At 45.3% G+C, this 72089-nt stretch overlaps 1 protein-coding gene across 2 annotated transcripts; it reads right to left on the minus strand.

Annotated features, from left to right (window-relative positions):
* Nucleotides 1-6238: 6238 nt before the first annotated feature.
* On the minus strand, nt 6239-44192 carry NUDT7 (nudix hydrolase 7). 2 transcript variants are annotated; one of them, XM_029608171.1, is made up of 5 exons: nt 43900-44192; nt 28651-28797; nt 26723-26793; nt 16678-16836; nt 6239-9285 (listed from the first exon to the last, which is right to left on the minus strand). In XM_029608171.1, exons 2-5 carry the CDS (start codon nt 28703-28705, stop codon nt 8914-8916), a joined length of 657 nt encoding a protein of 218 aa, XP_029464031.1. In that variant the 5' UTR covers nt 28706-28797; nt 43900-44192; the 3' UTR covers nt 6239-8913. The 2 variants fall into 2 exon arrangements, with proteins under 2 accessions (XP_029464031.1, XP_029464030.1); XM_029608170.1 differs by lacking the exon at nt 43900-44192 and having other exon boundaries at nt 6246-9285; nt 26723-26870; nt 28651-28782.
* Nucleotides 44193-72089: the final 27897 nt, after the last annotated feature.

Here is a 72089-nt window from a genome sequence, read left to right on the forward strand (position 1 = left end):
GACTGATGTCACATCTGCTATTCAAAGATGGTAGCTGGCATACTGAGGTATCCCTTGGTGCCACATCTCTCAAAATAACCTGAACCCAACTCCCAAGCTCATTCACTGGCAGACCATAGCTATGGCCTAGCATCTGGCCTTAGTGAGCATGTTCTAGCAGCAGCTAAAAAATAACATTATGAATGTTATGGGGAAAGGATCGATTTAAAGGGGCAGTAGGGAAAAGGTAAATAGGGATTTAAAGGGCCAGAACATGCAAAAACAAAAAAACCATGTACCATATTCACATAAAAATATCCTACAGAAGAAGCACCCACTACCCCATTGAAGGCCTGATTCATCAAAGTTTTTCTATTCCCCTTGACAAAGAATGAAAAAAAAGGTTTAGTGTATTTGAGGAGTGTGCAATTGAACAATTTTTGTTGGCGTCATTTCATTTCATTATTTGTTCTGTTTTGTGTCGTTTCATTTTATCACATGCTTATTGGTTTTAGCACAAATCAAAACCCATTTCATATGCATTTAACATGATTTAAAACTCACTACATTGCTTTAATGTACATTAATTTAGCATGTGCTACAATATTTAACATACACTAATATGCACAAAACAAAGAACAGCACATCCCAATGGATCTGGGTATCCTGGTCCGTGGGAGAATGATTTGCATACCCAATTACATTTCACTCAACAGAGGAAATAACCAATGAATCTTTGATGCTGGGCCAATGATTGCGATCTGCATGGATTGTTATTGTTTAGTATTCTTTGGTAAGCTGTCAATTACTTGTGACAGGGCACTCTGGTCCTGTTCTCAGAGTGCATCTAACCTTGAAAAAACACCAATAGTGGCGCTAATAAATTGGAATCCAAATCAATTACCTAATATAATTCTCTTATCTACACCTGGCTATAGGCATTTGTTTTCAATATTTCAGTGAAAGCAGATGACCAAGATAAAGGATTGCCTTGGGTTCTTTTCCATTGTATTGATCCTCCACGACTCTGTAAATTCCAGCTTTAAAGTAATCAGCAAATCAATGAAGAATGTTTTCTTCCAATAAATGGCACCATGTCACCTAAATTAATACTTGTGTCACACAGGCTGACCTGCAAGACCACAAGACATATGGGTACTAGAATATGCTAATTTCTTGAGCAAAGTCTCCTTCCTGGTGTAATTCATTGATGGTGTAGTGAGGACAGAAATATGATAGGACTTGAAACGAAGTATGCTACATCTCAAGCCATATGCATCCCATTTCCCTAGTGGTTTGAGGCATATACCGTAATTATCTTTAAGGTATGCTGCTGCTGTGGACAAGCAAGAAGTGGAGAGCATTGCCATGAAAGACATGAGCGAAGTGGTGCTGGGAAGTGGAAATCATATCCAGGGACAAAGGATGACATTCAGAACGGTTTAGGGGGGGAAAGTAAACTGAAAAAATGTTTGGTGGCAGATCATAGTGCCATTGTGTATCTGCATTTCAGTGGCAAAAGTTCCATCTACAGACCAGAACAAACAAATTCAGTCATTTTGCTCTGAGTTGCCAGGTCATTTTAACCCACAACCTTAACCCATTGTTGAAAATAATGCATTGTATTCATACAGCCTCATATATGTGACTCTCTAAATAAAGAAACAGGATTCTGAACTGCAATATTACTCTACAGATATAATTGTAACACCACTGACTTTTATTACTTGGAGAAACTACACTCTCATCTTTGTACTGTGGGGGCACTAGTATAAATTACCAAAAACATTTTTACCGACTAGATAAAGAAAACGTAGACAGTGAATTCAAACTCTTGGCCGTTACTTCTAATTTATAACTTGCTAAGTCTATATTTTAACTCAGATTGAATACCATACCTACCAACATGAAAAATTCATACCAGCCTATACGGAAAAGAGTATTCTAGTGTGATAAGAAAAAAAAAAGTTTCAAGAGTATATCTGCAAAACATTCTAGCAGAACAGAAGGAAAAGCCAATAGCCTGAGGGTGAAAGGCAAAGTTAAGGGCCCATAACCCGCCAGGGTATTAGCAGTTTGGAAGACGTAATGTTCTAACCGATGTGTTATGACATCCAGGGGCATTATCTGACAGAGAAGCTTACTGGAACGTTAGCATAGCTATTCCTCACTAGTTCAGACACTGTTTCCTTACTAAACACTCCTTCAAGTGTAGTCAATACACTTATGCCTCTCCTCTTCATATTATTGTATTATCTAATTTTATTCAGTTATGCCTTACTATCGCTCCGGCTATCCTAGCCCTCCAGGTTAATACCCCTTGTTATATGTAACTTTCATCTCTTGTTATATGGTTTTGACTTTGTTATTCCCCCATGTTATTTGTAAACCGATCTGATATGAATTTCTTTCATGAAGGTCGGTATATAAAAATGTTAAATAAATAAATAATAAATAAAATAAATAGCATCAAGATTTTAAAATTGGTTTTCCTTACATTCTCTGGGGCTTAATGCTTTGCTTTTGAATCTCTGTCTTCTTCCCTCCTCCTCCCCCCAGTAGTACTATAAATCTTATGACAAAGCAGTTCTAAATGAACAAGTCAGACATTCTTTACTCCTGACTTGATAATTTCTGCCAAAAGTACAATCAATTATTTTTTTGGTTCTTCAATAATCCAGGAGAAGAGCTTTGTTTTGCTACTGCTTGGTTTATCATGTAGGAACAGTGCCAGCGGGGAATTCTCACTGTTCCTGGACCCTCAAAGAACAAAATAATTAACTGCAACCACCAACAGCAGAGGTAATGAAAATACTAGTACCTTGTTCTGCAGCATTATGTGAGAGCTGGTTCAAATTCAGAGGTACAACATTCAGCAAAAGAGGGAGGGTTGCAATATAGTGTTTCTAAAGGAAGCATGTTAGTAAGGCATTTACTTTTATTAGTATAGTCTCTTTAACGAAAAGCAGTAGGGTTGTATGGAATGTCATTGAAGTGGGAGCCTGTTTAGTTTGTCTTTTGTCCCCAAAATGAAAAAAAAAATCTGAATTTTGGCAGATTTGTGTTTTGCTTGCAAATGATGGGAAACAAGGGTGTTTCATTTTGCTTGCAAACAAATGCACATTTATTTATTTATAACTTTTATATACCGAGGTTCAATTAACAGAATTAATTATCACTTCGGTTTACATTACAACCACATCCCTAAATTGAAGCATTACCCATTTAATGCTCCCTACTCCTCCCCTGATTTGAGCCTTGGTGCATGAGGGCATATTAATGAAGTTCCATGATGTGCCGAGTGGTAACGTTCTCTGCGTTAACCAGACGTGGCAGTTTGATGTTTGCTGAGCTCTGCTATCGAAGCAGTCATCTAAAATGCTGGAAATGCCCTATCACCCTATATTACGTAGGGAAAGCATGCAGAGGCATGGCTTCAGGAATGCTTTCCAACAGATTTGTAAAAGTGTTGTGTGCACCTTAACCCAGCATTTAGGTACAGGCAATGGAGGCAACTACCTTTGGTGCCAAATTTTCATAGGCGACAGAGCACAGCCATTGCTGCCGTATCACTGATACACGTCTGCTGGTGCCGACACAACAACAGCTGGGAAAGGAAATTCCTCGCACTACAAAACCCACACTCATTAACCCTTTAAATGTTAATATAGCATAGATATTTTCCTTTTTACTCTTTTCAAAACATGATGCTTGAAACAACTCTTTTCACACTTAAACATAATCACCATAAGGTTGTTAAAAAATTTTTTTTAAAGGGTGTAAGTGATGCTTTATAAAACTTTTAGAACACCACCCAGGTGTACCTTGTTTAGCTTTTTAATCATCAGCACCACCGTCCTCCCTGTAGTCCTTTTTATTTTTTCAAAAATTTTTTTTTGTTATTTTATCTTATTATTTCAAATTCTTTGGGGCGGATTTTAAGAGCCCTGCTCGCGTAAATCGGGCAGGGCCCTGCGCGCCGGTGCGCCTATGTTCAATAGGCCTACCGGCGCGCGCAGAGCCCCGGGACTCGCGTAAGTCCCGGGGTTTTCCGAGGGGGGCGTGTCGGGGGCGGGGCCGAGCGGTGCACCGTTTTCGGGGCGGGACGCGGCGTTTCGGGGGCGGGCCGGGAGCGTGGTTTCGGCCCGGGGCGGTCCGGGGGCGTGGCCGCGCCCTCCGGAACCGCCCCCGGGTTGCGTCTAGGCGCGCCAGCGGCCCGCGGGGATTTACTTCTCCCTCTGGGAGGTGTAAATCCCCCAACAAAGGTAGGGGGGGGGGTTTAGACAGGGCCGGGGGGGGGGGGGTGGGTTAGGTAGAGGAAGGGAGGGGAAGGTGAGGGGAGGGCGTTAGCGAATTCCCTCCGAGGCCGCTCCGATTTCGGAGCGGCCTCGGAGGGAACGGAGGTAGGCTGCGCGGCTCGGCGCGCGCCGGCTACACGAAATCGGTAGCCTTGCGCGCGCCGATCCAGGATTTTAGCGGATACGCGCGTATCTACTAAAATCCCGCGTACTTTTGTTTGCGCCTGATGCGCCTACAAAAGTACGCGAGGGCGCCCTTTTTGTAAATCTACCCCTTTATGAGGAAATGTGAAAAGCAACACAGAGGATCATAATTCGCCAAAAACATTCAAAAAACCCAAGAGGTAAATGGGAAAGTGTCCCAGATGAAACTTAACTTAAACTTGAATCCCAAGGCTTCGGTGTGACCATTGGCAAAGTTTGCCCCAACAAGGCCCAGTTTCGAATTGCTTCTTCGTCAGGGGAAGCCACTGATTGCACCACAAATAACGTGGTGTATGCGATCATATTTGATTGCTCTAAGGTATATGTGGGAAGGACCAGCAGGGCGATTAAGATTCGTTTGATGGAACACAAATCGCGAATTAACAACAGAGGTTTTTCAGCTCCCCTTGTGAGTCACTGCGTTGAGTATGGTCACAGTTTTGAGGATTTGAAATGGACAATAATTGAGAAAGTAATAAGTAATTCACCATTGGATGACATGGGGTCATTACTAAACTAGGGAGCAATATTGGATTCATAAGTTAAAAGCTGAAGCACCGTTTGGGTTGAACGATCAAATTGATTGGTTTTCTCTCATTTAAAGGAAAGTTTGAATTTTATTACCGCCATGGTTAGAGTCACATGATGGAGTCCCTTTAAAAATGGGACGCTGAACAGAGGCAGGCAGGTTCGCCATGTTTTGAGAGGACATCGGGCAGCGCTTTCGCGAGCTGATACAATGGATTTAAGTGAAGAGCGAGTTGAGATGTGCAGCGGCAAAGTGGCTTCCCCTGACGAAGAAGCAATTCGAAACCGAGCCTTGTTGGGGCAAACTTTGCCAATGGTCACACCGAAGCCTTGGGATTCAAGTTTAAGTTAAGTTTCATCTGGGACACTTTCCCATTTACCTCTTGGGTTTTTTAAATGTTTTTGGCGAATTATGATCCTCTGTGTTGCTTTTCACATTTCCTCATAAAGAATTTGAAATAATAATATAAAATAACAAAAAAATTTTTTTGAAAAAATAAAAAGGACTACAGGGAGGACGGTCAGAGGCTCCCGGCACAGCAGGTTCAAATGTTAAGACAAAGTTCGGGGGGGGGGGGTCCTAGGTTTGGGCTAGGGGCCGGGTAGGTTAGGGGAAGGGGAAGGGAGACTAGCGAAGGGGGTTGGGAGCGGGAGAAGGCTGCGGGCGTTGGCGTGTGCAAGTTGCACTATTGTGCACTCCCTTGCGCACGCTGACCCCCGATTTTATAACATGCGCGCACCAGTGCGCGCATGTTATAAAATCGGGTGTCCGTGTGCGCGCCCCGGGGAGCGCGCGCACATTTTAAAATCTACCCCAGACTGAGAAAGATATGAGTGGAACTGCTTTGATTTTATACGATAAGGCACCATATCAAAATAAACATTAGCATTGCCTAGCATGCTCAATCCCTTTGAAGGCAAATTTTGTTCAAATTGCATGGACTGCTGCAGAGCAAGAATGCTTTTTAAAATATAATCTCAAGCCCCTATTATAAACTTGTTTGAACTCACAGATCATTGAGCCACAAGATTAAATAGACAAGGGATATTTGACAGGGAAGGAGAACAACCCCAGCTGCTAGCTTGCTCATATATTAAAGAGGGAAAGATATAAATACATTTCTTTTAATATTCACTGTGCACTCAGGGTGAAAAAAAGAAGTGGTCCAAGGATATTGTGACAAAAGGAAAAACGCACTTTTTGTCATATTCAGTTTGGTTTTGTAGCTTCTGACATATATTTTATTTTCACCGATTGTAGAACGAGAAGGTGTACAACTCATTTGTTCATATTTATGGTCTGCCATTTCATGACATGGAACATGGGTCTGTTTTCTTATTTTTATAAGCCCCTGCGAAGAACAATCTCTTTGTTTGCCATAGAGCCTTGGGCTTTTAAAAAGCTGCGGGTGCAAACATTTTCCAGCGAGATATACTCCTTGCAAACTGGCAATGTTGATGAAATAGGTGCCAGCAAGATTTACTCGCATTCCTCGGATGATGACCGGCAACCCCTGCCACAGGTTTGGTGAAATAGTCGGCATGACAACCAAGTAAGCAAACACAGCAGGATGCAATGGCACAGACGTAGGCCTGTGGGTCTTCCGCTCAGACTGAAGGGCTTTTTTTTTTTTTTATGTACAAGCAGGAACATTTACTCCCCTACTGATGGTTTGAATGCACCACATTAGCATGGTTGGTAAGGCTGTACACTAGAGTTTGATTTCTACTGTTTTACTGACAAAGGTATTTATTTATTTAAAGTTCTTTTAATATACCGATGCTCAAGACAAGGTCTTATCGTACCAGTTTACAATAAACAAGGTGGGGAAACCAGTTAACACAGGAAGCGAAAGTTACATTAAAACAGGGAAGTCGAACATGGCTGCTTGAAGAAAAAGGGATAGATTAACAATTTCTATTCTAAAAAGGTATGCAATGGCCACACAGGAGGAAAAGAAGGCAATAGTGTCAACGTTCAGGTGACAACATGGAAAAAAATATATAGGAGGGAAGATGAAAATTACAATGGCTGTAGATGATAAAAAGTGTGTGTGTGGGGGTTAATATATGAAGATATGATTCAGTGATGTAGAGAAAGGCTCCCAGGAGCTCTTCATTAAATGCTGGGAAAGCAGAGAGTCGCAGCAAATAGAAAAGAGCCCCCTTCAAATAAATGAACAGCCCGAGTGAAAGTATAGGTGTAAAAGGCAGACAAGTTACATAAGGAGGAAGCCAAAAAATAAAGGCTGGGAACTATAAAAAGCATCCCCAAAATTGGAACCACTCGCCCCCAATCCCTCCACCAAAGGACCTAAAGAGGTTAAAGAAAAGGAATAACTTACAACAACTCAGGGAGAAGGCTGAAAAGACAACAAAAGACACCAGTTTAAGAGAGAAGCAGACAATGAAAACAAATGGATCTTGTTAGGAAGGCCAAAAAAAGTTACTATTGAAATGACGGAAGCTGTACCCTGCAGCCAGGGTTACTACAGTTTGAAATCTGGAATAACTGCATTTATGTGCAAGGTCAGATCAATATTTGGGTTAATCAAGTTGAAGTAGTGACGTGGGGATGGCAGAGACGAAGGCATACATGGAGTACTTTCAGAAACTTCACCTTGTTCTCATAAAAGGTGCGCGGCGGGGAAATATTTTAAGGAAATATTTGACACCAGTTATTCTTCAGCAAAATCTGAATAATGTGAGCTCTCTGTCTCCTGTAAGTAGAAAATTAAGCTCTCTTCTCTCCCTTCCAGTGCCTTTTCCTGACTGTAATCTACCTATCTTTTTGGCTTTCAGATCCCACAACTATTGTCCTTTTAGCAGGATTCTTGGTGGGTTCCGATAACATTTTCTGAACCAATGTAAGATTGACAGACCTTCTCCTTTTGAGACCACATTGCTTTCTCCTTCAGATTTTTATTTTGGTCCAGTGAAAGGTGTCTCAACCTATAAAGGATCCAGTATCTCCAGGACAAAAAAAAAAAGATAGCCGTTAAGAACACTGCATTGCTTCTTACGGAAGATGAAGAGATTGCAACCAAAATGACTGGAAATTCTGAATGGTTAGGTTGCCGAGTCAAAAGCAACATGCAGCCAAGCACCCGCAGGATGAAAATGCTAGTGAAAGGAGCCATGGGCCATGGACAAATTAGAATCAACTTATAGGTGAAAGAGATCTCACCACAGGAAACAAAAGGAAGATTCAGATAGGTAAGAGCAGAACCAAGAGTGGATGGAGCAAAAGGTCCAGAGTACAGAGGTTTAACTCAGTACTGCTACATGCTAATTAGAAGCATGCCACCTTGAAGCGTTGCAAATCTTTTAATTTTACATTACAATTATAATTGACATGCCTAAATCCATCCTACCTATAACCATCCTGTGACTCGAGCTTTTACTGATATTATTTTGTCTTGGTAGCATAGTTCATGAGAGTGCATTAAGCCAAGAAAATAAATGTCACCTGCTGCACACGCACACACACACACACACACACAATATACAATGACTTGGATAGATAAAAAAAAAAATCACCTTTGGAAAGACAAGGAAAGAAGATGACATTTTATGGCGGTTGATAGCGCAGAACACATTAGCATTTGAAATTCAAAGCGCTGTGGGCATGATGCATCCAGAGCTTTGCTAACAGGCACAGATCACTCTTAATAAACTGGATTCAGAGATAGGGAAGTCTCTTTTAACTTTTTCTAAATCCAGGCTATGTCACCATGTTTTACCTCAGGGTACAAAGAGGTTACTTTCCAATACTTAACCGTATAAGAAACATTTCTAATACTTGCCAAAAGAGAAGAGCATTTGATTTTCTTAATATACAATATACAATTAAGTAAGTTCTATGCAAACATCAATTACATTTTTTACCTAGATCACCATACAGTTATAAATTACTTTTTCGGTAATTGTACAACTTAATGAGAAAACGTTCATATGATGGAATCATATCTTCAATATTAAAGTCAACATCAAACAAAGGTTTTTTCCCCAGAACTAAAATAGCAAGTACCAAAGCAAAGTTGGCAGTAATTCCCCAGATCCGAAATGATTTGTTAGTTTGGGGATCTTCATACTCAAAGTAATGAGTCAATCCTGAAACTTCCTCAGAAAATTTATAAAGCATTGAGCTGTGCTTTTCGGGTTCCACAAAATAATCCAAGGGAACCGTGAACACGTCTGCCACTTCCACAGGATTGGAGCGGGGCTGGAACGTCTTATCGATTAATGCCACTACGGGGGTCACCAAATAACCAGCCTGAAAGAAAAACATGAAATAACTCAGCCTATGAAGAGCTAATTAAAACATCTGTTTGTAGGCAAAACAGGAAGCAAGCATGGTCAGGGTTGCCACCTTATCCAGTTCAACCAAACAGGCTGATCCAGTCCTGGCTTTGTCCCGTTGCATGCATGGAGTTGTAGTTTATTTATTTATGTATTTAAAGTTATTTCTATTTTGCCTATTGCCAGAGCAACTGTTCTAAACAAATTACAATAAAGCATATACATTAAAATTAACATACAACCACACAAGCTTATAAAACAAATATAAAATAACTAAAGGGTCATAAAATAAATACTAAATCAAAAATGCCTCCAGAAACAGGTACACTTATTGGTTTCTTAAAGCACTTATAATCCTGCATCTGCTATAGGCTAAAAGAAGACTATTCCATAATGCAAAGCCTATTAAAGAGAAGGCATGATGATGGCGTACTGCATTTACCTTAGGGATTGTCAATAAATGTTGATTATTCAAACACAATTACCGAGCTGGGTAATATTGAGTTATCTGATCTTGCAGTTAGATAGGTAGTACCCTCATCAAACAATGCTCGAAAGACTAAAACAAGGACCTTATATTTTATCCTTTGTTCAATCGGCAGCCAATGAAGGGTTTGCAGCACCAGAGCAATGTGTCCTCAATCTAGGTGGATAACTACAAGGCCCTAAGATGACAACTTGGTAAACCAACATATAAAGATTTGCAATAATCTAAGGTGATCAAACAAAGGCCTGAATCACTGATCTAAAATCAGCTTTAAAAAAAACAACCCCCCAAAGCCTCCATACCTTTTTCAGGAATTCTGATTTCCCTAACAAAAACAGGACTGTATCTTCAAACATGCAACAGGGCAAAGCCAGGAGTGGATCAGCCTGTTCAGACTGAGCTAAGTGAAGTGGCGACCCCAAGCATGGAGCACCATGACGGACACACTGACTTATTGTTCCACTCTTAGGTCATGGATTAATTCTGGATTAAGCATCAGTATGAAGCTAGCAATCCAAACAAACTCACTGATAAGGGAGAATAAAATCTTAAAAGAACACAGAGCCTGATATTCAAATTTACTTAGCAGGCTAGGGGGCGGCTATTGAATATTCAGCTATGTTCAGAGGCCACCAGTTCCCGAATACGCGACTGATCCAGATAAGCAGATAACTGCTTAAGTTGCGGGCAGGCAGCGGGAAGATCAGGGCAGTGCTGCTATTTGGACTTATGAGGTTACATTAACTGGATAAGATAGATCTGCCATAGAGCAGGTTTAACTCAGTCACATACAACTTATCCGACTAAGTAGTGCCAAATATGGGGATATTCAGCAGCATAGCCATGCTGCTGAATATCCCATGTAAGTTAGCTAGATAAGCTTTATTTAGATAACTTACATAGCTGTTTTCTTTTCAATACTAATCTCATAAAAATGTTAATTAAAAAATAATTATTTTCCTTTCTTTGCTAAGGAGAAGGGGATGGGGGAGGGGGGGGGGGTGTCGTATTCCAAAAGCTAATATAATGGCCACAGATCTATTGTGCTGTGCCCAAATGTCACAGCTATCATCCAGTAGGCAGGCATGTTTCTCAAAGCACCAGAAATGCAGGAATCAACTGAGCCAGGTTTGGACTGGGTATGGCAATAGTTCTGAAAAGTACTCCTCAAAAATCGTCAAGCAGGTCTGGTTTTCAGAGTAGCCTTAATTAGCAAGCACACAAGAGATCTACATTCTGTGCTATAAGAACAAGGCTAATGGAGAAATTACTATTTATCTGATAATTTCCTTTCCTGAAACGAAGGCAAGCCAATCCCCACAAGTGGGTTATACACTTCTACCAGCAGATGGAATAAAAGCTGATGTCATGGATATATAGCCCTGCCCAGACATCAGCCTGCAAGTATTCTCTTGAAAAGCCAAACTGTTTACAAACTGATAATACTTGAAAATGACTATTAACAATCAATCACTCATTCTTTTAACCAATAGAGAATACTTAGTGCAGACAAAAGAATTAACGTTCACTAAACTGAGGGACCAGTCCTCCAACGAATAGCAGGAACACGCTGCAACATCTAGACCTAAAGAGTGAACCAAGGGAAAAAATTGGCAGCTGAGAGCGGGTCGAGGATTGGCCTGCCTTCATTAGAGGAAAGGAAATTTATCAGGTAAGTCGTAATTTCTCCTTGCTCTGCACTCAGGCAGGCCAATCCCCAAAGTGGGATGTACCAAAGCTACTTCTAAACAAGACAGGAGGTTGCCCATGATCCATTTAGCACTGCATATGTGTGAAGGCTGCACACTGCGGACCCCAAACGTCCAAGCGGAAAAGCTTGGGAAGGTATGCAAGAAAGACCACAAAGCCCAGGAAAACTTGGCTGGAGATGATAATCAAAGCTCTTCCCACAAAAGTGCCTGAGCTCTTTTGGAATGTGCTCTAAGTTGTTTACAGAAAGGAATCTCGACATCCACACAGGCGGCTGAGATGACATCCTTTTTCCAACGGGCTATATTTAGTTGCTCGTGTTACCAGTTCCCCTTACCACACCATGGAGCAGAAACAATCGATTAGACTTCCTGACATGTTTAATAGCCTCCAAGCATCATCTCAGAAGCCATTCGAAATCCAAAGCACGCATGAGACAATCATCTCATCTCTATTCCTCTTCAGCAAAGGCAGGAAAAATAGACTGATTCAAATGAAACGTCAAAAACATTTTCGGCAATAGAAGGTACAGTCTGCATCTGCACTGCCCCTGGAGTCACACATAGAAAAAACTGTTTGAGGAAAGTAGCTTCAAGAAGAGGCTAAGTAGTGGTCAAAAGGCAGGACCCGCCAAGAATCCAGAACCAGATCAAGGTTCCACAAGGGCACTGGAAGCCACCAGGGAGGACAAAGATTTTTAACTCCCTTCAAGATCTGAGATACATATGGAGGGGAAGAACAATACCCTCCACTGACTTGCCCCCTTTAAGAGGAGAGAGCTGCCACTTGGAACTTCCAAAAATTAATGGAATTTTCACTTTGAGAGGCTGAGAACCTCACTCCTCACACCAGGCCTCAAAAACACTCCAAATGCTAACATAAGCCAGAGACATAGAAAACGTTCCAGCCCGGAGCAAGGTGGAATCACTGCTGCAGAATAACCATGCTTCAATAACTGAAGGACAGAATCGACCTGGATCATCATTTAGAATGGATTCCTGCCCAACAGATTCATCCAGGGCGGCCTTTTGAGAGGACTGCCCTACAGAAGACTCTTCAGATCAGCCTCTGGGCCAATCTGGAGCCATCAGAAGCATGGTTTCAGTCTGACTTGTGATCTTTCGCATGGCCCTACCTAATAGTGGCCATGGCAGGAAGGGATATAGCTCCCCACCCCGTGGCCCTGCTTGAACGAGAGCATCAATTTGCAGAGTTTTCGGATCCCATCTGTGACTGAAGAATCTAGAAGTTTCGCATTGGCTGGTCACCAGCAAATCCAGAAGAGTGACCCCAGCGTGCCACCATGATTGGAAAAGCCTCGGCTGACAACTCCCACTCTCCAGGGGCCAAGTTCTGACCACTGAGAAAGACGGCCCTTACATAGTCCTTTCTGGAAATGTGGAAGACGGATATGTCCAGAAGACGTTGCTCTGCTCATATCATGAGCACATTCATTTGCTCTGAAAACCTGAGGGCTCTTGGTTCCAGCCTGATGAAGGATGTAAACCACCGTGGACCCATTGTCAACATTATCCTGACCATCTGAGCCTCTAGAAGCTTGTCGAATCTCAAGCACACCAACAGAACTGCATATGCTTCCAATCAATTGATGCTCCTTGGCGCTACAGTGATCTATATTACCATTTCGGTGTCTCCAAGGAAACTCCCTTCCTGAGACAATCCACTTGCAACCATCAGTGCAAGTGGATGCTCACCTCTAATAGCAAGTGAAGCCTCACCATGTAGTCCTGAGACTGTAGACCTCATCGGGAAGCTGCACTGAAGAGGCTGCATGTGCACCCTTGCCCAGGAAAACCTCCAACCTGGCTGCCATCAAACCCAGGACTGTAGATAAGGTCACACTATTAGGCGAATAGATCTTCTCAGGGTTTGAACTGGAGCAATCAACTTTTGAATGTGACTCCCTGGCCGAAACACAGACTCCAAGATACGCCAGCATCTGAGGCGGCTATAAGCTGCTCTTGGCCACGTTCACCACTTAGTCTAGCTCTTGCAGTACTGAGACCACCAATGAGAAGCCAAGTGATTCTCTTCCATGCTTTTGTTCCAAAACAACCAGTCATCCAAATACGGGGAACCAAGATGCCACGCCTGAGGAAAGACCACCATGACCTTAGAAATGGTCTTGGGCTCAGTGGCCTGTCGGAAAGGCAGGGTCTGAAACTAATAAACACTTCCCAGAACTGCAAACCATTGATGTTCCTGGCGAATGGGAATATATAGAAATGCTTTCGTCAGATCTAGAGATGGGAGAATTCCCCTGATTGCACTCCCATTTACCCAATAATTTCCTTTTCTCTATATGGAAACGAGTCGCCTGCAAATGATAAATGAGTCCTTTGAGATCTAGGATGGGCCAAAAGGAACCCTCCTTTTTTGTACAACAAAAGAAATGAAACAGTGGCCCATATTTTCTTGCAAATCAGAAACAGGAATTACGGCCTTCAATCCAACAGCCTCCTTAAGGAAGTCTCCACTACCACCCTCTTCTATAGAAGTTGCAAGGAAAGACCACAAAGGCATCTAGAGAAATGTGAAGAAAACTCCAGAGCACAGCCTTTTCTTCACACTTCCAGAACCCATTGGATTGACGTGATTCGGACCCAGCTCTAATAAAAGTGAGACAAGCTCCCGGAGCCCACAACTTTTCGAGGCTTCCTGGATCAAAAGGTCTGAAGCTTACCAAAAGGTTGAGAACTCTAAGTAGTCACTCCCTTATAATGTTGACAATGCCTGCAGCCTCTAGCATGGCCTCTTGCCCAAGAGGACATGATGCTGGCTTCTTATCCTCTGGCATACGAGGGACCTGGGATTTCCCCTCATCTACATACCATGTTCTCCAACTAAAAAAGAACCCTTAAAGAGTAACCTTGTGAGACTGGACTTAGAAACTGAATCTTCCAACCTATTTCGCAACCACAGCTGATGCCTAGCCGCTCTCATGGAAGCCAGCCCTCTGGTGGCAGAGCAAACAAAGTCATAGCCCACATCAATTAAGAAGGCAGCCCCAGTTCCAACAGTGCTCTATTCAACCCCACTCCCTCAGGCTCCTGAGAGAGGTGTGGACTCGCCCTAGCCACCAAGGAGCAACAAGAGGCAATTTGCAAATTCATTGCCATGGTCTCAAGGCCTGCTTAAGGATAGCTTCAATTCTCCTATCCTAATCATCTTTTAGAGTTATCCCTGCTTCTGCCGGAATGGTGGTCAGCTTAGACACAGAACACACCAGCGCTTCCACCTTCAGAAAACTTAACTGTTCTCTTACCACTGATTCAAAGGGGTACGGCCTGCAAAGCGTGCCTCCCTTTAAGGTTTGCTTCTGGAGTATTCCATACAAGGGCAATGAACTTGAATTGCATCCAGGAGGGGAAAGAAACAAGATGCTTGCATAGGGTGACCAAAATGGGATCCATCTTTTGTGTAGCCGTAGAGTCACCACCAGTCACACCAAGCGGCTTCAGAGTCTGAGATAACAAACTTGGCGACTTATCACTATGAAAGAAACATAGCAAAGGTCTATGCTGCTGCAAATGTGGAGGAATTTTCCACTCAGCCAGAGGGAAGAAACCCAAATCTTCATCAGAATCATCTGTATCCACATCCTCTTGCATATCATCAGGGATTCCTGTACCACGGCATTTGCATGCGGTAACAACAACTGGGAACCCTTAGTATGCCACTCCACTTTGAAGGTATCGCCGTCTCTGCTGGGCGCCCCTGCAGAAATGTCTGTAGTCCCTGGAAAATTCCACTCAGGAAAAGGAGGATGGGCATATACCAAGCCCTATAGACCTCAATCTGATGTCCTCAGATCCGAACATCCCCTAAAGATGTTTTCTTCCTAGGGTCAACTGAAGAAGGGGATACCCTCAACAAGTCATTTTCAGCTCTAGTCCCCACTGACTGAGGGCAGTGCTGGCACAGACTCGCAGAAATCCTAGGCTGTATTGGCCATATATGGCAAGCAGTACAGATCACTAGGTGCTTAGAAATATTTGTCACTGGTACCATACCGCCTCGCTTTCCTTGTGCACCCAAATAAAAGACAAGTTTAATTACACTCACAGTATGCTCACACTCAAGTAGACGCTCAGTACGGGCTCAAGTAGGCGCACAGAGTACTCAGGTAGATGTTTAGCGCATGCAAAAGTCAGCACTAAGTCTCAAATAGGCGCACTGCAAATATAGGTCACGACCTTGTGTGCACAAGTAGGCGCTCATGTGAACGTCTACGTCACCACACAGTCACGTGGAAATCATGCGCACAAACAGGCATGCGAAAATGCTGCCATGGCATAACAATTGGCTCAAAAAACCAAGCTTGGGAGCAGGGCCTAGCCAAAGGCTGCTCAATCCACCATGCCTGCGCAGCCATAGCACCTCACTAAACTCTCCAGGGAAGTGAAAGGGAAGAAGGAAAAGACACTGACCCACTCATGCTGATGGAGGAAGACCTGGTAAGGAAGGAATAGGGGAAATAAAGTTTCCCTACTGTTTTCTGCTCCTTTTATTTATTTAATTTTACCTGAGCTTAGATGTTTCCTGACTGAGAGTATGACTGGGTCTCCAGCTATGGGAAGAGAACACGAAAGCCTTCACCACCGAGCCTCCCTTGTCCTTCAGCTGTTTTGTTTTGGGTTTTTTTTTAAAGTCCACACTTGTAAAGGCTGCCGGACTAAAGGCACTCGACTGAGGGAGGGACCCATTGGTGTCACCTAAGATGTACAAGCAGTGCTCCTTTTCTTCTTAATCGTCCTCTTTTTTTTTTTTTTTACAAGCACTCCCCAGTATGGAAATGCATACCTGCCTTCTACTGGAGATGGAAAATACTGGCAGGATGATGTCGGGGCAGGGCTATATATCCATGATGTCAGCTTTTATTCCGTCTCCATCTGCTGGTAGAGGACTGGCCTACCTGTGTGCATAAGAATTGCATGTTTCCATTACATCTGAAAACCAGACCTGGTTGAATGTCTTGATGACAATTCAGTAACTTCTGGGTCATGACTGTGATTCTAATGTCAGTCTGTAGGATTTGGATCAGCCCAGAACATTTCAATTGAAAAGCAGTTAGTTCAGAGCAGATCCCTGTTTCCATGGCAGAGCCTCCTGCACTTCTTGATGTTTCTGCAGGTTCTGACACTATACCATGGTGATAGTTGGGGGAAGTCTACCAATGACCTCCGCTTGCTCCTTGGGGAGGCCCACTTCCTCTTCAGCCTCTCGAAGTGCTGTCTCTATGTCATCTCTGTCTGCTGGTTCCTTTCTCCCTCCTGGAAAGCAGACATCTCCTGGTGAGGTCTTCAACTACAAGCGAAAGAAGGATGTGAAAAGGAAATGAGTGAGATCAGTAGTGAGCCCACTGGAAGAGTGCTCCCCATATTCTCAAATAAAAACCCCACTTCTCTGGTACAACAGTATATTTAAATCATTGCCCTTTAAATTTCAAGGGAGGGTTTGCACAGGGTCAACCCGTGAACATAGAACAGGCTCCATTGACAATTACTGAATAGGGTGTTTTGCTTTTATTGCTAACTCGACTGAGAACAAAAGATTTAAGAGTCTAAAAGTTATGACATCAGTATGTCAATAGAGAATAATGACAAAATTTGCATCTTCAGGCATAATTAGTCCTTCAGGATTTCATTTTTTTTGCTAAAGATGCTTTTTGTGATGGGATGGGAATGGGTGCAAGTACAATTTTCTTTATTTAGAAAGAGAAAGGAAAATTGGTTCTTATCTGCTAATTTTCATTCCTGTAGTACCACGGATCAGTCCAGACAGTGGGTTGAGCCTCCTGTCCAGCAGAGGGAGACAGAGAAAAACTGAAAAGGTATCCTATATCAGGACAGTGCTCACCCTGCATCCCTTCAGTATAATCGATATCAAAGCAGCCAAAATAGCATAGAGAACCAGGATAAGATCAAGCAAGTAAACTGTAACTATCAAAATGAAACAAGAAATTCAAACATGTATGAAAAATGCTCTTACACAGCTATCAATATATATATAGCAGATACCTCCGGTGCTTTACAATTCGGATGAACTTCCAGTGTCTTAAAGCTCAAACAGGAAGTAGAGAATCCCAAAAAGAACCTGTGAAAGAAAAACTCCGATGGACGTAGCAATGTAGATATATTCAGGGCGGGAGTCTGGACTGATCCGGGTACGTACAGGGAAAAAAAAATTGATTCTTACCTGCTAATTTTCGTAAGAATCAATTTTCCTTTCCCTGTACGTACCCGGATCAGTCCAGACAGTGGGATGTACCAAAGCTTCCCTAAACAGGGTGGGATCAAGACAGTACCGCTCGAAGTACCTGTCTGCCGAAAGAGCCAAAGGCTGGCGCCTGACCATCGAGGCGATAATGACGCGCAAGGTATGTAGAGATTTCCAAGTAGCTGCTCTGCAGATTTCTTGTGGCGAGACTGACCGACTCTCCGCCCAAGAGGTAGCCTGAGAACGTAAAGAGTGAGCCTTTAAGCCCTCCGGAACTGACCGGCCCCGACAAATATACACCAATGCAATCGCCTCTTTTAGCCAGCGAGTGATAGTAGCTTTAGAAGCCTTATTCCCCTTACTTGGCCCGCTCCATAAGACAAAGAGATGATCAGAGACTCGAAAATCATTCGTCACCTGCAAATATTGCAGTAGCACCCTTTTCACATCAAGGCGCCGTAGATCCGCGCCAGGCATGTTCGCAATGTCCTCTTGAGAAAAAGCAGAGAGCTCCACTGACTGATTTACATGAAAGGAGGACACAACCTTTGGCAGGGAAGATGGAACTGTTTGGAGGGAAACACCTGAATCAGAAAAGCGAAGGATAGGCTCCCTACAAGACAGGGCTTGGAGCTCGGACACTCTCATGGCTGAGGAAATAGAGACCAGAAAGATAGTCTTAAGGGTCTGATCCTTAAGTATGGCTCACCGAAGGGGTTCAAAAGGTGCCTCGCAAAGAAAGTGGAGAACCAAGTTAAGGCTCCACGATGGACAAGTAGCCCGGGCAGGCGGGTTCAAGTGCTTAGCCCCCCTGAGGATCTGAATGACATCCGGATGGGTCGCCAACGTGTAACCATCGACCCGCCCAAGGAGGGAACCGAGCGCCAAAACCTGTACCCGCAAGGAATTGAAAGACAAACCTTTGGAGAGACCATTCTGCAGGAAGGAGAGAACCTGGGACACAGAAGCCTTACGCGCCGGAACTCCGGACTCAGCGCACATAGTCTCAAACACTCTCCATACCCGAATATAAGCCAGAGAGGTAGAAGTCTTACGGGCCCGCAACAGAGTAGAGATAACCTCCAACTTATAACCCTTCTTCCTTAGTCGCCGCTGCTCAAAAGCCAGGCCGCTAGACAAAAGCGATCTGCCTGATCGAAAAATACTGGACCCTGTCGGAGCAGGTTTGGCAGATGGCCGAGGCGGAGAGGACCATCCGTAGCGAAGTTCACCATATCTGCAAACCACGGTCTCAGAGGCCACTCCGGTGCCACGAGGACAACTGGCTACCTGTGGAGTTCTATTCTTCTGAGTACCTTTCCCACCAGAGGCCAAGGTGGGAACACGTGAAGGAGGACATCGTGAGGCCAGGGTAGGACCAGTGCATCCAGTCCTTCTGAGCAGTGCTCCCTTCTGTGGCTGAAGAATCTGGGGGCCTTTGCATTGCTCAAAGTAGTCATCAGGTCTAAGTGAGAGACTCCCCACTTGTGCACGATCAAATCCATCGCCTCTCCAGACCACTCCCACTCTCCGGGGTCTAGATGCTGACAACTCAGGAAGTCGGCTTGAGTGTTCTCCTCCCCGCAATGTGGGAGGTCGCTAGCCGTTCCAGATGGTGCTCCACCCAGGCTAGCAGCTTGCTGGCTTCCGGGGCAACTGGACGACTCCTGGTGCCCCCCTGGTGATTGATGTAAGCTACCATGGTGGAATTGTCAGAGAGGACTCGCACAGCTTTGCGATGGATCAAGGGCAGAAATGTCTTGAGAGCCAGACGGACCGCTCGGGTCTCCAGATGATTGATGTGCCACTGAGACTGGATTGGGGTCCATAGTCCCTGGGTAGAATGATTCTGACACACCGCTCCCCAGCCGGAGAGGCTGGCATCCGTTGTCACAACAATCTACTGAGGTGTCTGCAAGGGCATCCCCTTCAACAGGTGGGCGAGAGAAAGCCACCACTGCATGCTGTCGATGGTAACATCAGAAAGCGGTAAGGGTATCAAACTCCTCCGAGACCGGCTTCCAGTGGGATAGCAAAGCTTTCTGCAAAGGACACATATGCGCAAAGGCCCAGGGAACCAAATCTATAGTTGAAGCCATAGTGCCCAGAACCTGGAGATAATCCCAGGCCGTGGGGACCATGAGAGATAATAGATGTTGGACTTAACCCATGAGCTTGAGTGGACGGGCCTCGGGTAACAGAACTTTGCCCACACGAGTGTTGAAGCGTGCTCCTAAGAATTCGAGGACCTGAGAGGGCTTGAGGTTGCTCTTTGAGAAATTGACTATCCACCCGAGGGAGGTGAGAACCGACAAGACCCGGTTGACCGCTTTCACGCACAGGTCCTCAGACTTTGCCCGAATGAGCCAGTCGTGCAGGTACGGGTAGACTAGGACTCCCTACCACAGGAGGAAGGCCGCCAATACCACCATGATCTTGGTAAATGTACATGGCGCGGTGGCGGGACCGAATGGAAGTGCTCGAAACTGAAAATGTCATCCCAGGATGTTGAGACGAAGAAATCTCTGGTGTTCCTGGTGGACCGGGATGTGAAGCTAGACCTCCGTCAGGTCGAGAGAAGCAAGGAACTCCCCTGTATGAACCGTCGCTATGACCGCCCTCAGGGTCTCCATCTGAAAATGAGGAACCTTGAGGGCCTTGTTGATTTTCTTAAGGTCCAGGATTGGTCGAAAGGAACCGTCCTTTTTGGGACGGCGAAGTAGATGGAATACTGGCCAGATCCCTGTTCCTGGAGGGGGACCGGGACTATGGCACCGAGCACTTGAAGCCTGTCAAGAGTCTGGCACACCGCTGAGCGCTTCCGTGTTCCGCAGAGAGAGATCAAGTAGAGGTCCGGGAGATCCCGAGCAAACTCTAACGCATAGCCTCTTTCGATGACTTCGAGGACCCACTGATCCGAAGTAATTTTGGCTCATTCCTCAAGAAATAGGGGCAGCCGACCACCTAAGTCTGGAACGGAGGAATGGGCCGGCCGTATCTCATTGTGAGGACTTTGCAGCGATGCCTTGATGGGTACCATCTCGGAAGGGCCGTCTGCCCTGAAAGGAGTGAGACCATGCTAGAGACCTAGTGGAGGTGTTTCGTTGAAAAGCTCCATGTGGCTTGTTGTACCTGCGCTGCCCCCGGAAACGAGAGCACAATCTAAAAAAAGGAGCTGGACTGCTTGGGGTGGTCCTCCGGTAGCTTATGAACCTTGTTGCCACCCAAGGATTTGATAAGCTGGTCCAGGTCTTCACCAAAAAGTAGCTTACTCTTGAAGGGTAGAGTGCTCAACTGCGATGTAGAAGAGGAGTCTACAGCCCAATCGCCTGGCTGACACCACTGAGACCATAGCTCCGGCTTGCACCCTGAGGAGATCATAGAGAGCATCAGCCCCATATGCAATCGCGCCTTCCAGCCTTTCTGCCTGTTCCGCCTCTGCAGACGCAAGGTCCTGGGTGCTGAGTAATTGTTGAACCCACCTGAGGCTTGCCTGCTGCACGAGACTGCTATAAGACTGTGGAGATTGATCCCCGAGCTCCGCCAGGACTGCAGGAATGAGGGGTTCAAACTCCTCCCTCTGGAACAGAGGTACCACCTGAGGGTCATCACCCTCCAAAGAAGCCTGTTTCCCTTGCTCCTCATCCATGCCCACCCCCCCCCCCAAGGGAGGGGGAGGAGAGGTTCCTGCACCTGCAGCCGCACTGCCCGGCACGTCCGGAGTGGCAGACCCTCCTGAAACCACCGCGCCTTTTAACTTCGCGACCCTTAGAGACGCGGGAACATCGGCACGCTTGGCTATCTTGGGGGGCAGTTCCTGCGTAGGTCTGACTGGCAAGGCACCACCTTGCAGAGACCTGGAAGCCAAAAAGGCTTTATGCGTAAGGAGGAGAAAATCTAAAGAAATGGAATCAGAATCAACATCCTGATCCCGAGCTGCATTCTCATCAGGAGTTGCAGGAACTGGATACAATATTGGAGGAAGCTCCCCCTCCCCCATAGCCTTGCCTGAGCTGCATGACATGTGCTTAAGACATGTGCTTAAGATGGCTACCGTTCCTACACTGAGGGAGAAAGGACCATGTCTGAGCTCCTGCGGAGCCTGACGATTTTGAGCCCCACGAGGCTTGGTTGTTGCTGCAGACCCTGAAAAAGAGCTGCCCCCCCCCCCCCCCCCCCCCGGAAGGCACCTCAAGCAAATCCCAGTCCTAGAAAACCACGCGGCCAATTCCTCACATGCTATACACCAGGATGGCTGCGGCATGGTGGGGGGAAAAAACGGCACACAAAACACGAAATCGGCCAAAAACGTGGCGATTCAGGTGGGCAGGGGTCCTGGATTGCAGCATGTTTTTTTGGTTTTTTTTACACAGTGCTTAGACACACATGGGTGAGGAGAGGGACTGGACCACCAGTAATCACTTCCCTGGCTGCTTACCTTGCTGGAGCCTGCAGTGAAAAGCGTGGGTAAGCTGTGCCTCTGATGGTCTTTTTTTTTTCAAAGAAACGAGCAGAGGAATGTGAGCCTCTCTGCTAAAAGACCTGAGGCAGGCGCGAAAAGGGGGAGTGACTGGACCACCAGTATCACCCCTTTAAGCCAACCACCAGGAAGAGGGGTCCCAGGCTGAGTACTCAAGGGGAAAATCCCCCTGGGACCCTGTAAGAGCTGTGAGACAGAGCTGTCTTACATAGACAAGAAATTTGATTTCCTTCAAATTCTTTTTTTTTTTTTTAACATATAGAAATGAATCAATACTTGCTTGATCCTGGAAACAATCAGAAGGAGAAAGAAAGAAATCACCACAGTGTGGAAAACAGAGAAAGCTAGGGAACCGCAGGTTCAACTGCCTGCCTCTGCTGGGAGACAGAGAAATACTGAAGGGATGCAGGGTGAGCACTGTCCTGATATAGGATACCTTTTCAGTTTTTCCTGTCTCCCTCTGCTGGAGAGGAGGTTCAACCCACTGTCTGGATTGATCCAGGTACGTACAGGGAACTGAAGATTTCTTTTTTTATTACTTTATGCTTTGGAAAATCTCAGTCTCACTGAAACTATTATGGAAGCAATGTTTAAAACGTTTAAATGTTTCACCCCAAATGTGTGAAATATGCCAGTGCTTTGTACCCTCTTGATTTTAGGCAGATTTTGAAGAAATTTGTGTTTGAACATTCACTTAAGGTTACATACCGTAGGTCCAAAGCACCAGTGTACACTTGTACCTGCTATTTCTGGAGCTTGTGCTGGGTAGGGGGAAAGAAACCCCCACATGCAGCCTAGTTTCTGGGGTACATTTCCACCCCGACATATTTAGCTGTTCAATTCCTTAATTAGCTGGCTACATCTGTTTTGATAATTTGCCCTACATATGGCTTCAGAAACACTGCAATAAATGGACAGCACTGTTCACAGGCATCAGTTCTGGTGTGAGAGATTATAATGCTTTGGCAAATACAATCTGTCGAAAATATTTACAATTTGAGGAAGTTTTACAAAAATTAAAACAGTGCCATGCTTGCAAAGAAGTCCCATAGCAAAAATCTGCACGATACCCTCCTTGAGCAATGACCACTTTAAGAGAAACAAGAAAGCAGCATGCGAAAGCAACAACTGCAGCTCTGCCAGTTAAGACTCAGTGATGACAGGGTGTTTGTCCATCACCAAGATGTTTCCAGGGTTCTTGCACACCTCAAGAATCAGACTGGTTGCGTTAGGTCTTTTGTCATAAAGGGTGTCTAAGAGGACAGATATGTTCTTCCCAGTAAATGCAAAGGATGATAAGCATCTGTACACTAGAAATCCTGTAAATCAACAAAGTGGGAGGGGAAATAAAGGAAGGCCCATCAATCAATATCACACTGTGCACAAAATAGGCAAAGAGAAGAAAATAAAATAGATGCTACTGGAGGCATGCTCGCTAAGGGTTGAATTTTAAAAGCCTAGCGTGTGCCAAAGTCAGGCTGATGTGCACGCGAGGATTTTAAGAGGCGTCCACATACGCACGTATCTCGGGGGAACATGCATAACATTTTTTTCTGAAAAGGGGGCGGGGCCTGGTCTGGGCGTGGCCTAGGTATTCCGGGATTTATCAATGAAACCAGTGTGTAAATACTGAAGTGCATGCCGAGGTTCCCTAACTGCGCAACTTTGCTTCTAAGGCTAGTCAGCAGGATTTTAAGGGTCAGGGTTAACAGGGTAAAAGGAAGGCTGATGAAACTAGGGGTGTTAGGAAGTCCTCTCCTTTATCTAGGCAAACTGGTAACTGCGTCAGCACACGTGTCTATTAAAATCCCCCATCTTACGTGGTAGAGGCGCCATCTGCGTGCAAATGCACGCGCCCACATAAAATTGTGTGCACATGTATGCACGTACGGCGTATTTTATACCATGCGCGCACATACCGTGCATGTTATAAAATCCCTGTGTCCTTTAGGTGCAAGCCAGCATATGCTCGTACATGGGCATCCGCGTGGCTGTTTCCCTGGATAGGAAAATAAAAAAAAAGAAACAATGCTCTCCGTCTCAAGAGGATTATCCTCCTCAGAGCTCAGCAAGCGTAGGTATTCAGCAGAGAGTAATCATCAATTATATTGTTCCAGAATTCTCATCACTAATCTGCATAAAGAACATGCAGTTACCCGAGCAGAATGGCACGATCTTCATGCAAATGCCTGGTATAAGACATGAGCTTTGTTGATTATCGAGACAATGACCACATTAGAAACTTTTTGTTTGTTTGTTTTGCAGATGATAAAGTTTTGATTTTGTCATCTTTCTGTTTCGCAAATTTTTGTTTTTGTTTGGTGGGGGCAGGATTTTCAAATAGAAAATAATTATTTTTTTTTAATTAAAAAGAGCCAGAGAGTGATCTTTAGACTGGAACAACACCCCTCCCCCCCCCATATTGTGCAGATGGTGTATCTTTAAAATAAACATTGGTATTCACTTTCCATCCGCAGGGGCTGCGAATGGGTCAGGTTTTCAGGTTATCCCACATGAATATTCATCAGATAATCTGCATGCCCAGTGCCTCAATTATATACAAATCTTATCCCATGGATATCCAACAGGGGTAAACTGAAAACCTCACCTGTTTGTGGCCCTCTAGAGCTGCAAATTGAATACCACTACTTTAGACAAGTACAGGTCACTTAATGCCTGTTTTGCTAAACATTCTCACCATCCCCAAAACACAGAATAGGAAAAAAAAAGTCTTAGTAAATCAGGCCTTTGACCAGGCAACTGCCTGACAATTTAGCAACAGAACTCAGCAATATATTATAATTGCCCAGCACTTCCATTCTGCCATCAATCTATACAACCTGAAGGGGGGGAGGTCCTGTAGCCATGTAAATTATCTTGCACGACACCGTGCTTCACAACAGCTTTGTCATCAGTGAATCATGTGTAGCAAGTTTCACCTACAAAGAGGGACCTTTACTTCACGACATTTGGAGGTGTGCAAAACATTTCATGCAGATCCAGTACTCGACAGCACACAGGAATCTTTTGTGCAGCACGAAAGAAAAAAATGCTCAGAGTGAGATCTCGGTAGATATGGGTCCTTGCACGACTCAGGAATTTTGCAGAACTGAGGCTTGTATGATTATTTCAATTTGCGTCATCAATTAAAACCAGGGAGGAATCAGCTGATGGCTCACCAACACTGCTGCATGCCGTCACGATCCTGGCTCAAATCCCATTGCTTGGCTCGGCTGGGGAATGCTGCAAAGACAGCGCTCACACCCCGGAGGGGAAGGACTCGTGGCTGTTGCTTGGTCGCCAGATTCAGGGCCCATGATTGCGAGGTTCCAGAAGGAGCCCTGGTGCATGGCCCACTGGCCAGTACCATCGCTGCGATGACCAGGCTAGGAATGTTTTTTGGACGTGGACAGTGGTGAATATATTAAGGGCCGGATTTTAAAAGGGTTACGCGCGTAACCCTTCTAAAACGGCCCTGCGCGCGCCGAGCCTATATTGCATAGGCTTCCAGTGCGGGTAAAGCCCCCGGGATGAGCGTAAGTCCCGGGGCTTTCTTGGGGTGGGCGTGTCGGGGGGGGTGTCGCGGTCGGCGCGTCATCCGGGGGCGTGTCGGGGGGCGTGGCGCGGTCAGCGCGTCATCCAGGGGCGGTGCCGCGGGCGTGCTTTCGGCCTGGGGGCGTTCCGGGGGCGTGGCCGCAGCCCCCGGACCGGAACATGGCGCGCGGCAGCCGGCCCGGCACGCGCAAAGTTACGCCTGCCTCTAGCAGGTAGGGGAAGGGAGGGGAAGGTGGGGGGGAGGCGGAAGGAAACTTCCCTCCGAGGCCGCTCCGATTTCGCAGCGGCCTCAGATGGAACGGGCAGCACGCGCAGGGCTCGGTGCGCGCAAGTTGCACAAATGTGCACCCCCTTGCGCGCGCCGACCCTGGATTTTATAAGATACGCGCGGCTACGCTCGTATCTTAGAAAATACAGCGTACTTTAAAATGTACCCCTAAATATTTAACCTGGTATATTTTATTTATTTATTTGTTTTTATATACCGACATTCGATCGAGATATCACATCGGTTTACATCAAAACAAAGCAAATAAGGCATGAACTGCTTATTCTTACATTGTAACAAATTAACTTGGGATAAGGCTAAAAGAGGAACATTTATAACTTGGAGAACATTTCTAACAAGGGGGATACATATTTCTATTTGGAATTATTATGGTTTATAAGTTGTGAAATAATCTTACTAACTCAGAAAAACATCTACTTGTGGTGTGGTTCTTTTGTGCAAGGGAGGAGTTGACCCTGCAGCATTATTCATTTGTAGTTTCAACTGGAACCCGGGCCGGGCTTTGGCACTGTGAGCCTTCACTCGCAACTACCTAAAGATTTTTTTCCATTCGTTTTTAAATTACTTATTAAATCATAATAAGGTGGTGTACAATTAATCTCTAATAAATTACATTATGTAACAGACACGTTCAGCTTCACATACCGTACCTCCTTTGATCTGACGGTAAACAGCAGATACATTTTTCCATCTTTAATTATTATCGGTATGAGGACAGATGCTTTGGGAAGAAGTAAGTGAGAAAATTTATCTCCAGCATCATGTTTTCTTAAGATCTTCTTTATCTTCTCTTTTATGCTTGTTATATAACAGCAACAAAAAAGGTCAGCGTCAACACTGGGGCAACTACTGCAATTCTGCTTTATTCAAAATATGTATTTTTCAATCAGCGTTGCACATTGATATTCAGGGGATCCAGACTTCTGTTCATCGGGCCAGACAATTCCCAGGGGAGGGATTCCCAGCCATGCCATATTAGCAAAACGCCAGGGGCTGGATAAAAGGTGCACGCTTTGCGGCTTCCAAAGGCAGCCGAGATCTGTGGGCCTCTTCTGGAGCCTGCTGATGTGGCACATCTGGGTTCTAGAAGGAGAAGGGGCAGCTGAAAAACTAAAGCTTCACCCTGCCATAGCTCGAGCTGGGACAGTCAGATGCTCATTCAGCTGGAAGCTCCAAGGAACAGGGAGAATTATTGTCAAGTCACCCCTTTCCCCCCACATATAGACAATAAATATATACTTTCTAGTGTAGCAGTCAGAACCAGCATTACACACAATTTACTGTCAGTAAAATGTATAGAACTAGTGTAGTTCATAAGTGTGTATGTATTTAGAAAGGTGCCTATCATAGGTGTCATTTTATCCAACAAGTTAAATGGAACATTTTCTGGGTTTATGGTCAAAATTATTTCTCCAGATAGGAAGCAGAAGTATTCATGTGGTGGCTGGCTGTGGCAGTGGCTGACAGAGAATCAGGCTGGGTGCGTTTTTGCCTACAGCATGAGATCGATAAAAAGTCATGGACTTCATACTTTTCAGAAAAACTGAACAGTGCACCGAGATTCTGAATAATATTACAAATATGATGTTTTGGGAAGGGGATATGTTAGTTTTATTTGAATGTAAACCACCAAGTAATTGGTTTAGATGGTATATCAAGTATAGTGAAATAAATATATGTACATAAATATTAAATTGTAAAAATGAACAATTTCAATATTTCAAAACCATAAACATACATTGGAAATAAAATGCAGATTTAGAACTATTAACATAGAAACAGAATACAGAGGTATATAAGGAACATGAGGTCCATCTAGTTTGCCCAAATTACGTCCTGGTACAGTACCACAGATCCCAGTTAATCTCTGGCTTTCACTTTGCCAGTAGGGATTCTCTGTGCATATCCCACACTTACTTGAATGTTATTAAAATGTATTTGCCTCTCCCACTTCAACTGGAAAAACTATTCCATGCAGAATTATTTTCTAATATTCCCCCCGTCCTGGAGCCTAATGATGTTCTAAAACTTTCTTCCATCTGAGAAAGGTTTGCTTTCTGTGCCTTAGGCATACCTTTCAGGTATCTGTAAAGCTCTCTCTCATATTTTAGTCCTCTTTCTCTTCTAGAATATATACATATTTAGGTTCTTTAATCTCAGCTCACAGGGCTTTTGGTAGCCTTTTTCTGGAAAGCTTCCTTGTTCGTAACCTTTCACAGATACTACCTGCAGAACTGGACACAATTCTCCACGTGAAGTCTCACCAATGACCTGCACAATTACAGCCCCATAACTGTGTCCCCTCTCAGCTCTACTAACTCCATGCAAACTCGCTCTTCTCTACATGGTATGGCATCTACCCCACCACCATATGCAACCCTGCCAACAATACAAAGTCCTTTTCCAATCAAAAACGTTATTTGTTTTGCATTTTCATTTTTTGTTGTCACCTTCCATATAGTCCTTTTCCCCTCTCAGACTTCCGGTCCAGATGAAACAATGCTCCTTATGATTGCTACTATTACGCAGAGTGGGAAAGTTAGGAGAATTATTAGTTTTGCAAACTAAGTTGTCTTACATATCTTCAGAAGCCTGGAACGCCCCTGCTTGAGTTGTCCTTGGTTTTTGGTCATCGTGCAGGTTCTCCTTGTTGCTGTCTTTTCCGTAATCTTGCGTGGTCTTCATCTCGCTCATGATCTTCTCTAGTCTGGATGGCTCTATCCACCTTACAGTTTTAGTGATAGAAATTGCTTTAACAAGCAGTTCTACTATACCAAATTTTAAATATACAGATAGGAGCTGGAGGATTAGAAAGATGCAGAATATAATTTAGTTTCGAGTGACCTACAACCAGCGTCCACCAGGGGAGTCCAATTATTAAATACATGAGGGCTTTGCAACAGAGGAATAAAACTCAGTATTTCAAATATTGAGGGCTTTTTCCCCTAAAATACCGGGCACACCACTGGTATTAAAATGAGCTTATTTACAAGCAAATCAGCTCATTACTAGTTAAGCCAATGCAAATCAATTAACGCGGCTTGCCTCAAAATTCACAAGCTGCATTATTTGATTGAAAGTTAGCTACACCTCTTGAGGTGTAGCTCATTTTTCACAGGAGCACTGAGACAGTAATGGATGTCCTGATGCTTCCAGACTCTGGCCTTAAAGAGGCCATTCAGCTCTAGAGTCCCCCGCATGAGACCCCCCCTCCCTCTGCAAGATTATGCAAGTGTTTAAATGATTGTTTGCGCGGTAGCTCATCTCCAAGCATCTCCCTTTGTTATTTTAAAAAAAAAATCTATCACTCCCTCACATGAGAGCGGTAAAAGTGTGCCCAAGGCCAGCGCCATTTTGAAAATGATGTTGCCAACACCACCTGCCTAGGGGGAACTGTCGTCATCACCACTACACCACCAGGGATAATTGTAAGTAGATGAGGGTTTCTTGGGGGAAAATACCACAGCTTAGTAAATAGATCCCCTAGTTTGCAAAATGATCCATTTGATGCCCTAAATGAACTTTTAATTCCATCCTCAAGAGGAAATAGAAATCCCAAATTTCTTAGCCATTATTAACCTTTAAGTTCATTAACGGCTATTAATCAAGTTTAGTTAGGGAATAGCCACTGCTATTAATTGCATCAGTAGCATAGGATCTTCTTAGTGTTTGGGTAATTGCCAGGTTCTTGTGGCCTGGTTTGGCCTCTGTTGGAAACAGGATGCTGGGCTTGATGGACCCTTGGTCTGACCCAGCATGGCAATTTCTTATGCTCCATATATTTATTTATTTATTTAAAGCTTTTTTATACCGGCATTCATGATAAAATCACATCATGCTGATTTACATAAAACAAGGGGAGTGATAACATTGAACGATAAACAGGTGTAGAGAGGCAGAAAAGTAAGTTACAATAAAACAAGGGAAATTGGAACTGGGAGAAGAAGAAGAGTAGTAGGAATAATTTAGGTAGTAACAATGAGAGGAATTATTTACATGGTGTTGACGGGAAATTTACAAGTGGTTGTAGTTTGTCAGGTGAGAAAGTTAGGAGAGTCAGTTGCGATCAGGAAAGGCTTGCCTAAAAAACCATGTCTTTAGCCTTTTTCTGAATGTTAGTAAGCAAGGTTCCTGTCGGAGGTCAGGGGGAATGGCATTCCATAAAGATGGTCCTGCAGTAGAAAAAGCCCTGTATGTTTATATACATTCCTGTATGTTTATATACTGTATATATAAACATACACAATGTAAAGCACCTAAGAACATAAGACTTACCATACTGGGTCAGACCAGAAGTCCATCAAGCCCAGTATCCTGTTTCCAACAAGTACCTGGCAAGATCCCAAGGGGTAGATAGATTCCAGATACTTATCCCAAGAATAAGCAGTTGATGTCTGCACCTATACCTTAATAATGGTTACTCCAGGAACTTTTCCAAATCTTTTTTAAATGCAGCTACACTAATAGTGTTCACCACATCCTCTAGCAATGAATTCCAGAGCTTATTAGTTTTAAATGTATTACACCTAGTAACTTCATTGTGTGTTCCCTGATCTTTGTACTTTTTGAAAGAGTAAATAACTGATTTAACATTTACTCGTTCCATTCCACTCATTATTTTATAGACCTCTATCATATCTCCCCTCAGCCATCTCTTCTCCAAGCTGAAGAGTCCCAACTTCTTTAGCCTTTCCTCATAGGGGAATTGTTCCATCCTCTATAATTTGACGCCCTTCTCTGTACCTTTTCTAATTCTGCTATATCTTTCTTGAGATATGGTGACCAGAACTGCACACAATACTCAAGATGAGGTCACATCATGGAGCGATACAGAGGCATTATGATATTCTCTGTTTTATTCTCCTTTCCTTTCCTAAATATCCCTAGCATTCTATTTGTTTTCTTGGCTGCTGCGGCACACTGAGCAGACAATTTCAACATTGACACCTAGATCCTTTTCATGAGTGGTGACTCCTAATGTAGCTATAAGAAATGTATTCCTTACCTGCTAATTTTCTTTCCTTTGGTACCACGGATCAGTCCAGACCATGGGTTATATCCCCATTCCAGCAGATGGAGATGGGAAGAAAAACTTGTGAGGTGCTCAGAATTATCCATGAGCACCCTCTGCATCCCATCAGTATTAAGAATATCAAAGCAGAACAAAAAACTCAGAACTAACTGATGAATGGATCAAGCAAAAAACTTCCAACCAAATAGGGAACTATATACAGGTTGCTGTTATGGCATATAGTGTCTGTAGCCCAAAAACTTGCAAATGCAAAATCTCGAAGCCTTTGAGAAAAATCTTGCAACCTCAATATACCACCAAAGAACAGGCTAACTGTGCTGAGGAAAAGCAAGATATTGGACAGAAATGTGCTATTGAAAAATGTGGGTGGGCGTCTGGACTGATCCGTGGTACTACAGGAACGAAAATTAGCAGGTAAGGAATAATTTTCTTTTCCCTGTATGTACCCAGATCAGTCTAGACCATGGGATGTACCAAAGCTTCCCTACATAGGGTGGGCCCTCGATAGCCCTGCTTGAATGACCTCGTCGACAAACGAACCCAACCCCGGAGGTCTTAGATTAAGACGATAATGACGCGCAAAGGTATGTAGTGACTTCCATGTAGCCACTCTGCAAATTTCTTGAGGAGATACCGACTAACTTTCCCCCCAAGAAGTCGAATGAGAACAGAGAGAATGCGCTTTAATACCATCCGGAGGGGGCTTACCTGATCCGATATATGAGGCAACTTCAACCAACGAGCAATAGTAGTCTTAGAGGCCTGTTGACCTTTCTTGGGGCCACTCCAGAGAACAAACAAATGGTCTGAAAGACGGAAATCGTTAGTGACCTCCAGATAACGAAGGAGCACTCGCTTAACATTGAGCCGCCGTAGTTCCCTGGAGTCCTCCTCTTGGAAGGCTGGAAGCTCCACCGACTGAGATGAAACGAATATACCACCTTCAGGAGGAAAGATGGCACTGTGGTCAGGGTGACACCCTAATCCATGAAGCGCAGATAGGGTTCCCTACAAGACAAAGCTTGCAATTCCGATATTCTGCGAGCTGAAGAAATGGACACGAGAAACACAGTCTTTAGTTAAATCCTTGAGCGTAGAATACTTCAGCGGCTCAAAAGGTAGACCACCCAAAGCCCGTAGTACCAAATTCAAATTCCACGAAGGACACAGGGCACGGACCGGAGGTCTCAGGTGTTTGACACCTTTCAAAAAGTGGACACGCTAGAGGTGTTCCATCCAAACGCCCAATGAGCAAACCAAGGGCCGCTACCTGAACCCGAAGAGAATTGTAAGCCAAACCCTTGCCGAGCCCGTTCTGCAGGAAAGAGAGAATCTGAGCCACAGACGCACGATGAGGAGCAATTCCCCCGGAGACACACCAGGAATCAAAAACCTTTCCATATTAGTACCTAAGAAATGGAGGTGGGAGTCTTCCTGGCCTGCAAAAGTGTGGAAATGACTTCCTCTGGATAGCCTCTTTTTCTCAGCCTTCTTCTCTCAAAAGTCAGGCTGCAAGACAGAAGCGATCTGCCTGGTCGAAAAATACGGGACTCTGATGAAGGAGTCGAGGAAGATGTCCCAAACGAATTGAACCGTCCACCACTAGATTCACCAGATCTGCAAACCACAGCCTTCTTGGCCACTGGCGCCACCAGAATCACTGCTCCGCGGTGAACTTCTACTCTCCGTAGAACCTTCCCCACCAGAGGCCATGGGGGAAACACGTAAAGCAGAACATCGTGAGGCCAGGGCAGTACCAGAGCATCTACCCCTTCCGCCCCGTGTTCCCATCTGCGACTGAAAAAGCAGGGCACTTTCGCATTCCTTAGAGTGGCCATTAAGTCGAGGTGGGGAGACCCCCACCTCCCGATCAGAAGTGACATTGCTTCTTCGGATAGCTCCCACTCTCCGGGATCCAATATCTGCCAGCTTAAGAAATCCGCTTGAACATTGTCTACTCCTGCTATGTGAGAAGCCGCCAGACACATGAGGTGACGCTCTGCCCATATCATGAGCTTGTCCGTCTCCCGAGAGACATGTCGACTCTTCGTTCCCCCTTGCCGATTGATGTATGCCACAGTGGTAGCATTGTCTGAGAGGATCCGCACAGACATGCCGCGCACCAAAGGGAGAAATCGTTTCAGGGCGAGATGGACTGCTCAGGTCTCTAGGCGATTGATTGGCCATTTTGCTTGCACTGATGACCAATGGCCCTGTGCCGCCTGAGTTTGACACACCGCCCCCCAACCTGGAGAGACTGGCATCTGTGGTGACGACCACCCATTGGGGGACTTCCAAGTCCACACCACTGAGCAAATGATCCAGACTGAGCCACCAGCCCAGGCTGTTCTTGACCGGATCCGGACGTGGTAAGGGAGCTTGGAACTCCTGAGACACCGGCTTCCAGCGAGAGAGCAATGCCCTCTGCAAAGGTCGCATATGCACAAAAGCCCAGGGTACCAAATCTATGGTGGAGGCCATGGAACCCAGTACTTGAAGATAATCCCACGCCATGGGAAGTATCAGACTCTGGAAATGTTGAATCTTTGAAATGAGATTGAATGCCCTGTCTTGATGCAAGAAAACCTTGCCCACACTGGTGTTGAAAAGAGCTCCCAAGAAATTCAGTATTTGCGACGGCGTAAGACTGCTCTTGGCAAAATTGACCATCCATCAGAGAGAGTTCAGGAGATGCAACACTTTGTCAACTGACTGCTTGCAAAGATCCTGGGACTTCGCCCGAATGAGCCAGTCGTCCAGATAGGGATGAACTAGAACACCCTCCTTCCGTAGAGCCGCTGCCACCACTACCATTACCTTGGTGAAGGTGCGGGGAGCGGTTGCCAGATCGAAGGGCAGGGCCTGAAACTGGTAATGCTGACCCAGAATCTTGAATCAGAGAAACCTCTGATGAGCCTTGTGGATGGGAATATGGAGATAAGCCTCTGTGAGGTCTAAGGATGCCAGGAATTCCCCGATGCGGATCGCCGCTATCACTGAACGTAGAGTTTCCATCTGAAAATGCAGAACCTTTAGGGCTCGATTTACTGGCTTGAGATCTAACATGGGTCTGAAGGCATTGTCCTTTTTGGGAACCATGAAGTAGATGGAATAGTGGCCTTCGCCTTGCTCCTTCAGCAGCACTGGGAGAATGGCTCCAAGGTCGAGTAGCCTGTTGAGCGTCTGACGCACTATTAGCTGTTTCCGCAATGGTCCACAGGGGGAGAACAGGAACCTGTCCCTTAAGGGTCGAGCAAACTCTAAAACATAACCGTGCTTTGGAATATCCAGGACCCACTGATCCGACGTGATTTTGACCCACTCCTCGTAAAACAGGGGGAGTCGTCCCCCAACTCTGGGCGGCAAGGAGTGGACCGGCGACCCTTCATTGGGTTGACTTGGAAGCGGATCCTTGTGGCAAGCCCCCTCGAGGGGATCTGCGGCCACGAAAAGAATGAGACCAAGATGCCTCTCTGCCATCTACTCTCTAACCTCAAACTAAAATACTATATATTCGCCGATGACGTCCAAATCCTTATTCCAATCACTGAATCCCTGCAAAAAACCTGGGCACATTGGAACTGCTGTCTACAATCTATCAATAACCTGCTCACCAGCCTGAACCTTATTCTTAACTCAAATAAAACCGAAATCCTCATCATCTCTCCAGATGAAAACCACAATCTCCTCAACTCACAAAGCGCATCTCAATTCGCCAAAACAATCATCAACCACTCCTCCTCTGTCAGAGACCTTGGGGTTCGACTCGATAACCTATTCAATTTAAAATTGTTCGTCCTCAACACAACTAAAGAATGTTTCTTTAAACTTCAAATTCTCAAAAATCTAAAACCTCTCCTGCATTTCAGTGACTTCAGACTAGTAGTACAGTCTATCATCCTTACAAAATTAGATTATTGCAATTCTCTTCTCTTAGGTCTCCCTGCACTAACCATTAAACCCCTTCAGATGGTACAGAATGCTGCTGCTAGACTACTCACTAACTCAAACAAAAGAGCCCACATTACACCCATACTACAAGGCCTGCACTGGCTCCCTTTAAAATCCAGGATCACCTTCAAAATACTGTTGATGATACACAAGGACATTCACGGCATTGCTCCTCTCAAGCTAAGCTTTCAACTTCGCACTCACACATCTACCAGACCAATCAGAAACGCCTACAAAGGATCTCTTTACGCACCTCCGCTCAAAACCACTTTAAGAAAATGCGCTTTTTCTACAGCCGGGCCCACCCTTTGGAACTCGCTTCCTCCGGAGCTGAGACAAGAACCGTGTCTTCAAACATTCAAGAAACACCTCAAAACTTGGCTGTTCAGACAAGCCTTCCCGGAGGCTCGAGAACATTCGGACACTGGTCAAAGGACATAACAGGACATTAGGGAGACACTGGTCAATGGACTTAACTGAACCGTAGAGAGACTCAACCTCTCTAGCATATCCCCCGATCCGTAGAGAGATTCAACCTCTCTAGCACATTCCCCGATCCTGATTCAATGCCACTCATCCCTCACCCTCCTCGCTCTTCCTTTTCCTCCATCCTCCTCGCTCTTCCTTTCCCCCATCCTTCAACCAGGTCTTCTCAATCCACCTTTCAGCCGGAGCTTCTCAACCCTCTCCTTCCTCATGGCCACCCGATTCCCCTGGGCCCCACCACGCCCATTCTATTCCGCTTACGCACAGCAATATATATCAGTCGCCTTTCTTTATGTATCGCTTGTTTTCCACTGTTTCTGCTGCCCCATTATATTTGTCATTCGTTTTTGACGACCTGTTTATTTATAATCAAATTTTAACTATAATGGTTTTATTTATAATTGCTTATCTATAATTTTTTTTTCTATATTCACCTGTTTTAGTTACAATTGCTTAGTTACAATTATTATTTTCTATATTCACCTGTTATTTAACGATTTGTCGACTTGTTTCAATGTAACGCCATAGCTGCGACTGTTCTGTTTCAATGGAAACCGATATGATTTGATATTTTTATCAAGAATGTCGGTATATAAAAATTCTAAATAAATAAATAAATAAGATTGAGACCTGGTAGAGGGAGGACGTTGAGAAAAAGGTCTTGACTGCGAAAAACGCCGTTGTCCTCTGAAACGGGCCCTAGAGGAAATGAATGTCCGAAAATTCCTCGGACGATCTTCTGGAAGCTTGTGTACTTTATTCTCCCCAAGAGATTTGATAATCTGCTCCAAACAACAATTTACCCTTAAAGGGGAGAGAGCCCAGCTGCGCAGAGGAAAGGTAAGAAATAAAAATTATTCTGCAAACTTTCCTTAAAGATTTGAAAATTTAAGTGGGAACCGCAGGTTCAAGCAGCCTTCATCTGCTGGAGACAGAAGAATACTGATGGGATGCAGAGGGTGCTCATGGGTAATTCCGAGCGCCTCACAAGTTTTTCCTCTGTCTCCATCTGCTGGAATAGGGATATAACCCATGGTCTGGACTGATCCAGGTACGTACAGAGAACATTTGCATTACTCTTCCTTAAGTACATCACTTTGCATTTGTCCACATTAAATTTCATTTGCCATTTGCATGCCCAGGGGCGGATTCCAGGAAAAGATTGGCCCGGGGATTTTCGACAAAACTGGCCCAGGAGATACCCCGTGGTCTGCTGAGTGCGGCTCTGTCGCGGCTGTGCTCGGCAGACCACGTGACCAGAGCGACCGGCCCACCGGGGGATGCCCGATCCACCGATAGGCCAATCCGCCCCTGTGCATGCGCAGTCTCCCAGTTTTGCAATGTCCTCTTGCGACTTCTCACAATCCTCTTGCGATTTAACAACTTTGAATAATTTTGTGTCATCACCTCACTTGTTGTTCCCATTTAGGTCATTTATAAATATATTAAAAAGCAGTGGTCTCTGGGGCACTCCAATATTCACCTTTTTCCACTGGGAAATGGCATGCAAAGGAGGTGGGAGCAGGCAGAGAGGAGAGATCATGAGGAGCAGACTGTTCCAGTTTGGTTCATGCTTAGCTAGGCGCCTTTCTGGGCACCCAAGCGTCCAGATTCACGCCCAGCTGAGCACCTATCTCATTGCCATGCAGTGTGAATAATCAACCATGAAAATATTTGCTATTTTTTTTTGCAGCACAGAGTCATTTGAAATCCAGACCCATTTGCTCACTTACTTTTATGTGCAGATTATCTGAGCAGGTTTTCTGCATGAATGCAGCCGCTTATTACATACGGCCTTACTGCGTTTAAGAACATGCATTTTCTTCATGTGTCCGTGGATCTGTGCGTGCAAATCATTTACATAAATTTATTTTTTTTACATCCCGCGGAACTGCCGGCTTTAGCTGCACTCTGTGATCAAAACCTGTGCTCATAACTAGTGCCTGTTTTGCCGCAAGTCTTATTACATCAGCCACTCTGTCACTAGATATGAACATTTTTAGAAGATGGCTGAACATTTTTAGACGGAGATTTTAGAAATGTGAATGCAACTGGCAGAAGTTAGGGCTGTTCCGTTTGGAGACGAGATGGCTGAGTGGGGATATGATAGAGGTCTATAAAATCATGAGAGGACTAGAATGGGTAAAGATGAAATGGTTATTTACTCTTTCCGATAATACAAGGACTATAGGGCATGCCATGAAGTTAGCTAGTAGCACATTTAAAACAAATTGAAGTAAGGCCTTTTTCACTCAATGCACTATTAAGCTCTTCAATTCATTGCCAGAAGATGTGGTTAAGGAAGTTAACATAGCTGGGTTTAAAAAAGGTTTAGACAAGTTCCTGGATGAGAAGTCCATTAACTATTAAGTTGACTTAGGGCCGGATTTTAATAACTATACGCGGGCGTAGATTTGTGCGCGCAACACGGCGCGCACAAATCTACGCCCAATTGTATAACACGCGTGCGCAGCCATGTGCATGTTATAAAATCCGGGGTCGGCGCGCGCAAGGGGGTGCACACTTATGCACGTTGCGCCCGTCGAGCCCTAGGGAAGCCCTGATGGCTTTCCCCGTTCCCTCCGCTCCCCCCCACTTCCCCTCCCTTCCCCTATCTAACCCGCCCCCCAGACCTACCTAAATCCCCCTACCTTTATTTTGTTACTTGCGTGCGCCGGTACAGCTGCTGTGCCGGAGGCCTCGGTCCTGCCCCTAGACCGGGACCCCGCCCACACCCCTTTTTCAAAGCCCCGGGACATATGTGCGTCCCCGGGCTTGGGCCTGGCGTGCAGGGCTTTTAAAATCTGCCCCTTAGGGAATAGCCACCAGCATTAGTAGCATGAGATTTATTTACTGTTTGGAAATTACCAGGTACTGGTATTCTGGATTGACCATGGTTGGAAACAGGATGTTGGGTTTGATGGACCCTCAATCTGACCCAGTATGGCAACTTCTTATGTTCAGTTCGGCAAAAAATATTCTGTAGTCAAGGAGGCTGGGGGCAGGATTTTGTCACAGCAAAATGGCAGCAGTTACCAGCCAAAAAAGGAAGATGATGCCATTAGAAAAGGGACACCTAGGCTGGTGGTGGTAGTAGTGTTAGTACATTTCAAACAATCCCCCAAGTAGGTAAACAATCTAAAACAAAAATAAATAACTCAGGCTTGGATCCAGCTGGCCTGTAGTAAAATAATAAATGTAGTAAAATACCGTATTTTTCGCTCCATAAGACACACTTTTTTTTTCCCCAAAAAGTGGGGGGACAATGTCTGTGCGTCTTATGGAGCGAATATAATTAAAAAAATGTAATTAACTAGAAACCCCCACTCTCCTGACCCCCCCCCCCAAGACTTGGTGGTCCAGCAGGGGTCCTGGTGGTCCAGCAGGGGTCCTGGGAGCGATCTCCCCCTCTCGGGCATTCGGCTGCCAGTAATCAAAATGGCGCTGGTGGCCTTTTGCCTTTACCATGTGACAGGGGCTACCGATGCCATTGGTCGGCCCCTGTCACATGGTAGGAACAATAGATGGTCCGCACTATTTTTTTTAAGGTGCGTCTTATGGAGCGAAAAATACGGTAATAAATAAATGTAATGAAACATTAGCTTTATACTAAATGAGGCATCAAACATGGGCCTTCACCATAAATGTTATAAGTGAAGCATACTACCCCTTGTCATCATTTGCCAGTCCTTTTGTTTTTTTTAATGTTTTGGGTTTTTTTTAAAGTATCAGCTTTTAATTCTTATTTAATCAGACAAGATGCCAGTGTCAGTTGGAAAAACGAAGTACTTCGTTTATAAGCATGGATTGCATGCAAACAGAGAATTATCATCTAACATGAGGGAACCCCTCAAAAGATTATTATATGTGATCCCATTTTCAGCTCAAGCAAATGCCATCCGGCAAATTAGTTTGCAGTGTTGGCCTGTTCTTTCTATACCTTCTGTGTTTAAAGATCCAGCCATGTTTGTATTTAAACATACCCGGAACTTGAAAAATTATTTGGTACCATCTTATGTTACTAATGATGTTATTTCTCCATCTTCTTCAAACAGTGGTCATTTATTTCTATTTATTTATTTATTTATTTTATATACCGACATTCGATCTCAATTGAGATATCACACCGGTTTACATTCAAGTACTGTAGGTATTTCCCTATCCACAGAGGGCTTACAATCTACGTTTTTTTTTGTACCTGAGGCAATGGAGGGTAAAGTGACTTGCCCAAGGTCACAAGGAAGGACAGCAGGACAGCTCTAACCACTAGGCTATTCCTCCTCCCTGGTCATCTGGGCTTTGTTCAATGTGAGCGTGTATGTGTGACACGCCAACAAGTCATCACCATCACCACATTATTGTTTCCTAACAGGCATTCTCTCTCATTGCATCATACGTTCTATTGTAATTCTAAGTTCATTGGGTACTTCATTACATATCCTTATGGACTTTTATATATTGGTAAAACATCCCAATTTTTCCCACACTAGAATTATTGAACATCGATGCTGCTTAAAGAATAAAGGTATTGCCGCTCCGATTGTCCAACACTGCATGGACTGCAATCATTCTTGTGAATCCTTAAAGTGGGGCATTCTGGACATTATAAAATCTTCCATCTGTAGGGGCAACTGATTTGAAATTACTTCAACTTGAACAGAAATGGATTTACTTACTAAAAATAGTCAGACCACATGGTTTAAATCAAGAGATGGATTGGTCAGTTTTTTAATTAATACCATTCATTCATGTGGATATCTGACATATGGGGTTTGACGATTATTGAAGGATAGATATCATGTGACCATTTTCGCTATTTTGTATGAAAGTTTTTAATCATGAGAATTCATTTCTAACTTTCAGGCCGATACAGTAAGGAGCGGTAGGAAGAGCTGCGTTAGTGCCGGGCGCACCCGCGTTTGCCGCACGCACAGTCCGGCTCATCTACCGCTCGATACTGTATTAAAACCGCATGCAAATTCAAGCCGCGTCCAACACGCATCCAACGCGCGCCCATGAAGCGCAATCCATTTTACTGTATAGGCAAATGACATTTGAAATGACAGGCACCAGGAAGTTGATCCCAACTTTAACCAAAGAAAGCCTAAAAACCTAAAATCCCCTCCTCCCGAAGCGACTCGACATGTAAAATATGTGAATAAGTGTAACCATCTTACTTTTTGTTTCTTTTTCAGCCCTTTCAGCCTTCTCTGCCGTCCTCCGGAGGGGGCAGCCGGCGGCGAAAGCGGCTTCCAGCGGCCCCCGCCGGCGAAGATGGACGAACGCACGCCCGTAGTGCACGGGTGCTCAAGCCACCGAAAGCACATGGACAGGCGTGTGTGACGTACCCTGTGACGTCACGCACGCGAGTTCATGTGCTTTCATTGGCTTGAGCGCCCGTCAATTTGGGCGCTCTAGCCAGCAAAGCGCATGATGTCACGGCCAGTCACTTCGGGAGGAGGGGATATTAGGTTTTACATATTTTACATGTCCAGTCGCTTCGGGAGGAGGGGATTTTAGGTTTTTAGGTTTTCTTTTGGGGGAAAGTTTGCCGCCTACCCTTACCCCTGCCTCTAATACAGGGGTAGGGGTAGGCGGTAAATTAGCAGGTTAAACGCACGGCTAAACTGGTTAAAAAGGTGATAGTCGGGGGCGCGCGTTTTACTGAATTGGGGGGAATAGCTAATCCGATCGTTTACATCTCATATACATGCCGTGGGCGGAAAGGGGTACCCGTTGATTTAAAGAAGCGGTAAGGATGGGTTAAAAGGGATAGTGAATCGCGGGTTGGGCTAACGCGGCAAAATTGTGTGTAGAAAGCGGGTTAGAAGCAGGGTAACCGCGGACGCACTTTACTGTATCGGCCTGTTTGTCAGTCTTGGATGCAGGTCTTCAGAAGAAGACGTCTTTCGAAACATCGATGTTGGGACTTGCTGGCGTTTAAATACAATTTGATAATTGGATCTTTCACCTATCGGAGTGTTGCAAGAATCTTCACAAAAGCTCAGTGCTTCATTTTCCCAACTGACACTGGCATCTTGTCTGATAAATAAGAATTAAAAAAGCTGATCCATTAAAAAAAAAAATTTTTTTTTTTAAAGGATTCACATATTCACTATAAAAACAAAAAAGGGACTGACAAATTGAAGGGGTCTGAACGCTTCAACCTGACAAAGGACTTCATGTACCAGAATTCCCTGCTTCATGACGGGTTTACTTACAGTCTGCAATACAGCTGTAATTAGGACATTGAGAAACTCTCTGTCAGCACATTGCACATTTTCATTTTTTTGGCTTCGCTGTTCTTATTCTCTGATAAGCTTTCACTGCTGTAACCTAGATTAGAACAATGGATGTATTATGTGACGGGCTGTATTACTGCAGACTCGCGAATTCCTTTCCAGAACTGCAAGTCCCAGCAGCCTCTCCTGCAGAACATGGGAGAAGTTTCACGAAAGTTCCAGGGTGTCTAGGGAGGGGGTCAGTAGCCCCTTCAGCCGGAATATGCTCGCTCAGCAATGCTTAGGACGCATGTGTAAAAGATAAGAACTGTAAAGTGCATAAGAGTCTGCTCCTGGAGGGGAGGGGCATGCAGTTGTACTGAGCCGTTGTCTTAGCTGCATCTTGCTGGCAATAAAAGTCTATCTTTACGGATCAGTTGTCTGGGCCTCCTTACTGACTAAAAGAGACGGTAACATTTGGCGAGCCTCAGCCAGGAGGTACCGGGGACGCTATTTTAGCCCCCCCAGTTGGTCCAGGGGATTTTGTGGCGGAGCGATCCCCCAGACTTGCCTGGTGAGTGGCCACCGCTGAGTTCAGTGATCAGGTATCTGAGGGGGTCATTGCACGGAGATCCTCTGAGACCTTTTGGGCTGGTGATCCGGGAAGAAGGCTTTCGTGACGATCGGAAGACCCCCTGCAGGCGAGTATTATGGGAACAGTAGAAGAAGTGAAGAATAGATAAAAGAGTAACCGGTCCATCCCCGAGCGGACCGAGGGGGGCTTTGATCACACCCCGCGCAGTGTTTCAGTAGGAATTCTGTTCCGAAGGCCACGCGCAGAAGAGGAAAAAAATTATAAGTGAAGTGTACAATAGCGGGAAAAGGTTATGATGACAAGGGGTGGCGTACTTGATAACATTTATGAAGCCCCATGTTTGATGCCTCATTTATTATAAAGATGTTTTATTAAAATTTATGAAACAATTTTATTGGTGTTTTTCTGGATTTATACTTGTGTTACACCGTGTTTTCCTTATATTTTTGGTAAAATAATAAATGCCATATGCTGGGGACAGCACAAGCTGGCTGTCCCATTCTCCGAACATCTTGCGGGTGTGGCTTTGATGAGGGAGGGGGCAATGAGGCACATATAAATAATGACGACGAAAATATTAAGTTGGAAAGAATAAACTTTGGTTTTCACGTACAAATGTCCCCAGTGTTTTGTTTTTCTGTGGGGCCGTGGAGGAGTTTGGAACGGCGCGGCCTGCGTTAAGGCCCTGACGTCGGCTTGCCCCATGGCAACGGGAAAACAAGGCCCAATCACGGGCCAGAGGAACGGGCTAAGGCCGATGTCAGCCCGCATCACACGGAGCAAAGGCAGAAACGCGCCGCCTCTGCTGACGGTTTCAGGCAGGCTGTTTGGGGGGGGGGGGGGGGGGGGCACCTACAGGGGCTTTAAGGGAAGCTTCTGGGTATAGGAGGCCGGATATTACCAGGCAGAGCGCGTGCGCTCACGCCACCTGCGAAGGCGCTGCGGGGGCTAGGCCTCGAGAGTTGCCTAGCGACGGCCACCCCCTTTGCAGGCATGCGCGACTAGTCTCCACCTAATACGTCATCAGTCAGAGACAGGCGGGACAAAGCTACGCCCACGTGATAGGGGCTGAAATAATAAAGCGTGTTAGTAAACCTGCCCATTGCTTATCTAGTCTCGCATAAAAGCTTTGCTTCCTTAATAACCTTGAACAATAATATTGCAAATGCGATTTACTAATCCCTGTTCCCAGGCTTTGGTTAAAACTAAAAATGTGTCCCGCGATCTCTGACCAGCCCATTGAATAATAAAGCGGAACACTTCCTGCTTCGGTACCGATTTATATATAGTTGGGAGTGACAGCAACCTGAAGCAGACTTAACCCCAAAGCCTGGCTCCAGCTACATCTTCAGTTTAGCCTCAAAGGGCATTTACCTTTTTTTTTTCTTTTATAATATTTATAATCCGGCCAGAGCGCTTTCCTGATTGCGTCACTTTTCATGCCAAGCTTAACACATTTTGATCGTTACCCTCTGCAACAGGCAGGCGAATAAGAAATAACAGTGTAAAATGACAAGAGTCACGGGGGAAACCTTTACTAACCTTAATATCTGCCGGAGAATCACCCGCCTGGCGCAAATTGGGCACGAAAAGGCTGCCGGGCCCAGTCCATCAGAACCGCTGGTTTTTATCACACGGTGGCTTGCATTCAAAAATCTCTACCGATTTCAGGTTAAAATAAGTCCATCCCCTCCCCCTTTATTTTCTCAGTTCTATGGAACTGGGGTAGGGCTTATTTTTCAGATTTGACATAGATGACATTCATGGTTGGAAGGGCATGGCAAGCTCTTACTGTTTACGGTTTTACTTGCAGACGTCTGTCAGCTGCAGAGTCCGAGACGTATAGGATACGTGCTCTGAAAAGAACAATGCCCGCGCATGACTGAGCGCTGTGTTTTAAAGGGGAAATGTCACATTGTGGGGGCCGAGGTTTTAAAAGCCTCTTAAGAGTCAGAGGCTGTTGGAAGTACAAGGAAAGTCTTTTCAAAGGGCCGTTGCATGCAATTTGTTCACATTTATCCTACTTGGTTACAAATACAGAAACAAAATGTCAGGGCAGATAAATATTACAGCAGGAGCTATGTAGTTTCTGGCTCATTATTCCTGGCTTTTGCAATACCACAGACTCTACTCCTTCTTCTGTGGTCAGTCCATACTTCCTTGATTGAATCCTGTTTTTTTCCTTCTTTTGTGGTCACTGGGAGATTGTTCCATAGATCTAGCATCCTCTCTCTGAAAAAAAAAATAAAAATTCCATATGCTGAATTTGTCTACCCCCATTTAGCCTCCAACATGATCCTATGTTCTAGAATTTCTTTTGCACTGAAAAATTCTTACCTTTTGGGCAGTGTCTATAATGCTGAGGTATAGCAGAGTTGCTTACCTGTAACAGGTGTTCTAAGGACAGTGGGATGTCAGTTCTCACCCATGGGTGATATCACTGGATGGAGCCCAACAAGGAAAACTATTGTCAAAGTTTCTAGAACTTTCACTGAGATTCATTGAGCATGCTCGCGCATGCAGTCCCCTCAGTCTTGTAATATAGAATTCAAGAGAATAAAATAATAAAGGAGAAAAACAAACACGTAGTGGAAACCCAATTCCATGGGGTGGCAGGTGGGTTTCATGAGGACTGACATCCTGCTGTCTTCGGAGAGCATCTGTTACAGGTAATCAATTCTGTTTTCTGATGACAAGACGAATGGAAATCTTCACACATGGGTGAATTCCTAGTTACAGGCTCCCCCCCCCCCCCCAACATAAAAGGGGGATCAACAAAACACCACAATAAGTGCCAATGGGTGCAAAACAATCAGTTTTGTTGGTAATGGGGGGGGGGGGGGGGGGAGCCTGAACTAGGTGGGAACAGAGTTGTGTTTTACACCTTAAACAAGTTCTGAAGGATAGATTAGCCAAAGCTGCTGTTGCATCAGCCATCCCTAATGTGATGTGAATGTGTGGAGAGACTACATATTGCAGCTCTGCAGATCACCTCCAGGGGAACTGCTCTCAAATGGGCCACAGATGCTTCCATGGCTCAAACTTAGTGAGCCTTGACATGACCTCTAAGATGCAGTACTGCCTGGTATAACATAAGGAGATGCAATCTGCTAGTCAGTTGGAATGCATCTGTTTGGCAATGGTGATGCCCAACTTATTCCTATCAGAAGAAACAAAAAGTTGGGTGGACTGTCTAAGGGATTCTGTCCACTCCAGATAGAAGAAGTCTAAGGCTGTTTTGCAGTCAAAACTGAGCAGGGCTTGTTCGCCTTGGTGTGAATGGGGCCTGGGAAAGAATGTTGGCAAGAATGATAAACTGGTTAATATGGAATTCCGACACCTATTTAGGTACGAACTTAGGAAGCTTACATAAGACCACCCTGTCATGAAAAATCTTAGTGTAAAGTGGATAAGTCACTAAGACCTGGAGTTTATTGACCCTGTGTGTTGAAGTGACCGCCACCAAAAATATGACCTTCCAAGTCAGATACTTCAGGTCACAGGAGTGCAGAGGCTCAAAGGGAGCTTTCATCAGCTGAATTAACACCATGTTGAGGTCCCAAGAAACAGCGGGAGGCCTTAGGGGGAGGCTTCAACTGAAGCAGACCCCACATGAAATGTTCAACTATAGGCTGTACATAGATGGGAAAAACTTCTATACCACAGTGATAGATGCTAGTTTTACTTAGCTGGACTCTAACAGAGTTGGTCTTCAAACCAGCTTCCAATAGGTGTAGAAATTAGTCAAGAAGTTTTTGTGTGGAGCAGGAGAAAGAAGCAAGGACCTTCTCACACCACATGGAAAACCTCCTCTACTTCAGTCTGTAGGACTTTCTAGTGGAAGGCTTTCTAGAAGCCACTAAGACCCAAGATACATCTCCTGAGAGATCTAGTGGTTGCAATATCAACATCTCAACATCTAGGCTGTGAGCAACAAGGCCTGTAAGTTGGGATGGTGCAACATGCTAAGATCCTGGGTGATGAGATCTGGGGAAGTGCCCAGCCTGATTAGTTTCTGGATGGACATCTCCCTGAGGAGTGGAAATAGAGCTGTCTCGGCCATTGAGGGGCTATGAAGATCATAGTCCCTCTGTCCTCATGAGCTTCAAGAGAGTCTTTGCTACCAGTGGAGCTGGAAGATACGCATACTGGAGACTCTCCCATTGGCAGGCAAAGGCATCAGAGGCTTATTTGTCTGAACAGGGAGCAGAACTGAGGAACCTTCCTGTTCCAAGGTGCTGTAAAGAGATCCAAATCCAGGCTTCCCCAGAAACTAAGATCCGACTTGCAAACCCTTGGTCCACAGACCAGTTGTGGGGTCTGAAGGTGTGACTCAGTCTATCTACTATCACATTCTCCATTCCCATCACAAATCTGAGATACTTTCGGAGTCTTAGGAAGATCTTAATATAAGTGTATGCGTTTTTGAGATCCTGGGACCATAGCCCGTTTTGCAAGAAAGAGATCAAGGTGCCCAGAGAAACCATCTTGAACTTTTCTCTTTTGAGGAATTTGTTCAAGACCCTCATGTCCAGGATGGGTCAGAGTCCCCCAGTTTTCTTTAGTATCAGGAAGTACCAGGAGTAAAATCCCTGCCTTCTTTGCCCTGGTGGAATGGGTTCAATCGCTCTGGCCATTAAAAGTAAGGAAAGCTCCACTATTAGTACTTCCTGATGTGCTACTGGGTCCTAGAATGAGTTTGGGGGAGGGAATTTTGGTAGGGTACCCAATATGTTCAATTTCTACCCCTCATGAATGACGGAGAGATCCCACTGGTCTGAGGTTACACTGGGCCATTGGTTCACAAAGAACAGAAGCCTTCCCCGACCGGCAGATCCATCCTTCTGGGTGTGGGTGACTTGGCTATGTCCCCTGTGATAAGTCAAAATCCCATCCCTGGAGTTGACCGTGTTATAGCTGCCGGCCGCAGGCTCAACTCACATCCTGTCATGCTTGGCTCACTAACTCCAGTACACGCGCGGCGGTGGCCAGTCGTTGCCGCAGCATTCCTCCTGGCTCCCAGTGCTCCACGTGGTGGCTGGGATGCTGCCGACCAGCGTTCCAATCCTGGGCTTCCGTAGGTGTGCACGTGCCATCTGCCCTCCCTTTAAAGGACCAATGGCGGGAACTTGAGGCTCGTCCCTGGCTGATGACATCACAGGCCCGGGATATTTAAGCTTCACCTCCAGCCACCACTAACTGACTTGGCAACGATTCCTTGGTTCCTTTTGGTGCCAGTTCCTTTTCTACGGACCTGTTGTTCCTGCTCTTCGGATCTCCTCGCTTCTCCACCCGGGTTCCTGTCTCAGCGCTTCCCGCTCCTTGGGGCCTGGCTCAGTGCTACTTCACCTGGACTCTTCCTCAGCGCTTCCCGCTCCTCAGGACCGGCACAGTGCTACTTCACCTGGACTCTTCCTCAGCGCTTCCCGCTCCAAGGGGCCTGGCTCAGCACTATGTCACCAGGACTCTCCCTCAACGCTTCCCGCTCCTCGGGGCCTGGCTCAGCACTTCTTCATCTGGACTCTCAGCGCTTCCGCTCCTCGGGGCCTGGCTCAGCGCCTCTATATATGAACCCCTTCCGCAGTGCCCTCTGCTCCTCAGGACTCCCATGACACTTCTACATTGAGGATCTTGCTCCAGTGCTTTTACTCATCAAGACCTGGCTCAGCGTTGTAACTGTACTGGATTGTGTCTCGGTGTCCCTGCTCCTCGGGGCACTTTCCATCGCTTCTACTACAGAAGGTCCTGTCACCGCATTACCGTGTCTCGAGCAGTACCTCTGCCCTGCTACTTTTTGGCACCTGCTACAATGGGTTCCCTGCTCTAGCCCCTATTCAGCATATCACAGTTCAAGTCTCTGCACCTGCACCTCCTCATCTCGAGGCCATTCCCTTGTGGTTCTGCTCTTCACTCTTTGGAGCTGCAGTGGCCTTGCACCCCTTGAGACTCTTTCTCCTTCTCCCTCTGAGAATGCTCCTGTCCTGGATTGTACTTAACATCTCTGACAGTCTCTGCATCCAGTCGCCTGTTCTCTCTGGGACCAGCCACACAGAGGTGCTCCTAAGTCAAGCAGGCCCCAGCACCCAAGGGCTCAACCTGTGGGGAACGAGGGCTGGTACTGGCGAAGTCCCAGCTTGCCTCTGTTCCCAGCCAGCCTCGCCTCCCGATGGTGGGGACTTGTAGGACTCAACCCTTCAGGTAGCATCAACCCCACCTTGGGCCGCCAAGGGTCCATAATCCCTTAACAGATTGCCAAGTCCATGGACCCGGCGGAGGCCTCGGCAGTTCAGGCCAATCCTGGCCTGGCACAGAAGATCATCGAACAGCAAAAGATCCTGGAAACCTTAGCGGCTGCAGAAGAGAATTTAAGTACCCGACTAAACGCCGCCATAGCGGTAACCACAATGTCACCCAGACCCAACACCTCGGCCTCCATGCCAGTCTCACTGCCAACCGTTCCTTTGCCGGCACCTCCTCATCTCTCTGGGAACACCCTGTTGTGCATTGGTTTTCTAAACCAATGTAATATGCATTTCTGCCTGCAACCAGCTTATTTCCCTGACGTGATCACTAAAACCACCTACATCCTCTCTCTCCTGGATGGCAAGGCCTGGGCCTGGGCCTCACTCCTTTGAAAGCATGTGGACCCGGTCCTCCGAGATGTGCCCGGGTTTCTTGCCTTGTTCTGCTCTGTCTTCGACGATCCAGGCAAACACTCCACATCCGGATCCACGCTCCTTCATCTCCAGCAAAGTACCCGGTCCTTAGCTGACTATGTCATAGAGTTCCAGACTCTGGCTTCAGAGCTACATTGGGATCTTGATTGTCTTTGAGCCATCTTTCTGGAGGGATTAAACTCCCGAATCAAAGATGAGTTGGTGGCCCGTGAGTTGCCTTCATCCCTGGACTCTCTAATTGACCTCGCTGGATGGATAGATCGGTGTCTCCAAGAGTGTTCGCAGGAAGTCCAAGCTTCTAAGAAATCTACGGCAAGCTTGCACCGCGCTCGATGCTCTCCTTCCCTTAGGGTGGACTCGGTTCCCCAAAACAAGACTGGAGAGGAGCCCATGCAAATGGGTCGGAGTAAACTCTCACCCGAAGAACAATGTCGACGCCAGTGGTCGGGCCCTGCCTCTACTGCGTAAATTCTGGACATGCGTTGCCCGCCTCTCCCGTGCATCCAGAAAACTCCCGGGCCTAGGTTCGGCAGGAGGACTGCTCCTAGGCCTGACTTCTCCATCTCCTCCATTAACTCTTCCTATTTCAATCAAAGCAGACAATCAAGAGCACTGATTACTGTAACGCCCTTCTACTAGGTCTACCATACACTTCGCTAACACCACTACAAATATTACAAAACACAGCCACTAGAATCTTGACCGGTAAAAGCAAAAGAGAACACATCACAGATACTCTGGAGGAATTACACTGGCTACCCATTGAACAAAGAATTCAGTACAAAACACTATGTACCATACATAAAATAATACATAATGAAAAAGCAGATTGGCTGAACACAGCCCTTCATGTACACGTCCCGAACAGAAACCTGTGATCAGCCAACAAAGCACTTCTTACTATTCCATCAATCAAAACAGCAAGACTAACACAAGTAAGAGAGAGAGCAGTATGCTTTGCAGGACCCATACTATGGAACACCATGCCCTTGGAGTTAAGATTACAAAGTGACAGCAAAACCTTTAGAAAAAATTTAAAAACTTGGCTCTTTAAACAAGCTTATCAAAAAGAGAAAGGAGAATAGTACCCAGGGGAATGCAAGGTACAAACAATTGAACAACCATACACATAACCAAAATCAATCTGTGTGTAATTTTTATTTGTTATTTCAGTTTAAGCTTCATTTTTTTTTCTCGTTCATCAATAAAGGATAAAAGTACAATGATAAAGCTAATCTCATATCCAAAACTGATATAATGAGAAATGGACATGATTTATTACACTTACCAATTAATATTGTTTACAAACTATGTTACTGAATCTTAATGGCACCTGTGTAACTTGATATATTTTAGCATCATTTTTATGTGCCTTACTGTAAACCGTTGTGACAGTATCCACTGAACGACAGTATAAAAAAAACCCCCAAAAAAACAAAAAACACACTTTGAAATGTCTGTATGCCAATGCCAGAAGTCTAAGAAGTAAGATGGGAGAGTTAGAGTGTATAGTAGCAAATGATGAGATTGACATAATTGGCATCACAGAAACTTGGTGGAAGGAGGATAACCAATGGGACAGTGCTATATCAGGGTACAAATTATATTGCAATGATAGGGAGGATCAACTTGGTGGGGGTGTGGCACTTTATGTCCGGGAGGGTATAGAGTCCAACAGGATAAAGATCATACAAGAGACTAAATGCTCAGTAGAATCTATATAGGTAGAAATCCCATGTGTGTTGGGTAAGAGTATAGTGATAGGAGTATACTACAGTCCACCTGGACAAAATGGTCAGACAGATGATGAAATGCTAAGAGAAATCAGGGAAGCAAACCAATTTAGCAGTGCAATAATAATGGGAGATTTCAATTACCCCAATATTGACTGGGTAAATGTAACATCAGGACTTGCTAGAGACATAAAGTTCCTGGATGTAATAATGATTGCTTCATGGAGCAATTGGTTCAGGAACCAACAAGAGAGGGAGCTATTTTAGATTTAATTCTTAGTGGAATGCAGGATTTGGTGAGAGAGGTAACGGTGGTGGGGCCACTTGGCAACAGTGATCATAACATGATCAAATTTAAACTAATAACTGGAAGGGGGACAATAAGTAAATCAGCAGCTCTAACACTAAACTTTCAAAAGGGAAACTTTGATAAAATGAGGAAAATTGTTAGAAAAAAATTGAAAGGTGCAGCTGCAAAGGTTAAAAGTGTTCAACAGGCTTGGACATTGTTTAAAATTACAATCCTAGAGGCGCAGTCCATATGTATTCCATGCATGAAGAAAGGTGGAAGGAAGGCAAAACGATTATCATCATTTATTTATTTATTTAGTATTCATTTATATACCGGTTTACATTATAACAAACCAGTTACATTTAAATCCATAACAGTATAACAAAAAAAAATTGAATTGGAACAATAACTTAGTAATAGTCAATAAATACATTATATATTAGAAATATGACTGTATACAAATCTTGTAGTGGGACGGTTGATACCATGATCCATGGTTAAAGGTGAGGTGAAAGAGGCTATTTTAGCCAAAAAAACATCCTTCAAAAATTGGAAGAAGGATCCATCTGAAGAAAATAGGATAAAACATAAGCATTGTCAAGTTAAGTATAAAACATTGATAAGACAGGCAAAGAGAGAATTTGAAATGAAGTTGGCCATAGAGGCAAAAACTCATAATAACATTTTTTTAAAATATATCCAAAGCAAGAAACCTGTGAGGGAGTCTGTTGGACCATTAGATGACCGAGGGGTTAAAGGGGCTCTTAGGGAAGATAAGGTCAATGCAGAAAAACTAAATGAATTCTTTGCTTCCGTGTTTACTAATGAGGATGTTGGGGAGATACCAGTTCCGGAGATGGTTTTCAGGGGTGATGAGTCAGACGAACTGAACGAAATCACTATGAATCTGGAAGATGTAGTAGGCCAGATTGACAAACTAAAGAGTAGCAAATCACCTGGACCAGATGGTATGCATCCTAGGGGACTGAAGGAACTCAAAAATGAAATTTCTGATCTATTAGTTAAAATTTGTACCTATCATTAAAATCATCCATTGTACCTGAAGACTGGAGGGTGGCCAATGTAACCCCAATATTTAAAAAAGGCTCCAGGGGCGATCCGGGTAACTATAGACCAGTGAGCCTAACTTCAGTGCTGGGAAAAATAGTGGAAACTATTCTCAAGATCAAAATCGTAGAGCATATAGAAAGACATGATTTAATGGAACACAGTCAACACGGATTTACCCAAGGGAAGTCTTGCCTAACAAATCTGCTTCATTTTTTTGAAGGGGTTAATAAACATGTGGATAAAGGTGAACTGGTAGATGTAGTGTATTTGGATTTTCAGAAGGCGTTTGACAAAGTCCCTCATGAGAGGCTTCTACGAAAACTAAATAGTCATAGGATAGGAGGCGATATCCTTTTGTGGATTACAAACTGGTTAAAAGACAGGAAACAGAGAGTAGGATTAAATGGTCAATTTTCTCAGTGGAAAAGGGTAAACAGTGGAGTGCCTCAGGGATCTGTATTTGGACCGGTGCTTTTCAATATATATATAAATGATCTGGAAAGGAATACGATGAGTGAGGTTATCAAATTTGCAAATGATACAAAATTATTCAGAGTAGTTAAATCACAAGCAGACAGTGATACATTACAGGAGGACCTTGCAAGACTGGAAGATTGGGTATCCAAATGGCAGATGAAATTTAATGTGGACAAGTGCAAGGTGTTGCATATAGGGAAAAATAGCCCTTGCTGTAGTTACACTATGTTAGGTTCTATATTAGGAGCTACCACCCAGGAAAAAGATCTAGGAATCATAGTGGATAATACTATAAAATCGTCGGCTCAGTGTGCTGCAGCAGTCAAAAAAGCAAACAGAATGTTAGGAATTATTAGGAAGGGAATGGTTAATAAAATGGAAAATGTCATAATGCCTCTATATCGCTCCATGGTGAGACCGCACCTTGAATACTGTGTACAATTCTGGTCGCCGCATCTCAAAAAAGATATAGTTGCGATGGAGAAGGTACAGAGAAGGGCAACCAAAATGATAAAGGGGATGGAACAGCTCCCCTATGAGGAAAGGTTGAAGAGGTTAGGGCTGTTCAGCTTGGAGAAGAGACAGCTGAGGGGGGATATGATAGAGGTCTTTAAGATCATGAGAGGTCTTGAACGAGTAGATGTGACTCGGTTATTTACACTTTCGAATAATAGAAGGACTAGGGGGCATTCCATAAAGTTAGCAAGTAGCACATTTAAGACTAATTGGAGAAAATTCTTTTTCACTCAATGCACAATAAAGCTCTGGAATTTGTTGCCAGAGGATATGGTTAGTGCAGTTAGTGTAGCTGGGTTCAAAAAGGTTTGGATAAGTTCTTGGAGGAGAAGTCCATTAACGGCTATTAATTAAGTTTACTTAGGGAATAGCCACTGCTATTAATTGCATCAATGGCATGGGATCTTCTTAGTGTTTGGATAATTGCCAGGTTCTTGTGGCCTGGTTTGGCTTCTGTTGGAAACAGGATGCTGGGCTTGATGGACCCTTGGTCTGACCCAGCATTGCAATTTCTTATGTTCTTACGTTAAAATAAATAAATAAATACCTTGGCTCTTGTGGATTCAGGAGCTGGAGATAATTTTATTTTGAAGCAACTGTCAGAACACCTTCGGATACCCACCATGCACACCCCAATGCATCTGCTTCTTTCATCTATCCACGGAGAACCCTTGCCCGGACGGGTCGCCCATGTTACGACTCCACTCCATCTGCGAACTGGATTCCTGCATGTGGAGTCCATCTCCTTTCATGTTTTAAGCAAAGCTAGACACCTGATGGTCCTGGGCTTGCCATGGCTACAAAAGCACTCTCCCTAGTTTGACTGGGCCACAGTGCAACTCTCTCGCTGGGGACCCTTCTGTCATTCCAGCTGTCTGGAGCCTGCCTCGACCCGGCTTTGCCTTAATACCTCACTTCTTCTTTTCGGCCTTCTCCTCAATATTCGGCCTTTGCAGATGTCTTCTCCAAGAAGGCCACTGACACCCTGCCTTGGCACCGAGTCTCCAATTGCGCTATAAATCTGCTGCCCAATACCGAGCTGCCTCGGGGCAGGATTTACCCGCTGTCCCTCACCGAGACACAGGCCATATCAGCATACATCTGCGAGTACCTGGCCAAAGGATTCATCCAACCCTCCGCCGGAGCCGGTTTTATTTTGTTGGGAAGAAAGACATTTGCTCTGTCGCTGCATCGACTACTGGGCCTTGAACGAGATCACTCAGAAGGACCGTTATCCTCTTCCCCTCATTTCTGAGCTTTTCGATAGACTCCAAGAGGCGAAAACTTTTTCCAAACTGGACCTCAGAGGAGCCTATAACCTGGTTCGTATCCGCGAGGGAGACGAGTGAAAGACAGCTTTTAATACGAGAAACGACCTCTACGAATATCTTGTGATGCCGTTTGGCCTTTGCAACGCCCCAGCTGTCTTACAGAACTTAATGAACGAGGTCTTTAGAGATATGTTATACCATTGCGTCATGGTGAATCTCGACAACATCCTAATTTTTTCCAAAGATCTGTAAAGCCACCTTCAAGAAGGTGCCTGTGTCCTCCAACATCTCAGAGAAAACCAGCTTTACGTGAAGCTAGAAAAATGTTCCTTTGAGCAGGAGACTGTACCCTTCTTTGGATACATCGTCTCGAGTCAAGGCTTCAGAATGGACCCTCAGAAGCTAAAAAGCATCCAGAATTGGCCTCAGCCCACAGGTCTTCGGGCTCTACAAAAGTTTCTTGGCTTTGCCAATTATTATTGTTCCTTCATCCATCACTACTCCACTCTGACCGCACCTCTTACCGCCATGACTTGCAAGGGATCCAATCCCTCTCACTGGTCGCCTGAGGCCGTAATGGCTTTTCAAGACCTCAAAACTGCCTTCCGCCGTGAGCCATGCCTCTGACATCCCTGATCCCAGATATCCATTTATTGTTGAGGTTGACGCCTCCGACAAGGGAGTTGGGGTGGTCTTAAGCCAGTACTCTGCCAATCAAACGTTACACCCATGCTCCTTTTTTTCCAGAAGTTTTTCTCCTGCTGAGCGAAACTACGCTATAGGAGACAAGGAGCTCCTGGCTATTAAATTAGCCTTCGAAGAGTGGTGCCCCTGGCTCGAGGGAGCTCAGCACCAAATCACAGTGTACACCGATCACAAGAACCTTGAGTACCTGCACCGGGCTCAACACTTGAATCACCTTCAGGCTTGCTGGGCCCTCTTTTTCACCCGATATAACTTTCTGCTGCGCTACCATCCAGCCAATAAGAACTGCCGGGCTGATGCTCTCTCAAGGCCCTTTGTCCCAGAGGATGTTCCGGACCCTCCTTGGCACATTATAGACCCTGCAAAGGTCATCCTGGCAGCCACTTACCCGGTTCCAGCTGGGAAGATGGTGGTCCCGTGCCAGCTGCGCTGGAGAGTATTCCGCTGGACTCACGATTCCCTCACCACAGAGCACCCTGGGCAGTCCAGAACCTTGGCCACCCTCCAGCGATTTTACTGCTGGCCAACCATGAGGAAGGATGCACAGGCCTACTTGGAGTCTTGCCCTACTTGTGCTCGCTACAAAACTCCAGTGGGATGCCCGTGGGGTCTCTTACAACCTCTACCAATCCCTAGTGAGCCATGGACCCACATTGCAACAGACTTTGTCGACCTCCCACCTTCTGGCGGCAACAACACCATCTGGGTCATTGTGGACCGCTTTTCTAAAATGGCCCACTTTGTTGCTCTGCCTGGCCTTCCATTGGCCCCACAGCTCGCTCAGCTATTTATCCGCCATGTTTTCCGGCTCCATGGCCTTCCTAAGCACATCCTGTCTGACTGCGGAGTTCAGTTTATGGCTCGATTTTGGAGGTCCCTCTGTAGGAAATTCGACGTCTCTCTGGATTTCACCTCTGCATATCACCCCCAGGCCAAGTGTAAAGAAACAACAGGACTCTCAAGCAGTTTCTACGTGCCTCTGTCAACCTCCAGCAAAACGATTGGGCAGACCTCCTTCCCTGGGTGGAGTTCGCATTAAATTCTCATCCCTCATCATCCACTGGCTCCTCACCCTTCCAGGTAGTCTACGGACATCAACTTCTTACTCCATTACCATTACCATTGTCCGTTCCTTTGCCAGCGGCTCAGTCTTCCACCCAAGAGTTACATCAGCTCTGGAACAGTACAAAGCAGTTAATATAGTAACAGTAATGACGGCAGAAAAAGACCAAAATGGTCCATCTAGTCTGCCCAGCAAGCTTCCCAAGGTAGTAACTGCTGCTCCGTGCAGGTTACCCCCATGTTTCTCTTAAGGGTAGTAACTGCCGCTCCGTAGAGGTTACCCCCATGTTTCTCTTATTTTATTTATTTATTTAAAAGAATTTATATACTGTCGTTCGTAATTATCTCAATTGTTTACAAAAGAATAAAACAAATTCTTAGATTTTGCTTTTTTATATATTCCCATCCTCTAGCCTTTTAGGGATCCACAGTGTTTATCCCATGCCCCTTTGAAATCCTTCACAGTTTTGGTTTTCACTACTTCCTCCGAAAGGGCATTCCAGGCATCCACCACCCTCTCAGTGAAGAAATATTTTCTGACATTGGTTCTAAGTCTTCCTCCCTGGAGTTTCAAATTGAGACCCCTAGTTCTATTAAATTCTTTTCAATGAAAAAGGTTTGTTGACGACCATGGATCATTAAAACCTTTCAAGTAATTGAAGGTCTGTATCATATCACCCCTGCTCTCCTCCAGGGTATACATATTCAGGTTCTTCAGCCTCTCCTCATAAGTCATTCGATGGAGACCATCCACCATTTTTGTCACCCTTCTCTGTCTCCCCTTGAGCTGTGGCCTTGCACCCCTTGAGACTTTTTCTCCTTCTCCTTCCCAGAGTGCTGCTGTCCTGGACTGTACCTAACCTCTCTGATACTCTCTGCATCTAGTCACCTGCTCTCTCTGGGACCAGCCACACACAAGTGCTCCTAAGTCCAGCCCACCCCGGTACCCAAGGGCTCAACCTGCAGGGAGGGCTGGTACTGGTGAAGTCCCAACTTATTTATTTATTTATTTATTATTTATTTTTAATTTTTATAGACCGACGCTCCTGTATAATATACACATCGCACCGGTGTACAATGAAACAAAACTGTCGCCTCGGGGGCTTACATTTAACAAATAACATTATATCATTATAACGATAACATAGTAATTAACATTTAAACATATATAACCTTTTAAAACAATTAACAGGTAAACATAGAGGAGAATGACGGAAATTAACGGAACATAATTGAACTTAGGGTAGAGTTTTCAGGAACTTATGGATGACATGGGGTCAGAAATGGTCTGAGGCTAATTTGATACGGTAGCTCTTCCTGATCTTAGTTCTCCGGGAACTTGCCTCTGTTCCTGGCCAGCCTTGCCTCCCGATGGGAGAAACAGATCAGGAAGGGTGCATAATATCCTAGAACCATAATATCTATTTGTTGATAAAACCCACCTCCCAAGAGAGATGGAGGTTAAAGAGCATGCAACCGTTTAAGTGAACTGCAGCAGAGAAAAAAAAAGGACAATGTAGCTATGTAACATGAGCCGCCAGCCCAGGAAACCCAGAATGAGATTGAAAAGGTTGCCAGACCCCTTACTATGAAGGCACTTAAATGACCATTGAATAAATGAGCCAGGGTCTCAGTTAAGATATTTGCATGTCACAGCCCTCTGGACTACTGTTGATAACTTGTAGTGAAATATCTCTTTAAATGAAAGGATATAAAAATCCTAAATTACAGAACTATGACTGGAAAAGTCCTACAGTGGAGAATTCTGAATGAGAGAGGGATTTGTGAGAAAAATGTACTGAAAAACAGTCCTAGGAAGCAAACAGATTCCAACCCTGACTAACAAGGGGAGAGAGACCCTTGGGTACCCAGTTCTTAGACAACAGAAAAAAAGACCAGACAGGATGGAAGGGTAAGTGCATATTCTCTTTCATGGTCCTGCCTGGGTCTTGGCCTTTTGCAGGTGACCCATCCAGGCTGGGTAACAGTGAGTGACTGGCCATGAGCTTAGCGGAGCTAAAGTCACTAAAAGCAGAGACTGCAGAGGGCCTGAATCACTGAATGATAAACAAGCCATGTGCCTAGTGGAGCTGTAAACCCAAGCCAGGGAAAATCCTCCTACAATGGAGTAGAACCAATGAACAGGGCCGATCTGGAGGTGGAGTGGTCTCCCAGGAGGCTGTGGACCCCAGCAGCAGGTCAAGCAATCCTGCAGGAGGATGTGGACCCCAGCACCAGATTGAGAAGTCCCCAGGAGGGTTTGAACCCTAGTGGCAGATCAAGTAGTCCCCCAGGAGAGTGTGGACCCAGTGGCAGATCAAGCAATCCTGCAGGAAGGTGTGGACCCCGGTGGTAGTTTGAGCTATCCCCTTTGAGAAAAGGGACCCCAGCAGCAGATTGAGTGGTCCCCCAAGAGGGTGTGGACCCCAGCAGCAGATTGACGAATCCCACAGGAAGGTGTGGACCCCAGCAGCAGATTGAGGAATCCCACAGGAAGGTGTGGACCCCAGTGACAGATTGAGTGGTCCCCCAGGAGGAAGGGAATCCCAGTGGCAGATCCAGAGGTACAGTCGGGTCCCCCAGGAGGGTGTGGACCTCAGCTATAGACCAGGAGGCGGAGTTGGGACCCCAGGAGGGCATGACCTCAGCATTGGCACGGACCCTTCCACGGAGTGGAAGCAGCACTGAGGAGATGGCAGTGGTTAGGTACAACAGACCCCTAAGTGTTATGGTTGAACCAGACTCTGATTGAGGAGAGTCATAGGGAAACAAATTGATGAGTTACTGACCAGGATAGTAAAAAACAATTAAATATCGTCAGCATTTATATGACAGAATAGACCCAAGGTGGATCGAAGATGATAGAGAGGAGCCAAATACACATTGAATAGGACAGCTGATAGAGATTAGAAACCAGAAAGAAATGTCATTAACTATTTTTACCCATTGGATTCTATCAGTGAGATAGGATATAAACAATATCTTAAAGATACCATAGATGCCAATATTAGAGAGATGGTTAAGAAGGGATTTCTTCTTGAGAACAATGATGTAACACTCAAGGTGTTGAATTGGTCCTGGAGAAATCTGGAATCTATTAAGGTTGTGATACATCCTTTTGTGGGTATTTTTAAAAGCTTAAACATGATTGGCCTGCAGTGCCTACAACCTGGTGAACTTTCTGTTTTGGCAAGGCATGGAGGAGCAGGTAATCTTTGTTGAGTTTAGCACCCACCAATTATTTCAAAGAATTTAGGCCCTTTGGTGTGAGGTAAAAGCATGGATGGTGGGACATCTAACTGTCCAATCCCTCAGGAAGGTGTGGACCCCAGTGACAGATTGAGCGGTCCCCCAGGAGGAAGGGAATCCCAGTGGCAGATCCAGAGGTACAGTCGGGTCCCCCAGGAGGGTGTGGACCTCAGCTTTCCTCAGGTACTAACTTATATTGTAAGCCCTCAGAGTCAGAGACCTTACTACTGAACCTTAATTGTAACTTGCCTTGAGCATGGGTTTGGAAAAGGCGAATAATTAAATCCAAGATCCAAATTCAAGCATACCACCTTCACTGGAAGGACATTTTAGAAATTGACTTGTTCCTAATTCTTACGGTACCAATAGTGAATCCAACACCCAGGTCTTATTACCAAGAGATTTTTAATAATGCACACAGCTACCATAAAGGTCTTTTACTGCTGAAATTTACGATGTTATTATGGACAGGACAGCACCCTCCATCTCAGGCCACCTCTCTCTTCCTTTTTCTTATGACCCCTTCCTGGGGCCTCTCCTTCCTACCCCAGTTTCCAGTTCTTGAGCCTCCCAAAATACCTTGAGGCCCCCCTCTCCCCCCACCAATGGCACCTTCCAGGATCTTCTCTTTCCTGCTCCCTTTTCCATGGCCCCTTCCTGGATTCTCTATCTTACCCCATCCTCCATGATTTCCTTCTCAGGTCCCCTCTCTCCCTTTATCCCTCCCTCCTTCCTTTCTATTCCCCATGGCCCCTTCCCAGGTCCTCTCCCTCCCTCCTGTCTGTCTCCCCATGGCCCTTCCTAGGTACTTTCCCTTCCTTCTTCCTACCCCCAATGACACTTCTCACTTTCTCAACAATCCCCCCCCCCCCCATTCCCCAGCAGTTTCATTTTCTCTTCCTATCTTTTTAAAATATTTTTATTCCATCTTCCATTACTCTTCAAAATAGATACCTACAGGGGCTGTTTTATCTCTGGTAGCCTTCTGCTAGATGCAGTTGTCAGACAATTATTATCCTGTGACTGTAATAAACAATACCGGCCTCCTCCCACCCCATCCTGACCCCAGAAATCTCATATTCTCTCTCTCCCCCCAAACCCACCACCCTAACCCAGACAGTTTGTCTCATTTTCTTTCAAATCTTACCCTCTTTCTCAATATTAGGAGTTGAGAGAGACTGCTGGGTTGGCATGGGGGGCTGTGGAAACCCCACCCCTTCCTTCTTCAGCAGTCTGTTTCTCAAGACTCTATTTTTTATCCCTTCCCCTTTTCCTTGCTTCTCTCGTGAAAGATGCATGCCACCGTTTTTCTCTCTTCAGTCTTTGGTCGCCGACACTGAGGCCAAGTCCATCTGTTCCTCTTCCAGTCTCCCGCCTCTCCCTTTATATCTGTTGGTCTGCACACCAGCTAGCACTGTCTCTTCTTCAGTCCCTGTGGCTGCTGATGCAATTCCCACTTCCCTCCTCTTTAGTCTAAGTAACCAGATAGGCAGACTTGCCTCCTCCTTTTTGGCCTGCAAGGCCAGCATGCTGCCTCTTTCTCTCATTGGCTAACGCAGCATGTGAGATGCCCTAATTGGATGATCCAGAGTTCAAAGTGGGTTGGCCATGGCCTACCCGTAGCAATGCCTCTGAGACATGGGGTAAGACTATATGCACTCAGTCTCCTGTAGATCAACCGGTCTGGGTCAGTTGAATAGGCACGGTTTATACTTCAAAGAGCATGTGGCTTGTGAGATGCCAGTTGGCCACTCCTGCACTAGACTTTTAAAGGTTTTACCATTACCCATGTCTATGGTGGGTTTTCTTTAAGATGATTTTAAACAGAATTGGAAGCAAATACTATATTTTATTTGAGTCTTAAGAAGTATCAACTGCAGGACAAATATAATCCACTCCCCATGGGGTCATGATACTCTATAAAAGTTCATTTATTACCTCATTGGCTCCACGCTAGGTGCCAGCCCTCCCACCAACAGGCTCAGCAGAGCTCCTGATTCTCCTTGTTTAATGAAGACTGTAGAAATATTTGGTATCCTCAGTCTAACATGTTTCCATGGCAACAAGCAAGAGCCCTTCAAGATGTTTATCAGCCTCACTGGGTAATAATTGTCTGTCAACTGCATGTAGCAGAAGCCTGCAGAGATAAAACACCAGCTAGGCCCGTATTCCAGCAACTTTGAAAGATATGCTTCTCACTTCATAAGATGTGCCTGTAAGCCCTGCTCCATCAGGATCACCTTCCCAGCTTTGGGGAACACTGGGGCAGCTCTCCCGAGGTGAGGGAGACAGTATCTCAGCCTGTGGGCTGGGGGCAAGATAACCTGCAGAGCCAGAACTGGACCACCTCCATGAAATAATTGACTGTCCATTCCAAGTGTTTTCTCCAAAATAAAAATAGTTTATTTATATTTGTTCAGGACAAAACATTAGAAAAGAGCAAGAGAAGAAACAGAAAAAAACCCACAATCACAGTCCTTATTCAGTATGCTCACTCCAAACTCCAACAGCTTCCGTACTTTCTTCCTCACTGAAAAAGCCACCTTTTCCATTAACACAGTTTCTTTCAGTTGGGCGGATTGCACGAAAATATCAGCCTGTGGGATTTTTTTCAAAACCAACCTATAGGATATCTGTCTGTCTCCCTTGTGTTCTCTCCCTCCAATGTGTGTTTTAACAGTTTCCAAAAGCACGTCAAACTGATCCTTGGGAGGTGTATCATGTGACCTGGAGCATGGCAGAAATGAGCCAAAAAATCTCCAACATAAATTTCACATTTTTCCTAAATAACTTAGGCGAGCCCATCCTATACCAGGGGTGAGCAGAAGTGCAGGCCCTCTTCAATCCATGCTATTGTTTGCCCCCTGCCTCCAAGTTTGGTTTTATATTTGCTGAAATAAAAAGCTAGATAAGCTAGATCACCCCTGTTCTATATAGATATTCACAAAATCTTTCAGAAAAAGATCTCAATGTAATAAAACCTTTTTACCAAAATACAAAAAATCTTTATTACATTCTAATTCCTTTCTGATCAGTATGCTCATGAAACAATCTTTTATAAATAAAAATAAAAGCAAAAAACCCCACTCATACCTCAACTTTGGGATGATGCAATTGTTGCTCAAACAGAAACTTATAAATTACAACTTTCAATTTAAAATATTCCTTACATACATTTTATATATCGTCAAAAGATTTAGATGTGCTTTGATCCACAAACCAAAAAACTCCAAGTCTCTTAATTATTGATAAAGGTTCTCATTAGACTAATGGTTCCAAAATTTAGCAGTCATTGCTGTTGTAATGTTTAAAAAGACCACAAATGCTGGAAAAGGCCCTTTGTTTCATCCTATCCTGGGCCTCTTCAAGGGATGCATCACAGATATTTTATCACAAACGGATTCCAAAGAAACCTTTTTAGCTAAATTGCACTTTATAAATACCAAAGTCCATTATTGCGTTAGTGTGGCGTTCTCCATTTGTAAATACATTCCTTGATATCTTAATTATTCTGCCATGCAATACCACTAAAAATGAATAGAAACATTTCAAACTATTTATGAATTAAATATTCTGAAATTTACCCACAATGAAACTAAAACAAATGTAAAAATTTGTCATGAACTACCTGTATTTTCATGTTCCAATTTATAATCTTAATAAAAACCTGATATATAATCTACTTACATTTATCTATTACCCTATCCAAATATTGAATTAAATAGTTCTGTAACTTAGATTTATAACCCCTATAAACCTTACCTATTAGAAGCATAACCACTGAAACACTAACAAGACATCCAGATGGCACAAAGGGAGCACATACACATCTTCTGAGTATGGAAAGGGTGCAGTTCTTTTCCACTATCATTCCTGGGATTATAATCACAACTGAATACTATGGGATGCCCAGTAAAGATTTGGTTTTGTGATATCTGGTGAAATCTTTGATAAAATGACACAAGGGGCACTCATCCTTGGTCTTTCAGAGAGCCGCTTTAACAGCCAGTCACGTTTCAAAGTTTCATTAAATTGTTGCTTTTATAGTTCCAGTAGTCCCTTTCGTTTTCTGTGCTGCCAGTCACAGGTTTGATATCACCATACTGTACTGCTTTAGTGAGATATATATCTCAAAACAGACATTTCCTTATTGAAAAGAAATATTGATAACTGTAGGCACAAAGTTCATATTCTAAAACCTACCCAGCATTCAGTTCACCAGCCTTTACATTAATGGGGGGCAGAAATGTTTTCAAGGTCACATCTATCAGTTAGAGATGTAGAGTCATCCTTTGCTTCTTGTGGAAATTTGACCATCTCTCTTTCTACTCCCAACAAATCTACAGCTGTAAAATAAGATAGACGACAATTAAGGTTAGTGTTCTCATTCTTTAATGCAGAAAAATGACCTTATAAAGGTGCACCAACGAATAGAAAACGTAAATGCCCTGGAATATGATTATCACCATGTCTAGTAGACATGCATACACAAAATGTACTTTTTGGGCATCTAAACTGCCATTAACTCTACAAAGTATATTAAATATGAGGCTGACATTCATTGCTACTTAGCCAGATAAGTAGGGAATTATCTAAGTGGTGGCTGCTAAATATCCGGCTATGTTCAGAGGTCACCACTTAGCCGTATAAGTACTTATAAGTACTTATACGGCTAAGTAGATATCCGGATATCTAATGGGTAGGAAATGGGCGGATCTATCATAGCTGGATAAGTGCCGATATGTGGACATATCTTCCTACGGTAGATGGATAAGTTAGACCTGCGCTCAATAGCAGGTCTAAACTTAGTCGGATATGAGTTATCTAGCTAAGTGGCGATTTCTATGGAGATATTCAGCAGCATAGCCATAGCCATGCTACTGAATATCCCATATAAGTTAGTTGGATAAGTCTTAGCCAGCTAACTTACATAGCCTGATATCTCTGAATATTGGGCCCTTTATGTTTATCTATTAAAAACATTTTACTCACTAATATCCAAAAAATACTCTGAGCTGTTGCGTCCATCGGTCTCAGATGGCTTCGACCCTTGTGCCTCACCTTTTTCTCTGCTCTCCCTGCTAGCCTTGTGAAGATGGCTACTGCCACGGCTGCAAGCCGCACTCTCCAGAGTCCCCGGAATGGCTATGGCGTTGCCTTCCACCATGTTCTTCCAAGGGCCTCCTAGGGTGCGCGCGTGCTACTGATGACTTTATTCCAGCTATGGTGCAAACCTCGGTGGCATCCCCCTCAAGTGACTTCATGCTATCCGGGTATTTAGCCTGCCCTAACTTGCTAGCTAATCGAGTTAGCAAGGACTGGAACACGGATTGGACTCGTCCGGTCTAAGCTACTCTGCCGCTTCCAGTGCTGCCGCTGGAAGCTCTCTCCCTGCCCTTCGGGGTATTCTCTAACCTGGGTACCCGCTCCTCGGGGGCCCTCTGCTTTATTTCAGGTGCCTTACTGGGATCAGATACTCACTCCTCGAGGGCCTGCTCTCCCTGCCTCGGTGCCTGGAACCATCAACTTCAGCCTGGTGGAATCGCCAACCTTACAACTACCATCTAGTGAGTAATCTAATTCTCAGTCTGTCTCATCTACAGCATTGCCGTGCTGGGAAACCTACACCGGAATCTCCCTATACCAACTTGGTGGGACAGGTTCCCTCTGCCGAGGGTCCCGAGACTGGATCATCTCACTAGTGCCACCTCTGGTGGTACATCTCTGCTGCACAATAAAAGATCTAACTGTGTTTGTGCGTCCTGAGTCTAGCCCAGTACTATGGCTCCCCACGGGGCTCCATCCCATGGGCGTGATCATTTGCCACAATACCCAAGAATCCACCCAAACACCGCTAAACCATAACAGATTGCTAACTCCATGGATTCGGCTCAGCTCACCGATTGGGATGTGCAGCCGGAAAGTATTTGTTGGGTTCGGGATACGTATTCGTCGAGGTCCAGAATCATTGCATTTGGTCAAGGGGGGGAAAGCCCGATCCGTTAATACGTTGAATTCGGCATTCGTTCCTTTTAAATGTAATTAACTACAACCCCTCACTCTCCTGACCCCCCCCTAAGACTTGCCTAAAGTCCCTGGTGGTCCAGTGGGGGTCCTGGATCATCTCCTGCACTCGCACCATTGGCTGCCGGTATTCAAAATGGCGCCAATAACATTTGACCTTACTATGTCACATTGGTGCCATTGGTCGGCCCCTGTCACATGGTAGGGGCAATGGACGGCCGGCGTCAACTTGTGCTCCTACCATGTGATAGGGGCCGACCAATTGCACCGGTAGCCCCTCTGACATAGTAAGGTCAAAGACTATCGGTGCCATTTTGAATACTGGCAGCCGATGGCGTGAGTGCAGGAGATGATCCAGGACCCCTGCTGGATCACAAGGGAATTTAAGCAAGTCTTGGGGGGGTCAGGAGGGTGGGGGGTTTATTCTTTCAGGATTCGTTGCATTCGTGGGGGTTCGCCATACGTTTCGTGAACCCACGAATGCAACAAATAGGGACCTATACGTTGCGGATTGCGCATTCGTTCACAACGAATGCACATCCCTACTCACCGCATTGCAGGCCATTCCAGGCCTGGCCCAGCGAATTTCTGAGCAGCAGAACGTGCTGGAGAATTTGACTGCTGCATTTAACCAGCTATACACACAGATGAACTTACCCACCACCACAGGTAAAGAAGTTACACCGCCAGAAGTGACGGTCAAGACTATTGTACCTCTATCTGCTCCAACACGCTTCTCGGGGAAAGTTTGGAAATGTAGAGGATTTATCAATCAGTGTTGCATGCACTTTTCCCTGCAACCTAATAATTTTCCTACAGCCTATGCCAAGACCACCTACATCTTGTCTTATCTGGACGGAAGAGTGTTGGCTTGGGCCTCTTCGCTGTGGGAGCGCAGTGATCCTATCCTATACAATCTTGCCGGGTTCCTTGAACTGTTCAGATCAGTTTTTGATGACCCTGCCCGGCATACCACTGCAGGATCTTCATTGGTTCACCTGAAGCAAGGTACTAAACCTTTATCAGACTTCGCTATAGAATTCAAGACACTGAATTATATTGGGACTCTAAATGCCTGAGGACCCTCTTTTTGAGGGATTGAACTCTCGTTTGAAAGACGAGCTGGCAGCTCACGAGATGCCTGAGACCTTGGCTGAACTGGTGAAGTTGGCAACAAGGATTGATTGCCGACTTTGTGACATAGTTCAAGAGACCAAGACTCCCAGAAGATCCCTTCCAGGTGAAACTCAAGTTAAGACTACACCCAGGTCTGTTCCTTCGGGTCCAGTTGCTGGCGAAGAAGAACCAATGCAATTAGGCCGCAGTCAGCTCACGTCAAAGGAGAGAAGAACGCGGAAGAAGTTGGAGCTTTGCATGTATTGTGGACAAGCTGGCCATGCTGTTCAAACATGCCCTATATGTCTGGGAGACTGGCAGATCTAAGTCCTGTGGGAGGACTATTCTTAGGTTTTACTGCACCCTCTCCTCCACTCTCTCTTCCTGTATCCTTGATCTGTGGACCCCTAGAATAGCAGACTCTTGCCTAGTAGACTCGGGCAGGAGGCAATTTCATTTTACAACGATTAGTGGAGCACTTGCGAATTCCCACTACCACCACGATGTCTCCACTACTCCTATCTTCAATTTATGGAGAGCCCTTACAGGGCGAAGTGACCCAGCTCACTGAACCAGTGTGTTTACGGACCGGTGCCCTCCATTCTCAAACTATCTCCTTCTTTGTACTAGAGAAGGCCATGCACCCTATAGTACTGGGCTACCATGGCTGCAGCAGCATATGCCTCAATTCAATTGGGCCACTCTGGAACTTTCACGTTGGGGTCCAGATTTCCATAGTAAATGTCTGATGGAGGTCGCTCCTATACCTTGCATGCCAACTACCCCATTGATGCCTGGGTTGCCGCCTCAATATGCATCTTTTCAAGATGTATTTTCCAAAGAAGCTGCAGACATTCTACCGCCACCCAGATCCTACGACTGCGCCATGAATTTGAAGCCTAACACTGAACCACACAAAGGAAGGGTCTACCCTCTCTTCGTGGTAGAAAATAAAGCCATGTCTGAATATATACAGGAGAACCTTCAGAAAGGCTTCATAAGACCCTCCAAGTCTCCTGCCGGCGCAGGCTTCTTCTTTGTGGGGAAGAAGGACGGAACATTGCGTCCATGCATTGACTACAGAGGTCTAAACGAGATCACTGTGAAAAGCTGCTATCTCTTACCACTCATCTCTGAGCTATTTGATAGACTACAGGGAGCCAAGATATTCACCAAGCTTGATCTCAAGGGAGTCTATAATCTAGTTCGCATCTGCTCTGACGATGAATGGAAGACAGCCTTCAATACCCAGGACGGTCACTTTGAGTATTTAGTGATGCCCTTTGGCCTGTGCAATGCTCCGGCTGTCTTCCAAAAGACATTCTGCGTGATCTACTCTACAAATGTGTCGTTGTGTACTTAGATGACATCTTGTTATTTTCCCAAGACATGACCACTTATCTGGAGGATGTCAAAAGAGTGCTGCAAAGACTCCACGAGAATCGCCTATACACCAGGTTGTCTAAGTGCGAGTTTCACAAGGAATCAGTACCTTTCTTAGGGTATTTTGTTTCCAACCAAGGTTTCCAGATGGACCCACAGAAGCTGGAGAGTATTAAGAAATGGACACAACCCACAGGTCTAAAGGCTCTTAGACGATTTCTGGGATTTACCAACTACTACAGAACATTCATCAAGAACTACTCCTCACGAACTGTTCCACTTTCAGCTATGATGAAGAAAGGTGCCAACATCTCCAATTGGCCTACGGAAGCAGTAACAGCTTTTCAGAAACTGAAAGACGCCTTTTCGAGCAAGCCATGCCTCCGACTTGGCCCTTCATCATAGAGGTCGATGCCTCTGATGTCGGCGTAGGGGCCGTGCTAAGCCAGGCCGGTGACTCTAAGACCTTACACACATGATCATTTTTCTCCCGTCGCTTCTCGCCTGCGGAGAAGAACTACGGCATAGGAGATAAAGAACTCCTGGCAATAAAGATGGCATTCAAGGAGTGGAGCCCCTGGCTTGAAGGTGCACAACATCAGATCACAGTCTTTACAGACCATAAAAATCTGGAGTACCTCCGCCACACACAGTGCCTAAACCATAGGCAAGCGAGATGGTCCCTGTTCTTTAACAGATTTGACTTTGTGCTGAAATACCGCTCTGGAGATAAGAACGTCAGAGCAGATGCCCTATCTCACTCATTTCTCTCTGAGGACATCCCCGATGAACCTCAACATATCATTGACCCGAAAAGAGTTATCTTGTCAGCAACTCACCCAGTGCCTGCGGGTAAGACTGTTGTACCCAAGAACCTAAGAAAAAAGCTGTTAGCTTGGGCTTATGACTCTAAACTGGCTGGACACCCTGGTCAACGCAGAACTCTGGCTAAACTGCAGAGTTCTGCAGGTCCACCATGAAGGAAGACACATTCTCCTATGTTGCTTCTTGCTCAAATTGTGCCAGACAGAAACCGCCACCCAGTCGTCCTTGGGACCTACTCCAACCCTTGCCAGTACCAGACAAGCCCTGGACTCACATTGCTACAGACTTTGTGGTAGACTTACCACTCTCAGGAGGAAACAACACTATCTGAGTAACAGTGGATCGTTTCTCAAAGATGGCTCACTTCGTGATGCTCCCTGCCTTGCCCTCAGCATTGGAGCTTGCAAAGCTTTTCATCACTCACATCTTTCGCCTACATGGCATGCCAAAGCACATCGTCTCTGATAGAGAAGCCCAATTTACAGCTAAATTCTGGAAGGCATTATGCAAGACGTTTGATATCTCTCTCGACTTCAGCTCAGCATACAATCCACAGTCTAACGGGCAAACGGAGAGAATGAATAGGACTCTCAAGCAGTTCATTCGTGCCTATGTGGGCACTCGTCAAAATGACTGGGCTGAACTGTTGCCCTGGGCTGAATTCGCCATCAACTCTCATCCAGCAACATCAACTGGATCAACACCATTTGAAGTGGTCTGCAGACTACCAGCCCCACCATTACCACTTCCACTTTCAGTGTTGTCCCCAGCAGCTCAATCTACTGCCAAATATATCCAACAACTATGGACTAAGACCAAAGAGATGCTTCATAAAGCAGGACAACGAGCAAAGAAAGGCTATGATGCTCATCACTGCAAGGCTCCAGAATTTCAGCCTGGTGACAAAGTCTGGTTTTCCACAAAACATCTATGACTCAAGCTACCATCAGTTCGTTTTGCTCCACACTTCATCGGACCCTTTCCCATTCTCCAATGACTAGGTACTCTTACATACAGTCTGAAACTTCCACCAACATTGAAGATTCATAATGCGTTCCATGTCTCACTATTGAAACCACTAATCCTCAGTGAGTTCTCAACCAAGACACCTGAACCTACACCTATTGATGCAGAAGAAGACATCAAATACAAGGTAGATGCTATCCTTGATGTGAGAAAGAGAGGCAGAGTATGGGAATACCTCCTGTCATGGGAGGGTTATGGACCTGAAGAAAACTCTTGGGAACCTTTTGCTAATATCATGGATAAAGAGATGCTTCAGCAATACCATAGAATGCATCCTCAGAAACCTAGACCAGGTAGATGGTCTGGAGGGGGCACTTTGAAGGGGGGTACTGTTGCGTCCATTGGTCTCAGACGGCTTCGACCCTTGTGCCTCACCTTTTTCTCTGTTCTCCCCGCTAGCCTTTGGAAGATGGCTACTGCCGTGTCTGCAAGCCGCACTCTCCGGTGTCCCCAGAACGGCTATGGCATTGCCTCCCGCCATGTTGTCCCAAGGGCCTCCTAGGGTGCACGCGCGCCCTACTCACGTCTTTATTCCAGCTATGGCATGAACTTAGGGGGTGTCCCCCTCAAGTGACGTCACGCCATCCGGGTATTTAGCCTGCCCTAACTTGCTAGCTAATCGAGTTAGCAAGGACTGGAACACGGATTGGACTAAGCTACTCTGCCACTTCCCTGCTGCCTCTGGAAGCTCTCTCCCTGCCCTTCGGGGTATTCTCTAACCTGGGTACCTGCTCCTTGGGGGCCCTCCGCTTTATTTCAGGTGCCTTACTGGGATCAGGTACTCGCTCCTCGAGGACCTGCTCTCCCTGCCTCGGTGCCTGGAACTATCAACTTCAGCCTGGTGGAATCGCCAACCTTACAGCTACCATCTAGTGAGTAATCTAATTCTCAGTCTGTCTCATCTACAGCATTGCCGTGCTGGGAAACCTACACCGGAATCTCCCTATACCAACTTGGTGGGACGGGTTCCCTCTGCCGAGGGTCCCAAGAGTGTTACCTGTTGTTATTACGTGTGTTTTGGTGGATCCTTGGGTGCTGTGGAGATGACCATGCCCACAGGGAGGAGCCCTGTGAGGAGCCACAGCACTGGGCTAGACTCTTTTGCACAAACACACAGGAATAGTTATTTTATTAGACAGCTGATGATAGCCAGCAGGTAGCAGTAGTGAGGCAGTCAGTAGCTAGTTGCAGTCTCAGGGACCTCGGCAGAGGGAGCCCTTCTCTCCTAGATGAAGTCAGGAGGTTCCACAGCAGATCTCCCAGCGAGGAGATACTGTGGATGAGATAGACTGAGAGTTAAAGTACTCACTTAGATATATTGTAGAAGGTACAAGCACTGAGGCAGGGAGAGCAGGCCCTTGAGGAGTGAGTACCTGTTCCCTGTAAGGCACCTGAAATAAAGCAGAGGGCCCCCGAGGAGCGGGTACCCAGGTTAGTAGTTACCCCGAAGGGCAGAGAGAAAGCTTCCCGCGGCAGCACGGAAGCGGCAGAGTAGCGTAGACAGGAACGGATTCGAATCCTTGCTAACTCGGGGAGCTAGCAAATGAATGAAGGTAATAAACCTGGATGGCGTGATGTCAGTATGGGGGAACGCCCTTGAGGTTCACGCCAAGAGTGGCACAAAGACGCTGGTTGCGCGTGCACCCTAGTAGGTACCTGGGAGGAGCAATGGCGGGAGGCAGCACCATAGCCGTTCCAGGGAAGCCAGAGAGGTTGGCTTGTAGGCACGGTGGTAGCCATCTTGCCCAGGTAAGTGGGGATCCGTAGGTGCTCCACTAATTGTTGTAGAATGAAATTGCCTCCTGTGCCGGAGTCCACTAGGGCAAAAGTCTGGTACTCTAAGGGTCCGCAGATCAAGGATACAGGAAGAGAGCAGAGGAGAAGGGGTGGTAAGACCTAAGAAGAGTCCTCCCACAGGACGTAGGTCTGCCAGTTTCCCGGACATATTGAGCAAGTTTGGACAGCATGACCAGCTTGTCAACAGTACATACACAGTCCCAATTTCTTCCGCTTTCTTCTCTCTTTCGAAGTCAGGTGGCTGCGGCCTAACTGCATAGGTTCCTCCTCGCTGGCTGCTGGGACCGAAGGAACAGACCTGGGTGTGGACTTGACTCGAACTTCACCCAGAAGGGGTCTCCTGAGAGTCTTGGTCTCTTGAACCTTGTCACGAAGTCGGCGATCGACCCTAGTTGCGAACTTCACTAGTTCAGCCAAGGTCTCAGGCATCTCGCGAGCGGCAAGTTCGTCTTTCAGATGGGAATCCAGATGGGAATCCACACCTTCAAAGAAGAGAGTCTTCAGGCAT

This window comes from Rhinatrema bivittatum, chromosome 7 (genome assembly GCF_901001135.1).
Source record: "Rhinatrema bivittatum chromosome 7, aRhiBiv1.1, whole genome shotgun sequence".
NCBI classification, from domain to species: domain Eukaryota; kingdom Metazoa; phylum Chordata; class Amphibia; order Gymnophiona; family Rhinatrematidae; genus Rhinatrema; species Rhinatrema bivittatum.

Bases quoted from the DNA above. Each gene is read 5' to 3' on its own strand.
- NUDT7 (XM_029608170.1), bottom strand. From the start codon at position 28,766: ATGAGCGAGATGAAGACCACGCAAGATTACGGAAAAGACAGCAACAAG. The intron at 16,837-26,722 runs GTACGGTATGTG...TTTCGCTTGTAG, and splicing joins TTACCGTCAGATCAAAGGAG to TTGAAGACCTCACCAGGAGA. The intron at 9,286-16,677 runs GTATAGTGTCAG...TTTTTCTTTCAG, and splicing joins TTCCCCCAACTATCACCATG to GCTGGTTATTTGGTGACCCC.